This window comes from Mesoplodon densirostris, chromosome 9 (genome assembly GCF_025265405.1).
Source record: "Mesoplodon densirostris isolate mMesDen1 chromosome 9, mMesDen1 primary haplotype, whole genome shotgun sequence".
Lineage (NCBI taxonomy): Eukaryota > Metazoa > Chordata > Mammalia > Artiodactyla > Ziphiidae > Mesoplodon > Mesoplodon densirostris.
In genome coordinates, this window is record NC_082669.1 from 96560650 (window position 1) to 96618886 (window position 58237).

Below are 58237 nucleotides of genomic sequence, written 5' to 3' on the forward strand. Positions count from 1 at the left end.
AGAAACGTAAAGCAAAGAAAGAGAACAATGAGACAGATGTATGGAGAAGGGCAGAAATGGAGAGAAAATGCTGCTTAATTCCTAATAGCTTTCCTATTCCTCCTGTTGTCTACTGTATAATACACTCTCATTTGCTTTAAGCTAATATGATTTTGTTTTTATTATTTGAAACCAGAGTTCTACTTAATATAGCAGATAAGGGTGAATTCAAAAGGCTGAGAGCAAAGAGAAGACGGTGGTCTTACTTTGTAAGTGTGTGTGTTGATGGAGGTTGTAGAGGGATTCGAAGACCAGGAGTAGGAGGTGGCAGCTCTGTGTGCAGAGAGGCCAGGAAGAGGTCTTCCAGAGCTCACTGTCCACAGTCGACACATGACAAGCATTTATGGATCCCTTACCTTGTCTCATTTGATCCCCCTACAATTCAGCAAGGGAGCTGGTGCTAGCCCCATTTACACTGAAGAAAAGCAAACTTCAGGGAGGTTAAGTAACTCGTTTCTGGCTGCCCCAGGAAGTGCACGGCAGTCATGAATTGCACCCAGCTGTGCCAGACTCCAAAGGCCTCCATCTTACTACTTAACCTCTATCACAGATCCTCAACGAAGGTTACACAGCATATCTGTGGAGCTTTTGAAAAATACAACTCTGCGTGGGGCCCCAGTGGAGTATATCGCAAAAGCTCCACAGGTGATTCACTTTGCACGTGGGGATGGGAACCACCGCCTCCTGTGATCCTTCTAGGTCAGGGAGTTCTAAGACTGGCTGTGCATCATAAGTGTGGCGATGCCGGTTAATAATATAGATTCCTGGGCCCCGACCCAGCTTTACAGAAGCGGGATTTGAGGACTGGGCCCTGGAATCTGAATGTTCAAAGCTAATTCAAGCCCGGCTTGGGGCTTGGAACTTGATCCTACCCGACCCCGCACGCTCGCGCCGGGCGGTCAGTTCAGGAGGTGATCCCGAGGAGCTCCGCCAGGGGGGGCGCCAGGAGCCACTTCCGGGTGAGGCGAGGCGGAAGGCGCCAAAGGGGCGGAGCGGGGCGTGAACCGGAAGTCGGCCGCGGGCTCCGCCCGTCGTGCCGGGGGAGGCACTCTCGGACGGCCCACGGAGGTGCAGCTGACCTACACGTCCTCCTTGCCGACACTATGCTCCAGTTCCTGGTGAGTGGAGCTGCCGAGGAGCGAGTTGGGATCCCGGAGCGAGGGTCCCTCGGGTCCCACTGCCCCCGCGCCTGCTAGTCGCCTGCCGGGGTGGGCTGCGGGGTTTTGTTTCTGCCTCACCCAAGTCCGTTGGCCGGCATTTTTCTGCCGCCCTTCAAGTCCCTAAAACTTTTGAGGGGTCAGAGCGTGCGTTTTCACAGCTCTTCTATGACGTGCCCGCGTGCTTTGTGTACTCCTCGAGTTAAGGCTCCCGGGGTCCTTAATGGCTTTTTCTGCCCTGCCACCCCCTGACGTAGACGCATACCCCGTCGACTTAGAGCCCTGCTGGTTGGCGTCTTTGAAAACCTAGGAGGGCCAGGAATAAACTCTAAAGGAGTAAACCGCCAGAATTAGAGGCCTGGGGAGCCCTCATCAGACCTATTATAGCTTCCAGACGGAGGATGGCTGGTTGCTGGCCTGAGTCAGGCCCTGGTGTACAAATAATTTTTCCAAAATGCTCACTCTTGGGTAAAACGACTGTTACCATGAGTAAACAAATTATTTTTCATGCGTCTTTACTACAGTTAAAAGCGGGTTTTCTGGCAAGGCCCCAGTGTGTTTCAAAGATTGCCTGGTTGAAGGTTTCAGGAGGACTTGCCAAACTTCCAGGTGAAAGTCTTTCTTCCAGGTTTTCGTGCCTTCAAAACTGGATATTTAAATTCTGATTCTGATAAGAGGCAGGTATTCTAATACCTTCCAGGTGGCCGATGGAAATTGAGTGCTCTTGGGATAAGATACTTTCCCAAACGTTACGTTCTTTATGAAAGAGATTAAAGAAGAAAAAGTGCCCCTCTGTCCTTTTTGAGATGGTAATTAATTTTTCAATCTCTAGGCCGGAAAGAGTATCCTGGACGTAAACTGCCTAAACAAGACATGGCTACACCTCTGCTTCTGGAAGTTTCTCCAGTGTCCTAACTGGGTATTAGCTTAGGAGTCAATAGAAATAATTACTGCCATATGGTTGTAGGAAACACTCAGGTTAAAAACAGTGTCAGCCCCAAAGTGTGAGATGATGTAATTGAGTCTCCTGTACAGCCGTAGCTCATTGATAACTGGGAGGAAGCACATGGATTCATTTACACTTAACTTTCTAAGTACCTTTGCAGAGTGACTTTATTTGGTTTTGAAATAAACTTTTTGCTGTGTATGAATATGGATGTGACTGATATGCAAATTCAGAATTCTCAGCATTTAAGGAGAGATGCCGAAGGCATTCATTAAATTCCTAGCTCAGAAGTAACATGGATGTTCTCCCACCTCCTCATTGCATTTGTTGAAAGAAGTGATAACATTACTTTACCTTGATTCTAACTCTGTCAAATGATTCACCAGCTCATTTGAACTTGGGCGAATCTTTCTCCTTGCTTTCAGCCATTTCATCTATAAAACAATGGGGTTGATGTAGATGATCCCTAAGATCTCCTCGAGCTTTTAACCTGTGGCCAGCCATCATGTCCTAGTGCTTGAGAGGTCAGATTCCAGAATCAGACTCCTGCCTTTGAATCATCATTTTTAAGCAGTGGGAACTTGGGCAAGTTATTTAAATTCTTTATGCTTCAGTTTCCACATCTGAAAATGGGAGCCTACTTCATGGTTTTATTGTGAGGATTAAAAATGACTTAATACATTAAAGTACTTGAAACAATGACAGTAAGGGCTCAGATATTGTTCAGTTTCTCTTTGGCAAGGTATCAGTTGTACTCTGAGTTTCTTCTCAGGAATGGGGATCAGTTTTCCTCAGAAGGGTAGTGATGGAACAGGTTTTGGAAGTGACGGGATAGTCACAAGTTAAATATCTTGGAGGGTGCGCTGTCATCACCCATTTTGGAACCCTCCAAGACGTTTTCTGCAGTTGTCATTTCCTGGAACAGTATTTGAAAACCACTGCACCTGATTGTGTTACTTGTGTCTTCTTTTCATTGTTCATTTCTTCTTGGATTAAAATATTTGCCCATCATCCCTGTAACGAAACTTGCTCCTGTGGTCCTGCTGCGTCTTTCCCCTTGCTTGCACTGCAGTAGCTTCCTTAATTGCAGCATGGTTTAGCCAGTTTGGTGTAAGGAAACTTTTGAAGCTTTTAAAGGGAAACCTGATATGATGGGCACTGCTCGTGGCTTGTGTACACTGCCTGTTGTACTGTTACTGGGGTAATGCATTGCTTTTCTTATCTCTCAGAGCAGCAGCACCTGGTACTCTTAATCACCTCTTTAATCCCTCCTCCCTCGGCTTTTGGGTACTGCATCTCAGTGCTTTCCAATATTCTTACACATTGTAACACACATGGACTTTTTAAAAAAAATAAATTTATAATTTTATTTTTGGCTGTCTTGGGTCTTTGTTGCTGTGCGCGGGCTTTCTCTAGTTGCAGTGAGTGGGGGCTACTCTTCGTTGTGCGTGGGCTTCTCATTGCAGTGGCTTTTCTTGCGGAGCACGGGCTCTAGGCACACAGACTTCAGTAGTTGTGGCACGTGGGCTCAGTAGATGTGGCACGTGGGCTCAGGAGTTGTGGCTTGCAGGCTTTAGAGCACAGGCTCAGTAGTTGTGGTGCACGGGCTTAGTTGCTCTGCAGCATGTGGGATCTTCGCAGACCAAGGCTCGAACCCGTGTCCCCTGTATTGGCAGGCAGATTCTCAACCACTGCGCCACCAGGGAAGCCCTGGAAGTCCCAAATCTTACTGTTTTTTTTTTTTTTAATAGTCTTGAGATACAGTTAGTTCACATATCATACAATTCACCCATTTAAAGTGTAGGATTTAGTGGTTTTTTAATATGTTCACAGAGTTGTGCAAGCATCACCACTATCTAATTTTTATATCTAATATTTTATTGCCCCCCACAAAGAAACTCCATACCATTAGCATTCATTTCTCATTCCTCTCACACCTAACCCTGGACAACCACTAATTTATTTTGTGTCTCTCTGGATTTGCCTATTCTGGACATTTCCTTTAAGTTAAATCATACAATATGTGGTCTTTTCTGACTGCCTCTCACTTGGCGTAATGTTTTCAAGGTTTATCCATGTTGTAGCATGAATCAGGACTTCATTCCTTTTTATGGTTGATTATTATTACATTGTGTGAATATGCCACATTTTGTTAATTCATTCACCAGTTGATGGACATTTGGGTTGTTTCCACCTTTTGGCTGTTATAAATAATCTTGCTATGAACATTCATGTAGTTTTTGTGTAGGTACATGTTTCAGTTTTCTTGGTTATATACCCTAAAGTGGAATTGCTGCGTCAGCTGGTAATTCTGTGCTCAGCTTTTTGAGGATTTGCAAGACTTTTTCAAAGTGGCTACATCATTTTACATTCCCACCAGCAATGTATGAAGGTTCTCCATATCCTTGCCAACACTTATACATCTTTTGGATTTAAGTCGTCCTAGTGGGTGCGATGAGACACCTCATTGTGGTTTTGATCTGCATTTCCTTAATGACTAATGATGTTTTCATGTGTTTGTTGGCTGTTTATTTGTATATCTTCTTTGGAGAAGTGTCTATTCAAATCATTTGAATAGACAAATCAAATCATTTGCTTGTTTTAAAATTGGGTTGTCTTTTTATCATTCAGTCATAAGAATTCCTTATGTATTCTAGGTACAAGTCCCTTATCAGATATATGATTTGCACATATTTATTTCATTCTGTGGGTTCTCTTCACTTTCTTGTTGGTATTCTTTTTTTTTTTTGCGGTACACGGGCCTCTCTCACTGTTGTGGCCTCTCGCATTGCGGAGCACAGGCTCCGGACGCGCAGGCCCAGCGGCCATGGCTCACGGGCCCAGCCGCTCCGCGGCATGTGGGATCTTCCCGGACCGGGGCACGAACCCGTGTCCCCTGCATCGGCAGGCGGACTCTCAACCACTGCGCCACCAGGGAAGCCCTCTTGTTGGTATTCTTTGAAACACAAATGTTTTAAATTTTGATAAAATCAAATTTATCTATTTTTTTCTTTTGTTACTTGTGCTTTTGGTGTCATATCTAAGAAACCATCGCCTACCCCAAGATCATGAAGATTTACTTGTATGTTTTCTCCTAAGAGATTTACAGTCTTAAGTCTTACATTTAGGTCTTTGATCCATTTTGAGTTAAGTTTTGTTTATGATGTAAAGTAGGGGTCCAACTTCATTCTTTTGCATGTGGATATCCAGTTGTCCCAGCATTCTTTCCCCATTGGATGTCTTAGCACCCTTGTTGAAAATCACATGACCATAAATGTAAGGGTTTATTCTCCACAGTCATGTCCCTTTCCAGTTTAAATTTTAACACTTCCTCAGCATCTTTAGAGCCTTTAATAACAAGTTGAGGTACACCAATCTCTTTCAGGTATGGTTTCTTAAAAGAATCACTTCTGTATCACTCTTTTTGTTACTTAATGCATGACTCAGTTCTGGTTTTTCATGCATCTATTACATTCAAGGTCCTGTGCTGGGTGCTGCTTTCTGTTGTTATATAACTATTTTACTTACATGTAGCTTTTCTTTCTATACATCATATAAATTCTTTAAGATAGAGACCATTTTATAATCTTTTCACAGGGCTGGATATGAAATTGATTTTCAGAATATAAGGGACTGTAATCCTTTAATCAAAACCTTTGGAGGCCGGATGTATTTGGGAGGATTTTTTTCAGATTTCTTTTCACCTGTTTGTTCTCTGCATTACTTCGCTCATGTTACTCCTCAGTCCGCAAACTTCTGGTGTTTTACCATTTATTGTCCCCAATATGTTGGTGAGAAGAAGCTACGTATTCCTAAAGTCTCAAAATGACGGCAGAGAGGACATAATAGTGATGTATTTAGTGTTGAACTTGGGAAGAAGGCATTTCCCTTCCTTCTGCGCTATCTTCTCTGCAGGGAGTACTCTGGGGGGACCATGTGATGTGGAGGAAGACCATGGTGATAGCATCCAGCCATCCGGATGGACCACTGAGGAGGCTTCCAGGTCTTGGCCTGGAGGAGGTTAAGCATTCTTGGCCTGCAGAGAGGCTTCAGACTCATTCGAGACGTTTTGTACTCTGGCTCCAGTCTAACTTCTCAGACTGAGTCCCTGTTCCTCAGATTTAGATTTTATTTTTTGAGATCCTTTATTTATCCAGATTAAAATTTTTTACCTGTCTAAACTTGTCTATTGAGTATCCCATGAACAACATATAAATGCTTTTCTGGTGTCATGCATTTTCCTCACATTTCTCTTCATGTGTCCATTTCTCTCATGTTGTTTATGGGATTTTGCAGTATCCCATCGGTAGACCTAGCAATATTCTGAAACTGGAATTGGATATGACTTGTCTAGAGACCCATGGTTTTTGTTTTGTGTTTTAAAATAACTGCTATTTTTTTCATGTGCCCTGATGCCTCGTGAAATTGCCAAACTGAAGACACATTAGATATGCCATATTTATTTTGAGACATACGTGGTAAGAACCAAGAACCCTAGAATGTTGGAGCTAGAAGGAGCATTGTTAGTATAATGTTTTATAAATCAGGAAACTCAGATCGGCAGAGCGCCAAGGAGGTTAAGTGTCATGCCTAAAGGTACACAGCTAGACAGTGGTAGAACCAGAACTCTAATTTATTTTTCTTGAAATTTTTCAACCCTCTGTTCTTTCTGTTTGGTGTTAGAGCTAACATTCTTAGATGATTTTTTCCCCTCTTCTTTTAAGCAAATTTAATACTCTTTCTGGATTTGGAAAACCTCTGACTGCCTGGTTTCAACCCATAGGAGTGAAAAAAATCATTTTGCTTCTTGGTGCACATTGGCAAAAATATTCACAAGATATGTTTGATTAATCAAATGATCAGAAAATGGTCTATGATTAGACTTGATAGCCTCTTTTATGCTTCTTAACGTACAACAAACCTATTTAAATTATGCTTTTGGTGTTTAAAGCTTAGTAAGCTTAAAAGCTTAAAACTTATTAAGGATCCAGCTGTATTCTGAAGTTCTCCAACTTGTTCTCTGTTCTCCAACTTGAAGGCGATTCGACCACACCACGTATGACCATTAGTGTTAAGTGCTGCGCTTTGTTTTTCTCTTTTAACCTCTGCTGTGTATTGAATAGGAGCGACACTGATTTAAAAAAATGATTAAAAAATCAGATGCCAGTTCAAATTTATAAAATTAGAAGTTAGGCGTTCAGTTGGAGATTTCTAATTATTGGGGATAAAACCCAGGAAATAATAGATCATCGTTAAAACTCCAACCTTAAGGAACTCTGAAACTCTTTTGGTGTGAAGGGAGTGCTTTACATTTTCATGAAACAGTTTTTGTTCGGGAAAAGTCACCCAGTGGGATAAACGTTTACAGTTCTCTAAACATCGTGCCCGTCTGTCTTGTCACTGATTAAAAGATGGTAGGGGACCTGTGTTCTCTGCAGGTCTTAAGTGCCCTGCCCCTTAGACTCCTCCCAGGGCACAGTGCGGAACCATGTGCTGTCTCAGTTGCATGTCAGCTTCCTGCTTTATGTCACTGTATATTTTAGTGTTTGAGTGTGAATCTAATTTAGGTTGTCCTGTGCTCCTGTTATGAATGGCCCTGTCCTAGGCCTCAGGTGCCTCAGAGATTGAACTGTGAAGGTCCCTTCATTTTCTAAGATCCTACGATTTAGCCGAATGCTTTTTAAAATTGAATACTTTTTACTTGATGTAGCAAGAAATAACAAATCTCAAAACCAAAAAAATAAAAATAAACTGGCTTTTAACAACAAAAATCGGAATTTTGGCTTGAGTTTCTAGAACTTACAGCCATATATTTATAAGGTCGATGTGTTCAGTGCTACCGTATATTCTTTCGTATACTCTTGGACCTTTGGGGAGGATATTTCTGTGTTTATTTTATAGAAGAAAGATGTGAATTTCATGCTATGCACGGCCCTAGCCTGGACACCGGGGTCTTATAACTGTCCTGCGCTCCTTAGGAGAATATTATCATGTAGTCTTGTGTGGTATCGGATGGCACAGAGCTCCGTCTCCGGTGTGACTCTTCCTGTTCTATCCTTACAGCTTGGATTTACTCTTGGCAACGTGGTGGGAATGTATCTGGCTCAGAACTATGACGTAAGTGACCATATTCACGTCTTCCTTGATTTCAGGTAACTAATACATAGTGACTTGTGTTTGCTGAAGTAAGGTATGCCTTCCAGCAAAGAAGGTCCATAGGTCTGAGGAAAAAGTCCTGAATTTGTAGAAAGATTTTCCATTGTTTGAAAAAATAACAGAACTCACAGAAGAACCTGTCACCACAGGGGTGCAAAATCCCATCAGTTTAGGTGGTCTCATGGTGATCCTGAGCTGAGTTTGTTAGCATAGAGTAACACTGTTAGATTCTTACAGTTCTATGGAAAATCATGTGAAGTGATACTGTAATTGGATAATCTTTTCAGCACCCTACCCAGTAGTAGAGATGACTGAGTAATTTGGAGGTGGATTCATATAGTGCAACACATTTAAGGAGAACAGCGGTTTGTGAAGTAGGGAGTTGTATTAGCTTCACTTTACAGATGGGGAAGTTGAAAATCAGGTGACACAAATGCCTATGAATGGGGATCCTAAAAGGTAATGCTTATTTTAAAGAGATAAGGAAGGGAAACATGATACTAACTTTTGATTTGTTTTATAGTGAAGCTTTTAGTGTGATAAAGGGAATTCCCTTTGTCAACCTTCACTTGAGTCATGTGGTTTTCTAGTCATGTGCTTGTTAATTTATGTCACATTTATTGTTTATATGTACAACTTTTACTTGGCACTGGATTGAGGGGCTAAGTGGGTATATAAAAGTAGAAGTCAGGTTCTGGCTTTTGGGGAGGGAGCCTACTTTTAACTTACATCTTTTGGTATCCTTCTTAGGCAGTTATGAGGCTAAGAAAGACCACTGTTGAGCAGGTTTCTTTTAGAGGAAAAGTAAAAAATCCATTTATCTTTAGAGGAAGAGAAATGAAAAAATATTGATTAGGTAGATGGGAGATGATAATAATTTCTTTTCTCTTTAAAGATACCAAACCTGGCTAAAAAACTTGAAGAAATTAAAAAGGACGTGGATGCCAAGAAGAAACCCCCTAGTTCATGAGGCCGACTCCAGCACTGCCTCCTGGATAAACTGATTCTGCTGTTCTTGAGGGCCTCCTTTACCATCTGAACCAAAAGCTTTTGTTTTCATCTCCAGCCTCGGCAGTTTTCTTCTTTGCTAGACCCTGCATTGCCTTACAGCACAAATGGGGCCACAAGTTAAGAACAGCCCTTACTTTTCCAACATCCTCACTTCTTCCCTTCCTCCTTCCAGCCACTTGGGAGGTCCTGAGAATGGAATTATGGTGCTAGATTAGTAAACATGACCTTTAATTAGTAGTCTCTCCCTTATTCTTTGGGATTTCTACTACCGTTTTCAGAAGAAAAATTGATGAGTTTTGTATAGCTGATGAGATATAAATAATGCTGATTTCACAGTCTAGCAATTATATTGGGTGTTTAAACCTTTGGTACTAAATTATGTTGTTTCAAAGTAGTAATTAAAATGAAAACCTAGAAGCCAGTTTCTGGTGAGTTATCCACTAATTTTATGTTGTTGTCAGGAAGCTCCATAGTTGCTAATTTAACCAATAAATCAATTTGCTATTCATTAACCAAGAAACTCTGTTCTGAGAACCCTATCAGGCACTGGGGAATTGAAAAGTATTTAAAGTAATGGCCTTTGTCCTCAGTAGAATTCATAGTCTAGCATGCATGTGTTTTCCTAATGATGCATTTGATCTGGCTCTGTTCTCCCATAAGAATCATACTTATTTTATGGGATTACAGGCACATTTGACATTACATGGTAGATAAATGAGAAGTTGTCTATAAAGGAAATTTTATGCCTTTTTACATTTAAAAAAATGTATTTAAGTTATAACTTTATAGTGATTCTCAATAAGAAGACTTTTTGTGTTTTTCTTTCTGCAACCATAAATTACTCTTGTAATTTTTCAAGTGTATAATCAGTCCATAATTTTTTTTTAATTGAGAAAAATGTTTAAATACCTAACTTTTCCCCTGGGTCAGTACAAAGTGATTTGCGTTGTCCCTCAGCTCCTAGTTCCTCTCCCTGGAGTCAGGCACTGCCTAGTTTCCTGTATCCTTTTGCGAAAGATTTTGTGCCTGAACAAACACATGTACATTATACAAATTATACACATTATACAAATGATAACAAACTATATACAGTGTTTTCCCCAGTGGAGGTCATTCCATATCAGTAGGTAAGGAACAAAGAACCTCTTTCCTTTTTTTGGCTACATAAGGTTCTACTGAATGAATATACCATAATTTATTTAATCTGCTCCTGAGGAACATTTAGGTTGTTTCCTATCTGTTGCTATTACAGTGATAATCTTGAATCTAATGTTGTTATACATATCCGTGCAGGGGGATAGCTCCAAGCTAAAGTCCTGGAAGTGTATTTTGCACTAAATATAAATAAAGGCCCATTTCACTGGGTGTTTTGTTCCAGAGGGCTTGTTGGGCAGCTTCACTGATGATGCCATTTCTGAAGACATTTTAGCAGAATTAGTAAACTGGAAGAATGGTTTAGAGACCTTTTTTTTCAGCCAGTGGATGCCACTGATACTAAATGTGATTATAAAATGAAGTGATTCTACTTCTCTTTGGAAACATGGATCTTTCATACATGGAGATAAGTTTTGTCCCTGCAGGTTGTACTGGTGCGTGAGACAGGTTAGGATCATATTATGGTTGGCTTCTCCCTTGCAGTGTGGTCAGGGGCAAGCAGCTTAGTTTTCTGAAACTGTTGTGTTCTCTGTAAGAGGTGGATACAATACCTACCTCATAGGGCTTCCATGAGAAACAGTAGAAATAATGTATGTGATGTGTAGCACAGTGCTTTGCAAATTGTCCAATAGATAGTAGATACTAGTCCAAACATGTTGCTTTTGGTCAGAATACTTTTTGTTTTTCTGCACTCACTTTTGGAGCCAGTTTATGAACTGTGCAAAATTTGTCATTATTCTATGGTCACTCTCTTTGTTGATGAAAATCTATAGTATGCACCTTGATCATACCACCTGGCTTACAAGGTTTGATCTTGAATGACCAAATCCTCAAACGCTAGAGGTTTACCATCCTTGAGGGTATTCAAAATGCCACAAGCTTGGAAAACTGTTTCCAAAGAGGGATCCCTTGTTATCAGTCATGGAGCATTGTTATCTGTGCGTGTGTTCTCCCAGAGTGGCTTCTTTGAGGGTCACTTGGACGTTGGAAAATTAGGTCTCTATAATTATATATTGTAAACAAAGCTCGTTTGGACTTGGAGCTTCCCTCAGGAGTGACACTTACCTTGACGACAGGATCATCTCTGCCAGTGGGAGCCACCCAGCAAATCACCTTCACCGTGTTAACTGCTACACAGTGAACGCAGGCTGACTTCCTGGTCACCATTCAGAGCCCCTCTCCTAGTTTTAGGTTCTTGCAGGAGTGAAAAGGAGCTCGGAGTTCTCAGGCAGGATTATCTTCACTGAGATATATTGTTGGAGGAACCCAGAACCATGATAGCTTTTAAGGGGTGTGGTGATTGTGATTGTGGCACTGAAAGGTACATTCCCTGGGTGTTTTGTAGAGGCCCTTGCCTTACAAAGCAGCGGAGGGATGGGAAGAACCACTGCAAGACATGCCTTTTTTTCTTTTAAAAAAGTTTGAAAACTGCTGATGTGACTTAAGGAAACTTTTTGCTACACCTGACCTTAAGAGGGTTACATAAAAGTCTACTGAAGGTTACTCACGTGTGAAAAATAAGACTTCAGGGTTTATGTTGGGAACCTAAAAAATACATTGAACTGGAAAGCTTATTCTTAAACTGTAACCCTCCCAAACAAAAAAACCAAAGGGAGAGAAAAAAACAAAAGAACCTTACAGTTGTTAAAAGGCGCTGTATTTTATGAGTTGAAGTTACCAGTTGATGTCTTTAGATGTCTCTTCTGATTTAGTGTTTTATACAATTAAGCAGTTTTGATTTAAAGGGACAATTTTATTTCCTTCTTTCTAACTCATAGTGAACTTAAAAAAAAAATTTATGGCTGCATTGGGTCTTCATTGCTGCGCGGGCTTTCTCTAGTTGCGGCGAGCGGGGGCTACCCTTCGTTGTGGTGCGTGGGCTTCTCATTGCAGTGGCTACTCTTGTTGCGGAGCACGGGCTCTAGGGCGCATGGACTTCAGTAGTTGTGGCACATGGGCTCAGTAGTTGTGGCTCATGGGCTCAGTAGTTGTGGCACATGGGCTTAGTTGCTCCATGGCATGTGAAATCTTCCCAGACTAGGGCTCGAACCTGTGTGCCCTGCATTGGCAGGCGGATTCTTAACCACTGTGCCACCAGGGAAGCCCCTGAACATTTTAAAGCAACGTGACTGTAGTGATCTGGCTTCGTCAAACCAGACGTAGTGTACCTAATACTGGTATTTCATATGGGCTCCTTCACTTTTATAAGTGGCCAGATAATTTGGCTTAAGCTAATTGGCAGAAGCAGTAATATTCCTGATTAAACCTGGTGCAAGTTTGTCACAAAAGAATTTTATAACTCACAGATACTTGATAAACTAAGGGAGTGACTTATTGGTTAATTATTGTGGGAAAGCTGCACGTGCTATCAATAGTAACTTAAAATCAGTTCAAGAAGTGCAGCAGCTATGGGGTCCTCCTTTTCCCGTAAGGTGTATTTAGCAAGTAACTGATGGTAGAAATCAGAAATGTGTAATGCCTGAAGACCGGAGGGCCTGGGAGCTTCATCCAGTCCTATAGCAAGGACCTCTGTCTTGGGGGAAAGGGTGTATAGTACAGGAGGAAGGAGGAGGCCTGGATTTCCAAAGTGATTTTTCTCAAAGGAAACATTTATTGAGCAGGTACAGTTTACTATATTGTATAAGTTGTTGGGGACTTTAGGAGACGTAAGACATCTCCCCTCCCCTCAAGAGGCTCATTAACTTGTAGAAAGTGACTGATGTGTTTGGACCTTTCTGTGCTTGTCTTCTCAGGGACGAACTACTCATTACCTCCAGAAGAAAGTCTGTCAAATATCATTAATAGTGCTATGGTCTTAATCCCAGTGTCGGCCTCCTTAATAAGACAAGTATGAACGTTTTTTCTCCCTCCCGACACTTAACCAGCACGGTGGTATTGGTGGTTAGTGATGAGTGAAGAGAGAGACACTAATCTCAATGTGTCTTCTTTCTCTACTTCCTTTTCCTTTGACAGAGAGAACAGCACCCGCCTCTTCCTGAAGGGGACACTATTTCTTTACAGGAATTTGGTGCCAAGCTATAGAGAAGCCATTGAAGAGAGACGCTTAAAAAGGAATCAGAGTAGTGATAAAAGAGTACTGATTGCCACAAAGAGGACTTACTAAGAACTGCCTTTTTGTGGAGAGAACTTACGATAGAAACACTTGAGAGAAAGGAGCCAACATTAGGTCTCAAGTTCTAGGTGAGATTTTCCCCCAAAGAGGAGAAATCACTGGTGTCACTCTCTGTGTATAGGTAGGATGATTTGGATTTCTCCTTCTACTCCTAAAAGGGATTGGGAAATTAAGAATAACATCAAACCCAGTGAGACTAGTCAGTTTGTGAGGCTTAGCCTCTGAGGGGCAACAAAGACAGGCTTTTGTCTCTTCCTGTCTTCAGAAAGAGCCGATTGGAGAGACTAGATACAAGGAAGTGAGAACGGTTTTAGGTTTCCTTGAGCTGTGGTGCTAAGGAAGGAGGGCAGAGCAGAAGACACTAACATCCGAGCCTGTGCATTTGGTTGTTGGAGGCTCCCTGTACTTCACTCGAGGTGGTAGCTGGCGGAATCTTCTGCTGGGGGTTTTGCACTCCTGGTGGTTTGCTTGGCCTGTTGGTCAGATTTCTGCCGGGTGCTGGCAGCTCCTTTGGTTGGGCCGTTTGCCCACTTGTGTTAGGCCTGATCCGTGATGTTACTGACCTTAGCCCAGGCGGGAAAAGTGTCCAGGTGGAAGAGGCTAATTCCCCATGTATTGATGGCCACCATCACTATCACCAGGCCAATGACATTGACCCCCAGACCAGCTTTCACCTGCAGGAGACAAAGCAGCAGGGCACACGGCCTCTGGTCACCGTGAGCAGGCAGCAGCGCAGATCCCCAGGTGCTCCCCACCTGTGTCCCCTGCCGGAGCCTCACCCCCGATGTGATCACAGCCCACCTGCTTGGCCCTGATTTGTTCCAGTCACTGCCTGGGGTGCCCTCGTGGTGCCTTGTAGGGGGCACAGGACTGTTGAGGACAGGAGAGCAGGGAGGACTTGGGGCTGGGAGACGGCCATTAGGAACTTCTCTGTGTTTGTAGCACTCTCACTATTACATGGAGGCCTAGAAGCTATGTACTCGGAACACCAGATCTTGGGATGCTAAGTTACGCCTAAAAAGGGTTCTGTAGCTACATAATAGGGAATGTGTTCATCAAGATTAAACAGAGCTTGTAAAGCAGGAACCTCTCAGAGCCTTTAATGTGCTGACACATAGGACTCGTAGGAGAGCCTGTATTCTATGACTGTTACCTTTTTCCCCCCCCAGGAGCAGCTCATGGAAGTAGTGTACCTTAGGTTCACCTGGGGCAACAGGTCAGCTGCCTCCCCACCAGCCCTTCCACAGGAAGGTGACACGCACCCTGGCTGGCATGGGGCCTTTGCTGCTTTCTCCTGAGGGAATGTCACCTCCACAGCTCTGACCCCTTCCATTTCTGTCATGGCATTGACACTATCAGACGGAAGGGGGACGTGAGGGACGGCAGAGCCAGGGCCATTTGGAAAAGTGTACAGTAAGGATGGCTGGCATCCTACCAGGTGATGAGCAAGTATACAGCATGTCACCACAAGTCCACTAGCTGGGACTAAGTTGGGAACGTTGCAAGGGAAAAATGAATGCTAGGAAATTGTTCTAAGCAAATGACTAGATGTGCCTTTCTGCCTTCTGGCCCAAGCCCTGGACTTATTAATCACCCTGGTCTCCTGGGCCTTTTGGCCTGGAGAACTGGCCATGTTTCCTAGCAGATGAGAGGAGGCAGCTTCTAAAGGAGCTAAATTAAGGCTGTTTTAGAGCTGAAAGGGACCACGTAGAGCATCTAGTTTGAACCTCCTCACTTAGCAGGTGAGGAAACTGAAGTCTTGAGTCGGTGCCCAGGCTGGGAATAGAACCCAGGACCGGCTCACTGCTCGTCATCCAGTGCCTTTAAAAATGAGTCTTTCTTCTTAGAGGAAAACATAGGCAGAACACTCTATGACATAAATTACAGCAAGATCCTTTTTGACCCACCTCCTAGAGAAATGGAAATAAAAACAAACATAAACAGATGGGACCTACTGAAACTTAAAAGCTTTTGCACAGCAAAGGAAACCATAAACAAGACAAAAAGACAACCCTCAGAATGGGAGAAAATATTTGCAAACGAAGCAGCTGACAAAGGATTAATCTCCAAAATATACAAGCAGCTCATGCAGCTCAATATCAAAAAAACAACCCAATCCAAAAATGGGCAGAAGACCTAAATAGACATTTCTCCAAAGAAGATATACAGATTGCCAACAAACACATGAAAGGATGCTCAACATCACTAATTGTTAGAGAAATGCAAATCAAAACTACAATGAGGTATCACCTCACAGCAGTCAGAATGGCCATCATCAGAAAATCTACAATAAATGCTGGAAAGGGTGTGGAGAAAAGGGAACCCTCTTGCACTGTTAGTGGGAAGGTAGATTGATACAGCCGCTATGGGGAACAGGATGGAGGTTCCTTATTAAAAATAGAACTATATGACCCAGCAATCCCACTACTGGGCATATACCCTGAGAAAACCGTAATTCAAAAAGAGACATGTACCACAATGTTCACTGAAGCTCTATTTACAATAGCCAGGACATGGAAGCAACCTAAATGTCCATTAACAGATGAATGGATAAGATGTGGCACATATATACAATGGAATATTACTCAGCCATAAAAAGAAACGAAATTGAGTTATTTGTAGTGAGGTGGATGGGTCTAGAGTCTGTCATACAGAGTGAAGTAAGTCAGAAAGAGAAAAACAAATACTGTATGCTAACATATATATGGAATCTTAAAAAAAAAAAAGGTCCTTAACCTAGGTGCAGGACAGGAATAAAGATGCAGACAGTAGAGAACGGGCTTGAGGACATGGGGAGGAGAAGGGTAAGCTGGGACGAAGTAAGAGAGTGTCATGGACATATATACACTACCAAATGTAAAACAGATAGCTAGTGGGAAGCAGCCACATAGCACAGGGAGATCAGCTAGGTGGTTTGTGACCACCTAGAGGGGTGGGACAGGGAGGGTGGGAGGGAGGGAGACGCAAGAGGGAAGAGAGATGGGAACGTGTATATGTATAACTGATTCACTTCGTTACAAAGCAGAAACTAACACACCATTGTAAAGCAATTATACTCCAATAAAGATGTTAAAAAAAAACAAAAGACTGTCTCTGATCACTTGATGCCAGGGTAGAAGGCAGGGGTGAGCAGGGGAAGCACATGGCAGAGGGAGCGGGAGGGGGAGAAGCGGTGGGGGTGGTTCGTGGGGACAGGGGAGTTAGGGCAGAGCTCAGTAGGGGCAGACAGGGTTGTGTAGTAAGACCTGAGCGGGGGCAGAGGGGTGGCTGTGACCTCTCTTCCCTGAAGTAATTCAGATGACTCAGCTGAGCAGTTTGAAAGTAGAAAGGATCTGGACATCTGCTCCCAGCCTGAAGCTCTTCCTTTTCTCCATTTGATGTTTACAGGGCTGCTGAGATCAAGTTTGGATTTGAGTGAAAAGTCAGTAGGCCCTCAGCAAGGGTGAAGGGGCCGGGTTTCAGTCAGCCTGGCCCAGTCATCTGTATTAGTTTTTTCCTCCTTTCCCAACCCCGTCAACCCTGGGTATTAAAAAGCATAGCAGTGAGCATAGGTTGAGGGGTGGAGAGTGGATGTGCTGCACGCTAAAATCAGCGGCAAAATGTACCCTCAGAGCTGTCTTTCATGAGCCTCTCTGAAAACTAAGAAATGAGCTGTGAGTGCTTCGTTTTATAGTTGTTGCTTCGGGGGTTCCTTGCTTGGGGGAGAGAGTTGAATAGAAGGATCCTGTTCTTATCACCCTAGGTTCATGCAATGTCTCAGACTTAACCTTCTATGAATAAACCAGCAACTCTTTAAGTGAATATCCCCACAGTCCAATGAAGAAACTGAGGCAAAGACTAGAACAAGCTCTTACCTTCTGGAACTGAGTCACATCCTGTGTCTGTCCCAGCTTTTTCTGTCCACATTCCCACTTCCTCCCAGATTAGGATTTTGGGAAGAGCACATTTTTGCTATTCTTGGTGCGCGTGGACCATACAGAAACCTTTTACCAGGACTATTCTTTCTGCCACAGCAGACTGAGCTATGACAGGTCAAGGGCACCGCTTACAAAATAATAAACTTGAGGAGAAGGCGGTGGGGCGGGTCATCCCTGTCCTCATGGCAGGTGGGCCTGGCAGGAAGAGGACACCCACGACTCACCATATCTTTAATCTGGCAGTGCCCATAGCTGAAGACGATGGCGTTAGGGGGGTTGCCCACTGGCAGCATCACTGCAAAGGAGATGCACATGGTGACTGGGATCAGGGTGTAGAGTGGATTTATGTGCAGCGTTTCGGACTAGGAGAAGAGAGAATTCACAGAAGCATTAGCCTTGAGATTAGACTTGCATTTCCCGTGCTTACTCTCATGAATGTGCTTTAAATGATGGCTCGGTGTTGGCTAACCTTGGCTGGACACCATGTGCTGGGGGCAGTTAAATCACACCCTCAAAAGCATGTAGTGCTGAGCTACTTGGACGGGTTCCCGCTGCTCACTCACTTCCCATGGAAACATGGGCTCCAAGTTACTTCCCAGAAGGGATGTTTCATTTCTTGGTGCTGGTCTAAGGAAGTGGTTTTACCATTTTATTCTTTAGCTGAGAAATTCTTCAAACACAAATCTCATGAATAAGCTGCTTTGATTGGAGTAGGCATCTCTCACTCTTGGGGTGCAGAATTAAGGGTTTTTTTCCTAGGTAAAATAAGTGCCTTACATGGGACTTGAACCCGTCGTGGTCTTACCCTCAATGTTGCCAAGTTTTAACTAAGTGCATTCCCATGCTCACACAGGCAGGATGATGGAAGGGAGAAGTGGAGGGAGTCATCTGAGCCATGAGCAAAGCGTGGCTGGGAGGAGTTTGGGGTTAGAAAGAGCAGGAGGATATTTTGTTGGCAGTGAGAAGGAGCCTTCGTTTTATGAGTTCCACCTCACAGAATGGGACAGAGGCAGCATTTTGTTTGGTGCATTACCTTTGGGGCTGCTTAGCCAGGCTGAGATCTGGCCGTTGCTCCCTCCCCTATTCCATTAATAACAAATTGTTCTGAGACCGTGGAATGAGGCTGGCATTGCTCATAATTCTCAGAATCTCCTGGACAGAGAAGCTGGGTGGAAGCACTGATGACAGAGCTGTGGTTTTGGTCTCTGCAGCCGAGAGTACTTCTGGGAGCATTTTGCCTCCATTTTCTGTAGCTACTTCTCCCGCCCTCCTGTTAGGTCTCCTCTTAGGAGAGACAGGTTGACGATGATTGTGGGGAATTAGAATCCTAGGGTTTTAAGGTTATCTTGTCCACTCTTGTTTCCATTCAGGGCTGCCCCTAAACTAAGCCTAGTCCTTTGGAAAAGGGTTTCTAGAACTCTTGCTGTTGTTAATTATCTATTTACTTATCAGTTACTATTTGAAATAGACTTCATTTATCAGACTGTGGCTTGAACACCAATCAGTGAAGGCTGTGGCAATGACCAGAAGAGAGAGTCCAGCCGGGGAACTGCCCCTGGGCCCAGGCGTGCCCCTGTCTGTTCCTGTGGTAGCCGGTCTGGATATCTGGGAACCCTGCTCTACTCACCAGCGTGCACAGGATGGGCAGGAAGATGGTGATGGTGGCCGGGTTGCTCACAAACTCTGTGACAATGGACACCAGGATGCACGCCAGCAGGGTGACAGCCCACGGTGGGAGGCTACTCAGAGACAACATCTGGTGCCCAATCCACGTGGAAAGGCCGGAGCTCTGCAGGAGACAAGGTGATGCAGTGAGAAGAAAGCGGGGAAGGCCACTCCCAGTGGAATTCTTAGCCTCCAGAAGGTCAGGGATGGTGAGGGGCTGAAAGGGACCCCACCAGGAGCCATCTAATTTGCTTCCCTGTTTTCAGGCAGACTGGACCCACAGGCATTCCTGATTTTTTATGGTTAGATCACTATGTAGCCCAGCAAATTCTTTTTTTTTTTTTTAATGACTGTACACCATTCAGTCTATTTAGGGCCTCCTGGTCAGTCATTGTCACAGGGCACGGAGAGCCTCTACTTGCTGAGATCCTCCTTAGCCCTGATGTGACTTGGCAGGGATTGGAGATCTTTGGGGTGATCAGCCCCGCAACTTCAAACTTGTTACTCTTTCTCCGGCCTCTGACAGTCTCATGCTGTGCATTCAATCAATAATGCCCTTTACACAGATTGCCAAGTGTAATCCTTAATCCTGCTTTTGAAATCTATTTCTCTTATCACCCATGAAATGGGAAAAATTATCAACATGTTTGGATAGTAACCTTTCCTCTGGTTTTGGGGGCCTTGAATGGGCAAGACTGAACATGAGAAGTTTTACATGAGTAATGAAGGAGAGAGGGATTACAGGTCTATCTCCATGAAGTGGGGAAGGTGCCACGTCACTGGCCTAGAAACAGTCATTCAGTCTCAACCTGTGTCAAGTTCAAATCTCATCGTGGCTGACATCAGGATCTACCATCTGCCCATGCTTTTTGGCAACACGCTATAAAGGCATATTGCCACACTTGAACATTTTCCATTAGCAACACCTGTACACATCTACTCAAATCAATGCATATTCCCATTTGGAATAATTCATTAGGTTGGAAGATGTTCATCTGCCAATGATGAGGGCTCTCCCCCTCCCCTAAAAATGAAGGGCACAATTGAGTTTGTGTTCTTAAAAAACCCCAGGTTGCCATATGCATTCTCCAGCTCTCCCCACCCTCCCTCCTCTCCCTTCTATGGTTGACAAGCTCTGACTTTTCCTATTTACCCTCTAGATTGCAAATGCAATAAAGAAATGGGCAGTAGGGCAGAAAGCAAGGTGAGACATTTTATGATTCCTCAAGCTGTAAGCCCTACTCATGTTTTACTGTTAAAGACTGCCTTACTACACTGTCAGCAGGCCACCCTTTCTCCTCTTTTCCAAGTTCATCAAAACCTCATTTGATCTCCACAGCACCCTGGCCACTTCATGACATGCTCATAGACGACTGATGACCAAAGGGCTTCAGAATTCTCTCATGTAGCCATTTTTACCTTGGACCACTTCCCTTTCTTTTTTCTCAACTGACCGAGAGCTATAAATCCAGTATGTGGGGACTACCTCAGTTAATGGTGGGTGCAGAGTCTCGAGACCTACAGAAACTCTGTAATTGTTATCTCTTGTGACACATTAAACTTTGCTCTCTGGACAAAGAGAGGGGAGGGAGAGCAGTTAGCTGAGTGGAAACAGTATGTTTTATAAAGAAATGGATTTTTACTTATCATGTTTTCCACATAGTACTTGTAAGTAAAGTGAAATAACTTAATGGCAATTTTTTTTTCAGAACAACTAGTTGATACTATAATGAAATAAACTGGTAAATTAGACTGCACAGTTAGGGAAAAAAACACAACAAAGGAAACCTTAATTTTTTAAACCCTTGGTATGAAAAGTTTTTTTATTGGATTTTCCTCACTAATGTTAAGACTGAAATTATTTGAAATTCAGTAGGAATCACACATATTGTACCTGAATTATATTATTAAAGTAGTAGTCAGTAGGTTCTACAGTTATACCAACTATACATGCACAATTTTGGTTAAAAAAAAAAAAAAAAAAGATCTTGCCAGGCTAGGCTCAGAGGCCAAAACTAACCACTGAAATTCAACAAAGATAAATATGATGTTGTGAACTTGGAATCAAAACTATTGACAGCATGTATACAGGATTGGTTGAAGGACTTGACGCTTAATAGTGGCTAACAATGAAAAGAATGAAGCGTTTTAGTTGACTGCAGTTTCAATATAAATATTGACATGAATGACAATGAAGCCTTATAAAAGCTTCCATAAAAATACAGGATGGGGCTTGGGTAATTCACTCTTCTACTCTGCACTGGACTGACCACCCCTGGACTGTGTTTGAGCAAAGGCAAAGTGGTCCCAAGGAGAAAGACCAGCATGGTAAGGGGTCACTACTATGAGGAATGGTTAAAGGAACTAGGGAGTTTTAGTTGGAAGAAAAAAATGATCTCAAGGGACCTGATTGTCTTTGTTGTTTTAATAATTATTACAGGAGAGGAGAGGGTTCCTGAGAAGAAAGCCAGAACAAATTGTGGAAGACATCCAGAAGACCTGAACTGAAAGTAAAGAACAATTTTCTTTGTTGGCTGTGCAGGGCTTGCCCTGTCACTGGAGGTGTCCTGGAGGGAAATCTCTATTTGGGTGGGAAGATGGGACTCAGTGTCCTCCATGGCTCCTTCCAAGTGGAGGATTCTGTGACTTTGTTACTGATGCAGAGAGCATTTAGGCCCACACTGAATGGGCAGTCAAAAGTGAGCCAAGTTTAGAATGGGTGAATGTAGATAGACGAGGTAGAGGAAGAAAACAGGGAGACCCCTAACCTGCTTGATTCTTAGGGCTGTTTATTTCAGGAATGGCTAACAATCTAGGAAAATCAACTATTTCCCACCAGCCCCCTTTAAAAAGTCTCATCCCGAATCCTCCCAGTCAGGAAGTGGGGGGCGCTTACATCTGCTTTAGCATACATTCTCCAAAGAGTCTCAATATATGCATATGGAGTCCATATGCATATGGACTCACAATTTGCTGTGAGTCAATCTGGAGCATCTCTGGGCCCTTGCACCTTACACCTATCACCACTGTCAAAACTCCAGAAAGACATGCCTACAAAGTCCAATACATCTTTTGCTTGTAGCAGTGTGGGCCCATAAGTGAGGTGTGAATGCCTGTGTGCCGTGACTGTGGCACAGCTTTCTGTAACTCTGTTCCCAGTAGTGCCAGCTTAGAAGGTGGGAAAGGATGTCCATTCCTGGCTGAACCGCTTCCCTTCCCAGTGACTTGGGTGAACATTCACCTCTCAGCGCCTCTGAATCTTCCTTCCCAGCACCATAATGACTCATTAGGTAAAGCTGCTGGAAAAATATTGGACCCAATAAGAACAGATTCAAGGGTTACCTTGCTGCCAGAAGCCAGAGCATAGCCTCCTCCCACCAGAATGACAATCTCCCAGGGCATGGTCTTCTGGAAGTCCTTCCACGTGATGATGGGCTCCGTCCCCAGCGAGGGCTCCTGGTCCTCCCCTGGATCACAGGTAGACAGCGAGGCACAGCCAGATGAACCCTAACGGGTGCGATTTGTGGAGACAGGGGCCTAATTGATGAACCAGAGGATACTCTGCTATTCTGGGGGGAGTTGGAAGGGCTTTGGTAAGGCTCCTCCCAAACTTCTGACTTCGACCATTATTTGACTAGAGCCAGCCCCAACTTCTTCTCTTGAACTCCTCTCACCATCGTTCTTTTTCCCGAAGCAAGGCTTCTTCGCTGGAATCAGGAAGAGGAGGAAGCCAAGGAAGACAGAGACTGTGGCGTCGGTGCGATAGCCCTTCCTGGCGAAGAGACAAGAAGAGCTGGGGAGAGGGTCAGGAAGCCCGGGGTAACACAGTGTCTCAGGACAGCCTGTCTGAACACAGTGCCTCTCTTGAGGACCTAGTCTAGAGGGGATGTCAACCTTCCTTCCTGCCAGTTGCTGCCATGCTGTCTGGTGGTGGATTTTATGGGCAACGGTTAATGTCTGGAGGCAGGGCCTGGTTAGGGTAGATGTCTTAGTGTGAATTTATGGACCTCTTAAAAGGAGTGGTCAGGAGTTATTTAGATAAAGGAGACTAGAAAAGGATGAGTTGTCTTTCCTGGGAGGGTCACAAGCTGGCACTGAGAGCTTGTGGCCTGTGGCCCTGGCCCTTGGGAATATGTAGGGGTGGGACAGGCCTCGGCCACGATGGCCATGGTCTTTACAGGTGGTGTTTTACTCTACAGACATATTCTTCTTTAACTCTCATAACAATTGAGGTTCCAAGAGCTTAAGTAACAAGACCAAGGTCATGTGGATGGTAAGTGGCAGCTCTTGATCCCAAGCCTGGACTCAGACTCCAAAGACTATTTTCTTCCTGACTCCACACTGAAGCTTCCCTAAAAAAGGGGGACTTTCAAGGGAACAAAGTGCTTCCTGGGTTCACGACCATCCCGAAGAATCTAGGAGGGGACACCGGCGGGTACTGCCTGAAGGGTTTGGGTTAGGGGGTTGTTCTCAGAGACAATATCCTTTACTTTTCAAAGAAGGAATCCCAACCAGGAACAAAGCCAGGCTCCCGGGTAAACCACAGCACCGTCATCAGGATGAAGAAAAATGCAGTCACCATTTCCGGGTAGCTATAAAAGAAAACAGACCCACTCCAGGAACTGGGAAGTTTCTGTTAGCTTTCAGACTTTGCTTTGGGACACTCCTGTGTGCAGAGCTCTAATAGTGGAGACCTAAAACGCAGCTACTGCTTAACCACTTGGACTTGGAATACAGCAGAGGGGAAGGGTGGCCCTTAGAGTCTGGGCCAGTTTGACTTTGGCATTAAGTAGCATCTCTAAATACCTAGATTCGTAGTTGAGGAGAATTCCCCCAGCTCAAGGGACCGCTGAGAACAAGGCTGCTTCTGTGCACACTTTACCTGCCACACTTTCTCCTGGGGAAGGAGAGAGGGTGAAGGGCTGATTCTTACGTAATGGCTCCCAGCTTTTCATATTCCTCTTGGATCCTCTTCTCTGATAACTCTTCCCTTTTGGTCTTCTTCTTCTTACTCAGAGAGCAGGTCTCTTTAAAACTGAGATGGGAGAATGAGCAAAAGAATAAAGGAAGCACACTTCTGAGGCCCAGAGGAGAACAGGTCTTAAGCAAATACTAAACTACTGGCTGGCTGGCTGTGATGGCGCTTCTCTCCACTCGCCCCACCTATCATGCGACTTGATCTCTTGATCTGCCAAGTTACACAGCCTCTCATCAGCCTTCTCCCCAGCCTTTCAGGTATATCTCTGGTATATAAATGTAAAGTCATGTCTCATGGACTTGTGCAAGTGTACTTATGTGGGGTTGTTTCTACACACTTTTTAATTTTTTTTGCCCAGTTGGGTTTTTTAATTAATTAATTAATTAATTAAATTTGGCCACTCCATGCAGCATGTGGGATCCTAGTTCCCCAGCCAGGGATGGAACCCGCACCCCCTGCATTGGAAGTGCAGAGTCTTAACCACTGGACCACCGGGGAAGTCTCTACACACTCGTCCTTTACATAAGTGAGAACCAATGTGATGCGGCATATGTGTATAGATGCTTATATATTTGTGTGTTGCACACACACATAGGTGTGTGTATGTGTATCTGTCTAGAGACAAGGCTTGTCTGGGGTGAAAGTGGGTGTTACTTTTCAATTAGCAACACTGGAGGCATAGAAGTATACAGTTATCTTTGATTTGACAATTGTCTCTGAGTTATTTTTAAAGAAGCCAACTCAGAGAACATTCCCTGAGCAATGGGAATGTTGGGTCCCTGGACTAATAGCAAAACATCATGTACATCTTCCCTTTATGTGTTCGGAGCTGATCAAATTTGGAGTAAGCATCCGTAATGAGTAAAAGGCTGGCTAAGCAAATTAATATTAGAAATAATATTGCATGAGGAATGTCTAATATTATTTTGAGGGTTATGAGCATATTTCATACAGCTGCTAAGTATAAATCAGTCATGTCTATAAAATTAAGCCTAAGGGAACTTCTACTTGGCATCATTTCTTTAGAAATTAGTTCAAATTACTCTGTATGGAACTACATTAAACACTCTCCGATTCAGACTCTTTATGAATCCAGCACTTCCCCTGACCAGTTAGTTGAAATTAAGAACATTTCATTGCAGAGCTCATAGTGAAGTGCAGAGTCCATGTATGTTTAGAGTGTCTAGAAGATGTGATGCCCGACTCCTCATCTAGTCCACTGCATCCTCCTCCGGGCACCCTCTGTGGTTACTTGGCAGCTCCCCGTTGGGTGGCACCCTCCAGGGCTTGCGCCATGGCCCTGGCTGGACAGGAGAGCCTTGCTGGCAGGGCCCTGGGACTCACTTGCAGCCCAGGAACAGCCAGTGCATCCAGAACCAGCTGACCACCAGCATGATGAGGGAGATGGGGAAGCTGAAGAGGAACCAGGTGCCGAAGTTGACCACTTCTGCTGCTGGATACTGGCTGGAGGGGAAAGAACCAGGTCAGTGATTAGAAAAGGGTGGATTTCCGTTTGGTATTTCAGGGTAATAAGCTAAATGGTCCTTAAGAAGACAGAGCAGAGCTAATAGTAGAGATAATGATAAAAATATGGTAAAACATTATCTAGAACTCACCTGGCAGCTGCAACTGTACTGAGCCCTGCCAAGAATTATGAAATAAGCTAAAAAAGCATCCAAGCAACCAAAATTGATACCACTGAAGTGTATATACTTTGCACTCAGGAGAATCACTCTGGATCTGTTTGCTCTTAATTTATGTAAAGATTCTGATCTGGTTTTCAAGACAACAGAATAGAGGAGGCAATCTGATGTACTTTGTTTATAAAGTCACTGAAGGAATTTTTTTTTTCATTTATTTTTGGTTGCGTTGGGTCTTCGTTGCTGCACACGGGCTTTCTCTAGTTGCGGCGCGCGGGGGCTATACGTCGTTGTGGTGCGCGGGCTTCTCATTGCAGTGGCTTCTCTTGTTGCGGAGCACAGGCTCTAGGCATGTGGGCTTCAGTAGTTGTGGCACACGGGCTCAGTCGTTGTGGCTCAGGGGCTCTAGAGTGCAGGCTCAGTAGTTTTGGCACATGGGCTTAGTTGCTCCGTGGCACGTGGGATCTCCTTGGACCAGGGCTCAAACCCGTGTCCCCTGCATCAGCAGGTGGATTCTTCACCACTGTGCCACCAGGGAAGCCCCCAAGGAACGTGTTTTGACTGGGGCATACAAGGCATCAATTCTGGAGAACTTCGGTCTCTAGAGCCTTGTGAAGGTTCTAGACGTGGACTTTGCCCACAGGAGAACCATGGCTTGGAATCTCCAAAGCTGTTATCAGCATCCACTGCTTAGGGGGCCTCCTTGGTCTTAGGGGGCCAAGGAGGTTATCTGGTGGACTCCTTGTTCATCATTGGGCAGAGCTGTGGCCCCAGCCCAGGTGTCCACCTGGACATCTCAACCACTGTATCAACATTTCCTCATCTTTCCCCTCATTTACGTCAAGGGCAACTCTGTTTCCCCAGCTGCTGAAGCCCCAAGCCTGACAATGAGACTTGGGCTTTCCCTGTCTCAGGCTCTTCCTAACCCTACCCAGGCCGGTCGAGCCTCCCTCTGAATCTCGCTCAGATCTGGCCATTTCTCCTCCCACTGCTGCCCAGGCCACCATCAGCTCTCTCCTGAGCATCTGTAGCCGTGTCCTGGATTATCTTCCTGCTGCCTGCCTTTTCTGTTCCAAACCATTGTCCATTTTTAAAATCCAGAATGACTTTTCAAAACTGTAAATATGATAACCTCACTCCCTGCCTAACATTCTTCAAAGGCTTCTCACGGCCTTGCGGATGAAGTCCAAGTTCTTTAGTGGGCCCTGCGAGGCCCTCTGTGACCTGCGCGTCCACCCCCCTGGCCTCCTTTTGCCCTCTCATTCTAAGTGCTCTGCTGTCTTGCCTCTGAGCCTACTACACTGTTTTCTTTGTCTGGAAGATCTCCCTTTATCTAGTTAACTCCAGCTGGGCCTACAGGTCTCCACTTTCATCGTCGCCTCTTTGGGGAGTCATTTCCTCCCTCTAGACTGGGTGGGGGTCCCTCAGCAGGGCTCCCCCAGCAGAATCCCACCCTTCTTGTCACATTTAACTGTAATGACTTGATCATCTTTTTTCCCTCTTGGTACAGAAACTGCTCTGGTTCGATTTTTTGTGGTATACTCAGCACCTGGTTCTGTCCCTGACACACAGTGGGTGGTTAGTAAACATTTGTTGACCGAGTGAATTACTTACTTATTGAAGTGTTCCAAGAAGATGAGGCTGGTGGAGGTGCCAATGATGGTGGTCAGGCCCCCGATGGTGGCGGCGTAAGAGATGCTCAGAGAGAGGCATTTGCAGATCATTTGGTCATGCTGGGACTTGTACTTTCTTTTGAGTTCCTGGTTCCTGGGGCTGGGGGTCGGGACTGGTGGCTTTTCCTACCAAAGGAAAATCAGTGAATTTCTCCAACCCAGCTTGGGCTGTCTGGCACACAAAGCATGAAAAACAGGGGCACCATTGTGCAGTGGAAAGCTTGGGTGTTAGAAAAACAAATCCCAGTCCCAGTTCTACCTTTTACCAACTTGGGCAGCCCCATCCCAGCTGCAGTTTCTGTAAAATGAGGAAAATCCTATTTTCTCTGCCAGATTGTTTTGAAAAGTACATGGAAAGCACTTGGAACACTTCCTGGCATTTAACAAATGGTAAGCTATTATTATTTTTGTTGTTATGGGTTTTAACAGCATGTTCTGTTTTTTACTTGAATTCCAGTAAAACTGACTGCTCTCCACTTTCTGTCTAAATACCAAATAGAAGGTGGTTATTCTACGTGGAATTAAAATACAGTCCTGGTTGGGAGATGACTAAAAAATAAGCTTTGCATTATAGAAAGAGTCCAGCTTTCACTGGGCGGAGAGTCAAAGTGTGTGATTCTCTCCTCCCTTCTTTCTCACTTTTTCCCTTCTTGCCTATTGGCTTTTCCTTCCCACTTTCCCCTCCCCCTTGCATATCAACCTCAGCCTGGCCATGGTCCTCTCAGGCCCTGCGTGGTCCATGTGACGGCCTTTCAGGGTCAGCGGTTGCTGACCTCTGGTCTCAACTGTGGACTAAAGCAGCAAGTGCCCCTCTGTCCTGCCAGGCCTGGCCCCAAATCGTGAGACTAGGAGTAGCCTGGTACAAATGTCAGCAGGTCAGGTCACAGGAAAACCAAGGGGAAGAGGCCACCCGCCACATTTCTCAAAGCCCGTAACCACTGCCCCATCTGCCTCGGAGGGCCCGGAAAAGGCTGGATCCTGCCACATTTTCCTGAAAGATTCATTGATTATAAGAGCTAGAGCTGTGGTTTTCCACAGTCCTTTCTCCTAATGAAAATTTACATGGACCTCCAATAGAGAAAACAAGTGTAGCATTTAATGGGCAAACATCTATTTTTTAACTGAAAGTATACACATAGGGTCAGGGAGACTTGGATTTGAATCGAGGTTCTCCTCTCACTAGGTCTGAGGCCTCGGGTACATGATTTCCTCTCTCTGCGTCTCTGTCAAAATGGAGTTCAAAGTTGCTACCTCTCTGAGCCAAGACTAGAGAGCAAATGCTCAGCCCAGTGCTTGGTATTTAATAAACAATGGCATTTATTTATGATGATATGAATGCTACATAATTGAGACGATTTTGATGAACACAAAAATTTGAAATCAAGGGTTATAAGTGATGGTTGGAGTTTTACGCCACCTTCGACGTCCATTTTACTTCTGCATTTTGTTTCAGTGATAAAGTACCAGGAAAATCAGGGGACAGAAAAGCAGTTGCCTTAAAATCTCAGGATACTCAAATAAAATATTTACAGTGCCCCGGAAGCACCTTTGAGGAGTAGTTTGAACACCTCTGATCTAGATCAAGTCTCAGTTTTTACAGCTGAAGAAACTGGGGCTCAGACAGTGGAATGACTTGCCAAAGTCAACAGTGAGTGGGATGTCTTATCTCCATGGCACACGCAGGCCAGACACACAGATGGATGAAGTGTGCCTGGTGACAGCCCGCTAGCCTGACACCCTCACAGCTTCACGAGCAGTGCCCCTTGGGAAGCTCAAGGCACTTCATGTAGGAAACAGGATTAGGAGGTGCAATTCCATTACCTGAGATGGGTGCTGCTTCTTGTCCTGGTGGTTTGCTGTTCTGGCGGAGTTGGTGATTGCGGGCACGCCATTCAGGTTCTGTCAGGACACAGACCGTCACACTATCACGAGGAGACTGTGGGGCCTGGAGAAGCCACCTGATCACCCTGGGGGCACCCACGCCTCCTCCCTGTGGGACTCAGAGACCAGAAGCAGGGCGAGCAGGTGGTAGGGAGCCACCCCTACTGTGCCTGCCTCCTTCTCGCAGGTTCCCCATTTGAAGAGGCTTTTGAAACTTGGAAAAACATGGCTCTGTCCTTATAGGAGAGCTTGGCTTTCTAGAACTTCATTAGCTAACGAAGAACCCTTCATTTTTCTTTTAACACAAAGAACATGAAAAAAAAATCATGCACAACCAAGTCCACAGTTTGGACAGATCAAAGCCCATCCATTGGGACTGAGGTAAGAAGAGATGTAAAACCAGCCCTGGGCGAGGGGGTGAGGCCGCATAGAGTGTGCAGGCAAACTTGGCTTTCCCCTATAAACGTGTCCCCTTTTTGTAATAAGATTTTTGTAAACGAATCCCTCCTGAAGGGGATCCTGAGGCTGAATACGTGGCTCTTGAATATCTGGATGGCTGCACACTGGGTTTACGCGAGGAAACGTTAACCTGTCCTTTGTGAAGCTAAGCCCAGTACTCAGGGCTGGGGCTCAGAACTGCCCAAAGCCTCACGCATCCAGGCTCAGGGGAGCACCTCTGTGCCCTCACATCAGAGAAGGCCGCTCGACAAGCTGCCAGGCTTCTCTGGCCCTGAGTTATCTTGAGGGTCTTTCAAGTATCTCAAAGCACAGAAGAAACCCAGGGCCATACCTTGTTCTGCATCAGAGAACTGAAGTCTGCATTCGATGTGCTGAAAGAAAGCAAAGGAAGTGGGAAAAACAACAGTGGCCCAGACTTGATGAGATGGGAATTCTCCCCACATTGGTGTTTGGTATTAGTGACCCTGCTAGACTCAGGTGTTCTAAGCTACACCTAGAAGAAGACGAATCTCACCTTCCAGAGATGTGGTAAGGATATGTGGGAATAGGGGCAGGGCATTTCCTTTGGAGGGAAACCGAGACTCCTAATAATAGCTGACATGGAATGCTTATTAGGTGCTGAGCGCTCAAATACGGACTTTAATCCTCACGACAGATCTAAGGGGCGGGTATCACCACCTGCATTTACAGAGTAGGAAACTAGGCAGAGAGAGGTTACTAACTTCCCGAGGGCACCGGGTGCTAAGTGGCAGTGCCAGAGAGGAACCTGTCTCTGTCTCTGCCTGGAGAGCCTGGGCCCCTGACCGTGTTCTCACTGGCTCACTTTCTAGAAGGAGAAACATGAAATGCTTATCTAAGGAGACAGGAGCAGGGAGGGCCAGGGCCACACATGGTAAAAAGCGTGTGAGAGCAAGAAGGTGGGGGTGAATTTCTCATCAGCAGCTGCACCTCAGAGGGTGGCAGGCAACGCGTGTGCTGAGTCCCTCCCACTCTTACTGGTCCCCAGTCTTTGCCTTGAGGAGAGAGGAAGGTGGGGACTTAACTGCCAGCACTACGGACTTACACTGAGCACTAAATGCATGTTTCTGGTCTGTCCTAGTCCTGAGGACAGTGGGTGCTATGAGCTCGACTGCTGGGAAGGCCAGTGAGAGGGGCTGGACACACGTGCAGGAAATGGGGTCCTGGGGTTGTCACCCACCTCCAGGCTCTATCAGGGAAGGACAAGGCGTTGATGGGGCTCAGAGGAAGCATTCACCGGAGAGAGTCATTAGGCTGGGAGGAGCATTGTGGTGTTTCCCAGCCTTCCTTGCCAAATCGGGTGAGGGGGCTGGCATGGAACCCCTCAGACAGCATGGGAGGTGCTGGCGTGAAAGAAGACCGCCATCCTCACACCGTGACAGCCCTGGATCCCCGCCTGCACGCTGCTGAGGAAGTCCGGGACAACGTGAGCTTTGGCTTTGGAGTTTGGGGACATGTATTTTCATCCAGAAAAGAACAAAGGCAAGAGGCCAGTATGCGCTGCCCAAGAGGCCAGCGTGAGGAGAAAAGGCCCACTGCACTGGGAGCAGGCTGTGCCCTCAACGTCCAGTCGTCTTTATTGGGGGAGGCACAGGGGAGGTAGCTGGGCTATTGCCACCTTGAAAAGGCCCTGCCCAAGAGGCCAGAGGCGTCCCCAGAATAAAGAGGCTGGGGAGCAAGCCACCAGAGCACAGAACCGAGGGAGCCCAGGCGGCCATCCAAGAGCACCTCGTGCCATGAGGCCCAGGCTCTGCAGAGGTGGACTCAAGGGGACACTCCGAAGACCCTGAAGGTAAGTGCCCGACGTGTTAAAGAGTCGGGGCCTGAATCTCAGGGCACTGGCCGCACTCTGGAATACCTCCAGCCAAGACCCTCTTTGCCCCTTTATCTTTCCTGCTCGCTACAGCCTCTGCCCTGACCCTGGAGAATTCAGACGCAGAGAGTTGGTGAGGGGAGAGGAAGGAGGTGGGGGGAAGAGGAAGAGAAAAGTCCATCGTCTCACCTCTTATCCTGCACACTTGGGCTGAAGGGGGGTTGGGTGAGAGCGTGAGAGGAGGCGGGGAGAAGCTTCAGAGGAGGGATTGAAGTTTTGCTCTGAGTCTGGACTAGACTGCCGAATATCTAAAAACGAGATCATGCTAATATCTGAAAGGAACCAAAAGAGCTAACAGGATTTGCCTGAGATACGGTCAAGGCTGGGGAGGAAAGTCCAGTGCATTATGACTGGAGCCAGTGGCGGGAGGAAGATAAGCTGATGGCACCCTCTGCCTCTGTCCCTGCACACCGTGCTGGGCTCGCTCAGTGTGACTTCTCCATTTTCAATGAAAAGAGCAAATTGCAAAACTGAGCTCTAGTACAAATGCAACTTTCACAATGTCCTGTTCATCCCAGTATTCCTTGAAGACCGCATTTTGATATCAGATCTCCAAAAGAAATCAGCTGTTAATGGCTCTACCAAATGGGTGTTTGAGACGATATTTCTCCTTTTCTAAAACCTGCTTTTTTCATCAGCACGTGGCTGTCTCACCAACGGTCCTCGAATCCCCTGCCACCTAGTTTTTCTTTGCCATAGCTAATAAGATCAATAAGACCACATCTAATATCTAAAAAATACTTTGTGATTCTCTAAGACTCTCCAGTGACATCTAAAATGTGAGCCTTTTTTCATTAATAGATTAAATATATTATTATCCCAAGAGGGACATCAATTTAGCTGAAATGCTACTTGGTAGATGTATAGATAGTCCACATACTCCCTCAGATTCAGTGTAGTCTTTTCCCCTCTTCCCTCAGCCCTGCGATACCCGGTGGTTAAGGGAGGTGCCCTCAGGGTCTTGGCAAGTGGCTCCCTGGCATGGAGAGGAGAGCGGGATGGGGGGAGGTGGTGGTGTGGCAAAATGTGAGCTTGGCCGGTGCAGCTGAAAGAGGCTCCGTCTGGGAGGAGGGAGGTCATACTCACTCTTCATTGACAAAGATGAGTTCCAGGGAAGGTTGGCTGTTGTTTACGTCGAGATCTACGGTAGCAAAGGAAAGCAGGAAGTGAGATGTGGAGCCTGGACCTGACCCTGAAGGGCAGGGGCTCTGGGCTGGGGCTGGATAAGGAAACAGAGGCATCAGGGCTCCTGCTGGGCCTGCTGCCTGACGACGCCCCTTCCCCCCGCCCGGCAGGCAGAGTGGGACTCAGGGACACAGACAGGCCTGGGGTCTTGTCGTAATCCTTGAGCGTTTGGGGGAAAGGAGCAGCGGTGGCTGCTCTAAGTAGGGCAGGAAGGAAGAGCTGGGAATGGGGGTCACAGGGAAGCTTCAGGTTACAGGGCTGGTACGGGGTAAGGGGCCAGGAAGGGGAAGAGGCCAGAGGAGAGGTGGGACGCAGGTGAGGGTCGGTGGGGGCGGGCGCAGAGCTGGGCAGTGTCAATCGGGTGGAGAAGCAACGGGGAGATGAACTCCAGCAAACTGTACTGATGGGCTCGGCCTCTTCGGCGCTGGAGCTGCCGGCCGCGAGAGGTTCCTCCTCGGCCCTGACCAGCTCCTGCAGCACGGCCTCCACGATGGGCATGACCATGGCGGTGGTGGACGTGTTGGAGAGCCACATGGACAGCAGCGTGGTGCAGCACATGAAGCAGAGCAGCAGCCTGGAAGGCAGGGAGGCGCAGGGGGAGCATCACAGCACGCCCACCTCCCCGGGTGACACTTGCGACCTCGCACGGCTCCCTCGGGGCCTCCTACGAGCCTGCTGGTGCTGGCATTTATCCAGAAAATGGGGGGTTTAGGTCATACATTCAGCTTTGTACTCCCAGGGCTTGGTACAGAGTAAACATTAAATAAAGTGTTGAATGAATGCATCACACTTCGTGGGCTAGGGGCCTTAGCCAAAAAAAAAAGAAAAAAAGAAAAAGAAAAACCCTTGCTTAAGCAAAGAATAGCTTTGGTGGGAGGGTCACAGGGCATGGACTTCCTGATTGCTCTCCTCTGTGGGCATTAGCTTGGTGATGATGTGTGTTTTTTGTGTATAAAGGAATTCTTTTTCCGGCCCTTGCAGCCAGCAGTCCTACGAGTACCATCCCATTCCTTGCTTTGCAGCCAAGTCACCGCAGTTATTAGTGACCAAATAGAGACTAACGGACAGAGCTTACGGTTCCGCCCACTACTCGTCCCACTACCAACCGTTGAAAGCATAGCCCCCAACGGCTCAGCAGTGTCCCATTGCACTGTGTGCACTTTTTCAAGGCTGTGTCTATGAGTTGACACTTGGAGGAAAACACTAACAAAGATAACTCTCAAGTTCTCCTTGACTTTGAAAACATGCACTGTGTGTTTGTACAGATATAGTTCTTATTTCCGTAAGAGAAGCCAGCATAGAGACTACCCGTGTTGATCGCCTTAGGTGGGATCATTGACTTTCACAGTTTGGGGCCAGCACAGCTGTCCTGTGGATCATGACCGGGCAGGTGCCAGAGCCCTGATGGTGTCTCTGTTTAGGCTGATGGAGACATGAGTTTGTCTGCCCTGGACATGCACCGGCATACAGAGGGCCCCGTGGTGGGTGGAAACTTGCTGGAGGGTGTGGTAAATAGAGACGAGTAGAAACGCAATGGGATAAAAATTCTTGATGACAGTACCCGGGGGTTTCAAAGAGCCGCAGAGCCTCAGCCTGATGTGGGGAAATGCCATTGTGTGTCTAGGAGGTCGAGTGTGGAGTACAACACCTCAGGTTATTACTGAGTGATTATGCTCTGAGTTAGGCTGTGGTTAAGTGGGAGACAGGAACATCTTTTTAAGTATAACATGTCTTCATCTAATGACTAGGGATGAAAACTAACACCGTATTATTTATGCTCTGTTGGACTCCCAGGAGAGTCAGGGCAGCTTATATAAAAAGTGTTGCAAGAAAGTTGTAAACTAGGAGGTGAGGACGATATTCCAAAGGGAAGATAAGGGCAGGGTTATCCAACAGAGCAGGAATGAGTTCACACAAAACTGTCAGTCCTGACCTTCCTGAGCGGCCTTCTTGACAGCAGAGAGAAAAGAGGAAGCAGCTGAGGGCCTGCAGTGCCCTGCAGATGCCGGGTCAGATGCCACATTTGACAGGCCTCTGGTCTAAACCAATGGCAACAAGAACTCAGGGTGGATGGGAGGAAACCTCCATATGCCTCCTTAAATGACAAAGGAGAAGACACCACTTCCTCATCCAGCCTGTTCCCTGATACAAGGGAAAAAGGGTGGGAAACAATTGATGCTGGTCCCTTTTGTTTTACCAGATGAGCCCCTTAGATCTTATAACCTGCTGCCCCGGCAGTCTAGGTTACTCAGGTTATTAGAACACACAAAAGTCACCCACTCACGTCTCCATTCCGTGGTCACAGGCCCTCTCACTGGAGGGGGAGATGGGAGCCCTGAGGCCCTGGTGTCCTCCCATCCCCACTGGTAGAAAGCCTCAAGTGGATGTCCCTCTGACCATCCAGGGGGCCCACTGGGAGCTGAGGGGATGCACTAAGTGTGACTTACATGCCTGGCTTGGCTCCGGCCATCAGGACCATGCGCAGAGCGATGCGCTTGTGCAGGTTCCACTTTTCCACAGCCGCCGCCACGCAGATGACACCCACCAGCAGCAGCGTGGTGTTCTTGAAGTACTCGGCCGCCACCTGCAGAGGCCAGCTCGGGTCACCCCTACCGGACCCGGGGCCCAGCCCCCGCCCGACTAAACTCAAGCTCAAGCAGAGGCTAGCAAGCAAAAAGCAGGGAGATGAGGGTTATTAAAATAGCCAGTTGTTGTATATATGTATATTACATATATATCTAATTTTAAATTTAAAAAACTTTATGTATACGTACATACATACATACGACCTTGGGCAGGCACTGTGCTAAGCACTTTACAAAGATTTCATTTAATCCTGCCAGCAACTCTATAGGGTAGATAGATATTCTTCTCCATTCTAATTGTGATATGAATACGATTTCAAAGAATAAACATATTTACAATTTTATCTTAATTCTTAAAAATTATGAAAATAACCCTGAGTTTGTCAACTAATCTCATTTTCTTTAGCTTTTTAGAAAATTAAGTTCGTTTTTTTATTGGAAAGTTAATACATGTTCATTATGGAAAACTTTAAAATATAGAAAAATTAAAGATAAAATTACCCTTAATCCTACTACTGTTAGTACTGTGGTATATTTTCTTCAATTTTTTAATGTCTATATAGATACATAATTGGATTTATACAGTATGTACTGGTTTATATCCTGCTTCTTTTTTTCATTTGACATTGTACCCTGATCATTTTCTTATGAGACTTAAATTTATTGAAAAAATTCATGCTAATGGCAGCATGAAGTACCATAGAATTTACTTAGTTAGCCATTTTCCTTTTGTTGAATATTTAAGTTGATTTCTTTTTTTCTTTCTTTGCTGCAAATGGAGCAAACAATAATTTTCAGCTTAAATCGTTAACCTTATATAAATGTGATTATTTCCTTAGGACAGAGTTCTTGAAGGTGTCTTTACAACCTGCCTTAAACCTTTAAAAAAAACTTTATATTTGAATAACTCTTTAACTCCAAATAATTCGAGTTCCAAAGGGTTCCAAAATGATAATAGTGCAAGAAATAGCCATCCACTGTCTGTATAGGTTTTTTCTTTTTTTTCCTGAACCGCTTGAGGGTAAGTCATATACATTTTGGTCCTTTATCCCTAAATACTTCAGTGTTTATTTCCTAAGATTAGGGGTTTTCTCTCACACAACCATAGCACCAGTTACCAGCTGCTGCTTCTTGCTTTTTAATGACGAGGAAATTGAGACCTAGTCCTGCTCAAACATGTTTCCTATGTTTGCGCTCCAGGACCAGCTCTTTGTTGATTCCCTCTCTTGGAACATTCTCTCCTTATCTCCACTTTGAGGAGACTTCAAAGCCCAGTTCAGGCCTGGTGGCGTCCAGAAAACCTTCCTTGTGACTCTAGCCTCTGACCTCAGAACATTCCTTGTGGGTACTACTAACTCTACACATCACAGAGCACATAGGGCAATGCTAGAACTGTTGCTTCATGCTTGTACTGTTTATTTTTTTATGTGTATCTCTCTTGTCTCTTAACTGAATTCTAGGCTGCAAAAGGCCAAAGACCATGTTTCTTTCTGTATTTCTTAGCACCTAATAGGATAATATGGAAAAGTCGATGCTCAATAAATACTTGTCACATACAAGAGAGTTGTTCCCAACAATGCAACCATGATATAAATTGGGAGGAAAAGATATAGAAAAGTTTAACTCCTAACTTAGAAATCCTCTTAAAGTGAGAAAACAAGAACATTTTTAACTGCAAGAAAAACAAAAACTGAACAGGGAAGGAAATACAAATATAGTCAAATCTGCGGTGTTGGAAGTAGACAGAATTTATATAATCATACTGTTAAACTTTGATTATTGAATTATATGCCTGTACTGGGAAGGTAGAGGGAGGAGAATTGGGTGATGAAGAGTAGAAAATCCTCACCTGCTATAATCAGAAGTCAACTGATAATGTCTAAAAGTGATAACTCAAGAATTAATATAAGAATATCATATAGGACCGTGGAGCTTAATACCAGAACAAGCAGTTAACAAAGTTAAGTTATTGACTCTGGGTCAGGGGAGGTGGGATTTGGTGGAGGGAGGGGTGGGGAAGGAGTCTGCTGTTTTTTTCATTGTGACCTTTTCAGTATTATTTGAGTTTTAAACTCTGCACGGAACACTTTGGTAAGATAAGAGCCCCCAAAAAGGTAACCTGCTCCATTTCTCCCTTCTCACTCTTTCCCCACAGAGATTTCCCTGTGTCTGGTTGATGAGTTCTGTGCAACAGAAGGATCATCTCTCCTCTCTGAGACCATTTCCTGGGGTAAGAGGCCTCTGCTTCTGGTTAATCTAGTCCTCGTCCTCGACCCCAGTCCTCATGGACACTGTCACTAATGCTCCCGGAGGGCAGAGAAGCTCTGCTGGGCTTGTGACTCTGGGGCAGAGTCCGCACTGGGAGGGACGGGAAGGCCTCGGGCCCTGACGGTGGGTGGAGGTGCGGCCCCCTAGTGGGAGGTGGAAGCACTGCTGGGATGGGAGGGCTGGCTGAACTGGGGGCCTGGGACCTTCCTCACTGCCCACTCATGTTCCTAGGCAGCTGAGAGGCAGCTTTGTGGTGCCTCTACCAAGGAGAGGAACCCACAGAAGACCTGAGACACCATTGTCCTCCTGGGTGATGGTCCCCCACTGGCCCCACGACTCATGGCTCTCTGTGAAGCTTTTAAAGACTCAGTGCTACCAGGGTTACTTTCCCAGGGGACTGACTGACAACATTTTAGTTTTCTGCCTCTTTGGCACATACCCTAATAGACCCCAGTTGGTGATGGCCTTTTAGGGGGATCAGAGCCTGCACAAGAGGTGGGGCTACTTTCTCAGGGTTCCTCTCAAGGGCAAGGAGAAAGGAACCAACACGTGGTAGAGTGCATTTTACATGCCAGAAATGTATTTTGCATTCACTTTCTCACTTAAGGTGAGGAAGCAGACTCAGAGAGGTTAAGGAAGTTTTCCAGGGTCACAGTGTGAGGGGTGGAGTTGGGATATCAATCCAGGTCCATCTGGATCTAAATCTACTATTCGGCATGCCACTCAGGGTGGCCAAGTAGAAACCACTCATCTAATTCAACTCCAGGGGAAATTCTGGGTACCCCAGACAGCACGGGCCAGCCCACATTCCTCATCATTATTCATAATCACAGTCCTGACACTGGCCCCAAATACCTGGGCCCAGGTTTAGTGGGATATTGGCCCTGTGATGTTTTCTTATTTGGTGTGCTCAGGTCTGTTCATGTGTCCTTCCTGCCCCCTTGTAAGCGATGCCAAGTGTTTGGTGATGTAGCCTGGGTGTAGTTTGTGACTCGGCTGTATGCTGGGCAAGTTACTCAACCTCTCTGGGCTTCATTTCTCTCATCTAAAAAAATATATGAGGATTATATGAGTCCCAATCTTCTGTAAAGCTGTTGTGACGATTAAATGACACATGCAAACCAGCTAGCGTGGCCCGCCACGTTGACAGCCAGGGTTCCTGGTGGCTCTTCTGTTACTATGTGGTCCACACAAAGGCTGACCTGGTCTGAGGCCATTAGCATACAGAGAGGGCACAGGCACAATAAATAAAATTTTGTCCAATGGTGTTGTTGGTTAGTTTTCTAGCCCACTGATTTTCTTTTTCCTTACAATAAAACCTTGGTTATTTACAACCCCTCTGGGAGTTCCAGGATCCTTGAGGATTATTTTAATCATTTTCTAAAATGTATTGTGTCCTCACACTTGCCATGAGCATTCCTTTCCCCACTATCTAATTTCCAAGACTATTAATAGTCTGTGAGTTGGGAAACTAGATAATGAAAATTGTTAGAACTATTTGCAAAGAGAAATTAGATTCTAAAACGAGTGCTCCTCCCATGGCTAGAGTGCATGGATTTTGTGACATTTGTGTTGGCAGTGTTATCGCCTTTACTGCTTTTCTGCTCTGTGGTTTTTCTCAGTGTGCCGAAACCCCAAGTTTGGAGAGCAGAGATGTTTCTGGACTGTGTTTAAGAAGAGATGGGCTCAAGGAGGCCGCTCTGAAAAGGTGGAGCAGAGGATAGCAAGTAAGAACTCAACCTGGGTTCAAATGCTTGCTCCCCGCAGGTGAGTTGTATATTCTTGGACCAAATACTGAACCCCTGTTCCCCCATCATTTCAACCTTTTACGTAGTAATACACAACACATTGAATCCATATGGGCCTTAAGTAAGATGATGCAAGACAGGCCTGGCACACAGGAAGTGCTCAGTAATGGTCCATTATTATTGTTAAAGAAGTGAAAAGATGAAACGCTTCAAGATGAGATTGAGGGTTAGGAATCAGGTATGCCAGCATGACCACGTGGGGGAATAAGAGAAAGAAATGAAGTAAGAAGGAGCAAGGTGGACCTAAAAGACAAAGACTCCCCCAAACTTTCTTAAGTGAAGGGTGAGTACATCTCAAGAGTTTTCTAACCCAGCCTGGACTGAGGCACAAGGACAGAAGTGTTGACCAATGTAGTCTTTTAACGAACTCGTTCATTGTTAGTAAATTGCACGTGACATCTGTTAGTGATGAGCTTTTAAAAACATCACTCTTTTTGATCATGGAATTATTTATTGCTCTCTGGATATGTCAGGTTTTAATGTTTTTACAAAGTTTTTTTTTTTTTTTTTTTTTTAATGGGAAGGTGAGGGGAGTTGTGGCTTTAATCCTAGAAGTTTGAGGAGAATGGAAATCTGGATGTTGATCTCAGTTCAGTGCTTTTCTCACTAAGAACAGGGCCATCGTCAGGGAGGAAGACAGATGGACCAATGAGTCATTCGTGCAGATAAGCTGCGTGCTGTGATGGGCACTCTGTCACTCAGATCGGTCTAACATCCTCACAACTCCCCATGAGGTGGGTATGCCTATTATTCTTATTTTCCAGATGAGTAAAATGGCAGTTTAGAGAGGTTACACATGTAAAGAAAAGAATGTTGCCTGCCATTCCAGTTCTATAAGGATCAAGCCATTAGCCATTGCAGTCATGCACCCTGAGGGGAATTCAGGATGGAGAAAAACAGGAAGCATTCTGTACTTCGGGTACTGGCTCTAAATAGTTAAGATGCATATCTAAGGGATCATTTCAATGACCCCAGATTCTTACTTCTTCCCATAGATAGAAAAGCACTAAAATCATTAACTTGAGATGGCTGTTGTGATTAGCAGTAGTCTTTTGATATCTGACTACATGTTTTTCCAGAAAAAAAAATTCATATATTTCCTGGCTCCTACCTTACCTCTTAGGAGCAGTACCTCAGTTACCTAAGAGGGTGTCTCCCAGGCCATGGTCCTCAGTAAGTTCCCCAAATAAAACTTAACGTGCAACTTTTATTTCAGTCAACGCACAACTTGCTCAAGACTAGTTAGTGAGAAAACTGGATTCAAACTCAGTTCTCCCCTACTCCCAACTTGGATCCTGACCCTCTCCACATTGCCAGTGTCCTTGCTTATAGTGGTGGCAGCCAGAGACTGGCAGAACGCGTGGATCTGAATGTGTCCTGACGTAGGCATTGGTGGCGTTGTATGGGCCCCGTCAGAAATGCAACCAATCAGCACGCTGCTGCTGGCTGCACACACCTAGGCTCTCCTTGCCAGTTGCTGTGGGTGTGCCTCTTCACGTGGCAGGAATGTGGCATTCCCTCAGGAGACCAGTGGTGGTCTCTGGAAACGGACTTCTTTTGAGGCTCTTTTGGTTCATCTGAACAATTTTGCTGCGACCCCAGGATGGGATGCCTGGGCTGGCCCCCCTCCGGGCTGAGCTAAACCCCCATCAGAGCTGAAGCCCCTCGCGACACCATTCCAACCACCACCCTGGCAATGCAGCCAAGTCCAGCGTGGCTGCCTCTCCGCCTTTCCCTGGGGGCAGGAATGCTGTTTCTGCTGGTAAGTCTCTGCGGGCTCAGACCCCCTCCTAACCACCTGTCTGTTTTCCCTGAGGACAGAGGTTTTCAAACCACTCACTGCCTCTGAAACTTCAGCGGCAGCTGTGGGAACAGGGTGGCCGTGAGGTACTGGGAGGGAAGGGCCCAGGCAGCCAGGGCTCTGGGCCCCCCGTGCCTAATCAGAGCAGGACTTCCCCTTCCATCTGCTTCGTGTATTGATTTTCCTAAGATTTACTTTAAAGGAAAGGTTTTGTTGTTTAAAAAACATTCTTTGTAAACCCTACCCTAGAGATGTCTAAAGCAGAGAGACCCAGATGGTTGCTGACCTGACCCGAAGTCAGCCCAGCTCCTGCAGAGCTTGGAAATGCTGACTCATAAGGTGTCCCCAGTTTCTTCAAGACTGAATGATCTGCCCCTGTAGCTCTTCCTATGGAAACATCAACTTGGCCTCAAAAGGCTGCAAGATCTTTGGGTTCCTGGTATCGGGCCCACGTATGGCCTGGGTGTGGGCTCAGCTCTGGCCTGTGTCTGGATGGCTGTGGGTGAGGGTGGGTAGCTGGGCACAGATGCTCAGCCTGTATCCTCACAGGCCTGTATGTGTGGCTGGGGGGTGGAGGTAGGGGTGTCAGCCTCCATAGTGAGTAGAGGCCAGAAAGGCAGAGTGGAAAGTGATATACGAAATGCCCCCAGGTTTACACACAGCAAGTCAGGGTCTAGGCACTGGTCAGGAATCCAGTGGGTCAGAAAGATCAGGAGCAAACAGGGAAGCAGATTTCATGACATCAGACTCAAGTATCACATGGCTGTAGAGGCTGTTTTGTTTCTCCAGCTGGAGCTGCCTTGCTGCCTCTCTTGCCTTGGCAGGAGCTAGAATCTGAATTAGACTTGCTAGAAGCCTGCAGTGCTGGGCCACTGTGACAGCAGAAGGAGCGTGTCTGTATGCGCGTGCGTGCGTCGGTGCACGTGTTGGGGGGTAGATAGAGAGCAGGTGTAATCACTACCAGAAGTAGGTCCTGACCCTGGGCATCTCTGAGGCTCTTTACAAGTCCCAGTGTTCAAACCATGCTCTTCAGTTCCCCAGAGAGCCGCTTGGTCCCCGCATCTATGCCATTCTCCTATAAACAGTGAATCTCAGCTCACTTGATTGACACAGGTAACACAGTAGAAAGGCTTAGAGGACTTTCAAGGCGTATATGATGACAGTAACGAGTCACAATGGAGGCAAAACAAAAAAACAGACCTAAAAACAAATCGGAAATACAGGACTGAGCTCTGTACACCAGCAGAGGGGAGCAGAAGCTGGATGCTTACAAGGCGATAGAATCCTAAAGTCAAGGGGCCCTTAGAGCCCAGGCCCTCTCCCAAGGCACAGAGTCTACCTCTAGTACGCTTGACGTGGTCATCTGGCTTGTGCTTCTGGGGACAGGAACACCAGGACCACGTGTGGCCCCCATTTCAGGGTCTTCCCTCCCAGAGAGGGGATCTACCTTATGGTGCTTTGACTCTGGTTCTGGTTTGACCCTTTGAGCCTGGTATGTTGAGCTGTACAAGCCAGAAATCATGCCCCTCTTGAGGCTTTTCTTCATTCCTCATGTGACTTAGCTTCTAGATTTCAGACACCTTGGCTGCCTGCCTCTGAATGAGCTCCTTATCCAGAATTTCCTGCTCTGAACACATACGTTTATTAATTGAGCAGATTTCAGTACATACTGGCTAGCAGTTAAGGGTGAAAGTCCTGGGGTCAGGCAATTCTGGCTTCAAGTCCTGGCTCTACTACTTACTAGCTGTATCACCTTGAGTCAGTTACTTAACCTCTCTGAACTTCAGTTTCCTCCTCTGTAAAACAAAGATAAAAATAACAGCCACTTCACAGAGGATTAAAAGATACAGTGCATGTAAAGGGCCTCCCACTGCGCCTGACATGTGGTAAAGGCCTGGCATTCTGGCGGCCACCCTGGACAGAGAGCCGACTCCCACTGAGTCTATACTCAGCTGAAAGCCAAAGATCTTTTTCACACACACTGCTAACATTTATCCTTATTAAGCTTCATTTTGCCTGGACTTCCCTTCCAGTCCATTGTCTCTTCCTGGCAGCATTGATTCTGTCACTGTACATTAGCTAGTGCATCTAGCTTTGAGTCATCTGCAATCCGATAACGTGCCTTTCTTATTTTCATCTGTGCTCTCTCTCCAGCGCGATGCCAACATGTTACTCAGATCCTTTCGGTTCAGCTATTCAACCAGCACTCAAGTTACTCAACTGTGCTATCATGCAGCCCACATTTCTCTGATTGAGAAATTGTTATCCCTGGAAATATCGAAGGCTCCAAAAAAAAGTTAATTTATATTCAGCAACATTTGTTTAAAAGACCAGGGAGGACTTCCCTGGTGGCGCAGTGGTAGAGAGTCCACCTGCTGATGCAGGGGACAGGGGTTCGTGCCCCGGTCCAGGAAGATCCCTCATGCCGCGGAGCGGCTGGGCCCGTGAGCCATGGCCACTGAGCCTGCGCGTCCGGGGCCTGTGCTCCACAACGGGAGAGGCCACAACAGTGAGAGGCCCGCGTACCGCAAAAAAAAAAAAAAAAAAAAAGACCAGGGAAATTATAAAGCTTTGTGGAAAGACCTCAGTCAAAAAGTGGTCAATATAAAGTTTGGGCACTCGACAGGGTAAATTTCATTTATATAGAACATTCCCTCACGTGAAATTGTGTAAATTGGGGTCTGCAAGGCCAGAAAAGGAGGCATTACTGCATAGGGTCTTCTGTGTTATTCCATGTGGTTTATACTTTCTCTCTGCTAGAGTAGAAACTTCTCAAGGTCAGGAGCCATTTTGACCATTTTCTGTCTCTTTTCAGCACCTGAGTTCGGCTGATAGAAGACAGTCTAAGCTTTGCACACACTGAACTCTTAATACCTGCAGACTGACAATTCATCACTGTAAAATTTAACCATTTATATGCACACATCCAGCCCTAGGGGGAACCCAAAGCATTAGCTATGAGATTCAAGAGCGCAGAAATGATATATTAAAAAAATTTTTTTTTCTTTTTTTGGCTGCACCACACAGCATGTGGGATCTTAGCTCCCAGACCAGGAATTGAACCCGTGCCCCCTGCATTTGGAGCACAGAGTCTTAACCACTGGACCACCAGGGAAGTCCCAGAAATGGTATTTTTTTTCATTTTTGTCACCAGCAAGGTATCTGTAACATCGTCCATATTGTATCATGCACTCAAAATATTTTTCTGAATGTTGACTGAATAACCTGAGGGACAAAAGCCACAGATTCAGGGTCACACTGATCCTATTCACATGCCTTCCTTCATATGGAGAGTACACTACTGACACACCATCAAGAAACATGAACTAGGGCTTCCCTGGTGGCGCAGCGGTTGGGAGTCCTCCTGCCGATGCAGGGGACACGGGTTCTTGCCCCGGTCCGGGAAGATCCCACATGCCGCGGAGCGGCTGGGCCCGTGAGCCATGGCCGCTGAGCCTGCGCGTCCGGAGCCTGTGCTCCGTAGCGGGAGAGGCCACGGAGGTGAGAGGCCCGCGTACCGCAAAAAAAAAAAAAAAAAAAAGAACTAAGGGCTAGTGCAAGAATGGCCCGAATGCATAAGATATCGTAAATCCTAGAGGGCGTGAAATCTGGATGGAGAGAGGACGTGTCCACAGCAAGTTTATATCTGATGTATCTCATGTACCGTTAAAAGGACAAAGGTATCAGGGGGCTCCAAGGGAAGGGAACAACACTTTTAGCTGAGGTTTTTGGAAAGGCTTCAACCAACAGGGTAATTGGGTAGGATCTTAAAAGCTGAAGGAATTGGAGAGAACTTTCCAAAGTGGAAGAATGGCTTGAGTCCCGGCAAGGGGCTGGGCAAGCACAAGGTGGGTTTGGGGAGTGACAAGTGGATGATTTGTCTGGAGTAGGGGGCTCCTGCAGACCCCAGGCCTAGCCTTTCCCAGGGAGCCATGGCACATGCTGCTGTAGGGGAGAAGTCGGTGGCTGTGGAATAGATATTTTCTCTGTCTGCAAAGTCAACTGGCTCACAAAGGGCTATAACCCATGTCCTCTACCTGATCGGCATGTCCTTTAATCTGAGTTTAAAAGGCTAGCTAAACAGATTATATTTGGCCTAAACTGCTCTCTGGAGCTCAGCTGTTAAATATCACCAGCCAAAGCCACTTTATCAGACAGATGGGGTAGGGTTTTTCTCCTCAAATGATAAAATTGGCCCCTGGCTTCTCCAGTGTTTTCCACTTCCAGCCCCAGCGATAGCAACACCCAATCTCTCCCTGGAAAGTCTTCTTTTTCTCCTTACAAAGTCCTGTTGCCTTTGAAAACAACTGCCTCCCTAGACTCCTTATAGGTTGAGCCTTCCTGGCTGTGCAGAGGGGCAGGCCCTAGGATGAACTGTTGCCTAGCAACATCCCTAGTGTGTGGAGGGGCTGATTGGCCCACCTGTCTATAAGATTCCACTGCAGGAGGCCCTTGGGGAAATAGAGACATCATCTACTTTAAGACTAAGGCATACTGTGGGCTTTTGGGCTGCCTGTAGTGAAATACAAAGATATCAGTCTTTTAATGAATAGTTAGCTCACTTTAAAAATGTTACTAAAGTTTCAATTCTTTCTATAACTTCACTTCTTCCTCTGCTCTCTGCTTTCACCTCCGGACTCATTGGCTTTCGCTTTCACAATTTTAAAGAGAAATCTGCAGGACAAGTTCATTTATGTTTCTCTTAAGAAAAGTAATATTACACTACCAAACGTAAAATAGCTAGCTAGTGGGGAGCAGCCGCATAGCACAGGGAGATCAGCTTGGTGGTTTGTGACCACCTAGAGGGGTGGGATAGGGAGGGTGGGAGGAAGGGAGATGCAAGAGGGAAGAGATATGGGAACATATGTATATGTATAACTGATTCACTTTGTTATAAAGCAGAAACTAACACACCATTGTAAAGCAATTATACTACAATAAAGATGTTAAAAAAAAGAAAAGAAAAGTAATATTGGTGCTTGTTCTTTTAGGCATGAACACAGACCCAAACTACCTGTTCTCTTTCCACAAAGGAAGGGGGATATTTGGAGTGACTGCCTAGTGCTTCAGGTCCCAGGCTAGCTTTTATGTGGGTCCCCAGGATACTGGTGTTGGGCCCATCTCCAGGAATCAAAGCACTGCTGAGGGTTTTGGGGATGCTATCCTTTTTGGAGAGTCTGAGGCTATTATGATTACTAAATGCCAACAAACGAACTGATGTACCAACAGCCTCCAAACCAAACTGCCCCAAACCAAAACAAACAAACAAAAACCAGCCAGTTGAGTCCATGCAGTAGAAGGACAACTTGTGAATTTGTAGTCAAGTACAGCAATTAGGGGGTAGCCTAATTTTTATCTCTGGACTTAAAAAAAAATTCTGTTATCCATGGTTAAGGCATCCCATGGACCCAGGTTCATTATTCCTTCCTCACATCACACAGGTGAAGAGATGTACAGTTCTTAGTATTAACTCACCATGAAGCTACATAATACATTATGGAGTGTTTTTCTTATGGTACAGTAAGCAAGTGCATAGACTTTGAAATCTGACAGGTATGAGTTTGAATCCAATTCTGCTATTTCCTACTTTGTGATCTTGGGTAAGTTTCTTAACTCTGAAACTCTTTCCTCATCCGTAGAAGGGAAATTTTTTTTTTTTTTTTTTTTTTTTTTTTGTGGTACGCGGGCCTCTCATTGTTGTGGCCTCTTCCGTTGCGGAGCACAGGCTCCGGATGCGCAGGCTCAGCGGCCATGGCTCATGGGCCCAGCCGCTCCGCGGCATGTGGGATCTTCCTGGACCGGGGCACGAACCCGTGTCCCCTGCATCAGCAGGTGGACTCTCAACCACTGCGCCACCAGGGAAGCCCCAAGAATGGAAATATTAATATCTACCTTGTAGACATCTCGGGAGTATTAACTAATACAGCACTTCTGGTGCAGTGCCTGATTCTTAGTAGGAATTCAAACATTAGTTCCCTTTCCTCTTTCTTCTGTGCCTCTGTCCTTAACTAACCTCTACCATTTAATCTCCTTCAGAAACCCTCAGCGGAGACCAGGTGCTATAAGGAGATAATCCAAGTGGAACCAGGTGTTAATGAATGAAGACCGTTCTTCATCTTGCTCCAGGTTTCTGGCTGTGATTTTCTTCTTTCCTATTTGTGGTAGGCTTAACTGTTTGCATGGGTACCACCCTGGGCTTCCTGTTGACAATTTCTGTTAGAATTTTAAGAATGCCATAGAGAGAGAGAGTGAACAGAGGAGAGATTCTAGGTAGACAGCAGTCAAGGAAAGAATATGCAGTAATCTTGAGTTGGGGAAGAAGGGACAGAAATGTCTTTTAGAGAAAGTGAAGACATTGTCAGGACTCAGGGAAACACGGTAAGTCTCTCTGTCGGCAAGCATTTATTGAGCACCTACTCCATACGGGCTCAGCTTCATCATGAGATTCCAAGGACCTGGGAGGCCTGATTTCCTGCCTTTGAGTGCTTAGAGTTTAATGGACAATCAGAAGACAGAGAAAGAGTAACAGCAGTCTGGTTGAATGTGCCAAGCATACAGTTCCTAAAGGGTTTCAGGCTGAAGGGACAATTGGATGTGATTAACCAAAAGGCTTCCTGAAAGAGGCAGTTTGACAGAGATGAAGGTCATGGGTTGAAGGAAAGGAGCTCAGGGTCCAGAACAGCAGGTGCAAAGGCTTAGTGCTAATGGGTTGTTCCAGAGGGTGAAAGAAGCCCCCTCCTCAACTGCTTTGTGAGTCTCCCTTCACCTTGAGCCCTCTTTCACTGGCCCAGCAGGGACCAAGCAGGGGGCTACTAATGGTCTAACCTCGCTGGATCGCAGGACTCCGAAGAACGGGTAGAGGAAGGCAGGCACCAGGGCTGCAGCTCCAAGAGGCATCGCCTCGGACACCCAGTACACAGCAGTCACGATCAACACATAAGCACACGCAGCCTCCTGGAAGGGGAGGAAAGTGGGTGGTTAGTCACAGGGACAGCCACTGCCACCGAGGATCCAAAAGAGACCCAGGGCAGAGGCAGGAGGCACATGGACTCAAACGTGGGCACTGGAAGACAGTTCTGGGAGGTGCAAAGGTGGACTTGGCAGAGAAGTTTGGTGGATACATGCCATTGTATTTTGGTGGGTGAAGTTATGGCTGCTCCTTGGGGCGACTGATGCCTGGCATGTGGTTTGCACTGGTTTGCAACAGGGTGGCCACCGGACTGTTATGCTATCACAGCTCGGTTGGTTCCTGAAACTGAGCAGGGTAAGGACTGAAATTAACTGCGGTGTCCAGATCATGTACTATAAAGGTGTAGTTCACAGTTTTAACTGGGTCTAGGAAGGATATTTTGGTGTCAGATTGATCAGATACTAGAGGTTCTTGGGGTAGCTGAAGGTGGGGATTAATTTGTGTAATTGATTCACATGTGAGTTCTGAAACTGGCCCGTTTGGGGCTGGATCACTCCTTGCTGGGTTGGTGGGGAGAGCTGTCCTGTGTATTGTAAAATGTTTAGCAGCATCCCTGACCTCTACCCACTAGATGTCTGTAGCACCTTCCCAACTGTGACAACCAAAAATGTCTCTAGACATTGCCAAATGTCCTTTGGCGGCAGGGGGGAGCGGAGGGAATCATCCCTTGTTGAGAACCAGTGCCCTAACCAGTGTCTGGGACACTCCACTTCCTGATGCACATGGAAACTTCCTTCTGACAAAGAGAGTAGGAGTGCTGTCTATCTGGAAGGGAAGGCCTGGAAATTTACCAGGGTTTTCCCCAGCCCACTCCCTCTGCTGGTTGTACAACCGTGGGGTGTGCAGAATAAATAAGTACAACATTCTTATAAAAAATCAGTCCTCCTTAACCTTAGCTCCAGTAATGCTGGTTGCCCCCAATGGTGCTGATTAATGGTGGTGAGAAAGGTCACTGGCTTACTCTTGGGAGAGGTCACTGTCCAAGGGTTTTAACAATGGACTCCGGAGGGCCACTGAATAGAAGATCCATGCTGGCTGTGGACTCCTCTGTTTATACCTAGCTCTAAACCCACTGGGCTCAGGTCTGACCTGCCCTGAGGCTGGCTGGTGATCAAGGAACCTGCCAAATCTTGTTCTGTTTATCTCTCCCCTGGGTTCAGAACAAGCGTCCTCAAACTCTTACACAAAAGTTACAAAAGGTCGCCACCATCAGTGCAGGGCGTCAGGAGTGATTAACCCAGCCTGGCTGGATGGAACCTTGTTCCCTCCTGATATGCATGGATTATGGGGTTGGGGGTTGAGGAATGGGAACTGGGCGCAACAATTGTTGACTGTAGCTCCCACTGAGATTTCCTCTGGGGCCAAAAGATCGGAGAGAAGTTAAAGCTTTTGAAAGTGCTGATAAGACAACAGAACCAATACTGAGGGGGAAAAGGGCTCCATTTGAAAAAGAATGCAATTTAGAGAAATGCTCCCTTTACTGCAGAAATAAAAATACCTAAAGGAGTTCAAAGCCCTTCAGCCCACTTGAGCTCACTTATTCCCATCTCCTTCCTGGGAAAGAGACAGAATGGCAAGTGTTGTTTCTAGTTGAAGAAAAGGAGATCGAATGTCTTTCCCTCACTGAGAAGCCCTTATTCCTTACAAAGAACCTTCAGTCTTTCTTGGCTTGGTCATTACAGGTCCAGGAGCAAAGGAAGGAGAGAAAAGGAAGGGAGAGAGACCAAGAGCTATTTCTTTCTACCATGCATCATTCTGGTTTGAATTAGGAGAATTTGGGTAAGCCAAGGTAAACTTTTTGATTGTAACTATTGTTAGGAATTAGAATAAGTTACTGGAGGAAGTCACCAAGCCACCTTCATCCAGCAGTATTAAGAACAGGATAGGGCTTCCCTGGTGGCGCAGTGGTTGACAGTCCGCCTGCCGATGCAGGGGACATGGGTTCGTGCCCCGGTCTGGGAAGATCCCGCATGCCACGGAGCGGCTGGGCCCGTGAGCCATGGCCGCTGAGCCTGCGCGTCCGGAGCCTGTGCTCCGCAACGGGAGAGGCCACAACAGTGAGAGGCCCGCGTACCGCAAAAAAAAAAAAAAAAAAAAAAAAGAACAGGATAAACTGCCATCATTTTTATCTGAACTTTCCTTAGAGCTTTCTAACTTTCATTAGAAAAATGGCCAAGAGACCACCTTCAGATGGCCTTTCCATCTGCCTCGCACTCAGTACACCCATGGAATTTACATAAACTTCCTTTTGCCCCTTCTCAACTGTCTCAAAATTCAGTAGGGAAGCGTATATTCAGATAACCCAGAATACTCTGTGAAGTTTGTTTACAGGATCCTGTGTCCCTGCGTCTGGCAGGTAGCTCAGTCAATGTTGGTGAACTGAACTGGGCTCCTCTGCTGGCTAACAGGTCTCTCTTATCTACTGGAGAAAATATTCTGGAAACCGCCAGCCTCTTATCGCTGCCACTGGTCCGCAGGAATGTAGGGATTGGTGCATACTCGGGCAGTGCCTTTAAGGGATAGTATTGTCAGTTCTTTTCTGCTCCTGTTGACAAATAAAGGAGCGAGTTCTAAAGTGGCATTTGCCCACAGCGGATGCTCCCTGACCCTGCTACTAACTGATGTTTGCATCTGCTTCTTTCCCTACAGTCTGACCACCCCGATGAAATACCATTCAGATTCCACTGGAAGGAGCTTGAGGTCATGTAATTTGGTGTCATAAATGACTGGAAGGGCTTTTGAAAATTTAGCTTGGGAGTTGAGTGTAACTTTTATCCCACCGGGATGCTGAAGCTGGGCTTAGTTACAGATGCCCCCCTCTTGCCCCTCCTCTTCTGTATATGGGAAATCAAGTCTGGGCCCCTGGCTTTAGAGAGCTGGGCAGGAAAAAAGGGGAGGTCATACTAATCCTTCCTAAAATGCAGCTGCAGCTTGTCACTTTGAAGAACCATCAGAACTGCAGGCCAGGAGCTCTTGCCCAGATCATTTCTCTGTTCCAGCCCAGAGCAAACAAGGCTATTTAGGGATCTTAAGGATTAAATATCAGAATCTAAGTGTGATGCAAGGGGGCCGCATAGATGAGAGCCAGTCCCCGTGGTGGTTTGTGCCTACTGTGACCTCAAGGTGCTTCTGCGTCATTGCAGAGGAAGAAGAAGAAGCATCTTACTGACACTGTGACACACGGAGGAATCATCTTTGCAGGGCACACTGGAGTGAGTGGTGAGCAGGCTGCATCCAGGTCTGAGGGCTTTGGCCACCCAGGCTCCATCTAGCTGTCCCGAGGGCTACCCATGAGCACAGACTGGGAAGCTCTGAGGTAGCATATTTCTATTTTCTTAAGGCACTGGTTCTCAGCTGGAGCCAATTTTGCCCCCCAGGGAATATTTGGTAATATCTGGAAGCATTTTTGTCTGTCACAATTGCAGGGGGTGCCTGTGTGCTGCTGGCACCTGATGGGTAGAGACCAGGGATGCTGCTAAACATCCTACAATGCACAGCACAGCACGGCCCTCCCCTCACGACAGAAAACTATCTCCCCCCACCCCCAAATGTAACTGTGGGGCTGTTGAGAAACCCTGCCCTAAGGTGAAACTTAGTTGGATAGAAGGGGCTAGGTCAAGGAAGGGCAATGTCTCTTGGTCTCAGTGTGTCCATCTTTCTTTTTTTTTTTTTTGGGCGGTACGCAGGCCTCTCACTGTTGTGGCCTCTCGCGCCGCGGAGCACAGGTTCCGGACGCGCAGGCTCAGCAGTCATGGCTCATGGGCCCAGCCGCTCCGCGGCACGCAGGATCCTCCCGGACCGGGGCACGAACCCATGTCCCCTGCATCGGCAGGCGGACTCTCCACCACTGCGCCACCAGGGAAGCCCTCAGTGAGTCCATCTTTAAAAACCTATTCAAGAATTTTGATTGACCCCAACAGAGCAGAGGCTTACCTTTCCTTCCTTGTCTCTCCTCTTTTTTTTTTTCCACAACATCCTTCTTCTGTCACATTTATAGATTTTTTTTTGTCTGCTTCAATAATTTGTTATTTTGTTTTCTTCTTCATGTTAGTACTTCTCACTAGTCATTGGTAACTGAGAAGCTCCAAGACAGGCTCCCAGAATTAAATGGCAGCACTACCCCCTGGATTCATGGTCCCCAGAGATGGGGCTGACTCAGGGGACACGGGGGGTGCCTGATGCTGCTAGTGAGAAGAGCAGGTGCCACTTGGTTGGCATTCCCTTAACCCATCTGACAGTGAGCAAAACAAAACAAAACAAAAACATGAAAAGGAAAGAAAATCAGCCTACTGGGACAAAGCCGGAAATGGACTAGTGTCTACGCCGGGAAAGCTTTCAGCACCAATCACTGTCTGCTAATCCCAGCCCGGTTTTCATCAGCAGCTCCCTGGTGCTCTGAGTTTTTATTCTACTAAAGATTTAAGCCAGTTTGTTTTTAAGAAACCATTCTAATCCCCTTTAACTGTATAACTTAATCTTGGTTACAAGGTTACTCTGGGAGCTGAGTGGAAGACACCCTTCCCCTCCCACAACAAGATTAACCTTTCTTAGCTTATTTTTCCTAAAGTCTCAAGGGTAGTGCCAGCTAGGGGAAGGGGTAAAGCCACTGGGAGGAAGAGGAGAGGGAGGAGGGAGAAAAGGAGCCGGAGGAAGGCAAGGACGGCAAAGGACGGTCTCAGAAGCAGAGCCAGAGCTCAGGCTCTTCTGCTCACACGAACCTGGACAAAAAATTGGGCCACAGTCTAGAGTTGGGGTCTCTTATTCTTTTTTATCGAGTCATTTGCTGTCTCTCCTTCAAGAGCACAGAGAAGAAAACACAGAGGATACAAATAATCAAAGGGCCATATGCATGGGACCAGGGCAGGCTGCCAAGCTGCGCTTTCAACTTAAAGTTCAGAAGGAACTTGAGAGATTAAGAGTTTCAAATCCTGGTTACCAGAGCCCACCGTGGTCACCCACAGACCCTGGCTAGATGCACAAGAGCCCGGCCGGGGACCCCACCGCAGTGCACCTCAGGCCGGGGTCCACAGTCCCCTCCCTCCCCGACCCTCCTCTACTGGGAGGTCTTCCTGCATGTCCAGTTGCTCTCCCATATGGACAGTCACATGTTGACTCCTGGCAAATACCGGCTCTCCAGAGCACCCTTCTCTTTATCGGGTGTCCGCCTGGCCCACTGCTCTGTGTCACACAGATCAGCCACTCCAGCCATCGCCCTTCCTCTTATCTCAGTCCTGGCTGGGGTCCATGGGGCTGGGGGACTGGGAATGGGGTGAAGGGATGAACATGGCAGTTTTTAGGCAGAAAGTATGTTAGCCTCCTCCAGGAAAGCATTTCCATTTCTTTACACCAACAGAAGAATGCTGAGGCGCTGCACGAGCACCCCACTGCCTCCACCGACCTCCCCTCTGACCTCCCATCTGACCCCCTGGCCCAAGGAGGGGACCGACTGGTACTCACGCTGCTGGGGTGGAGCATGGGCAGAGGCAGCAGGAGGAGCGGCACGAAGATGACGAGCAGCAGCTTCCTGGCTCGGAGGAGGCCCCTCAGCAAGCCCATCCTGGACCTCCTCCCCTCGGAGCCCGTGCCCGCCGAGTGCCTGTGCTGCTGGCGACGCTCGCCTCCCTCCAGAAACACTTCTTTCACCTTCCTCGGCTTCCAAGAGTCCTCTTTCGTCTTAAGAGCAGAACAGGAGGGCAGGTGAGCCCCTGTTTGCAACAAAGGCCGGCCTCCTCGCCTTCGGTTTTAGGTGGGATTGGTGAGCATAGTTTTATGCCCAGCAAAAAGGAAGCGGGAAAGGATGATAAACGGGGGCATAATGGCTCTCTCTTTGCTTGATCAGTAATGGAGTAACTTCATTCCAAAGCTCAGCAAAAGCCCCCTTAATCAAGATTACACCTCTGCTGCAGCTGTCTGGCTGCCGTCTATCGTGCCCTCCATCAGTTTTCCTCTCTCTGATGGCCTGTTTTGGGCAGTACCACTTTCGCTTTCTACCTGTGCTGGCTGTACCCCCTTTCCTTAAAAAATCTAGTCCCCCCCGCTTCCCTTAAAACAAACCCCCGAGTTTGTCAGCAGACCATGGAGACTTCAAATAGGGCTGGTCTCTTCTCCCAGGACCTGGCACCTTAACTCTGTTCAAATTGCTTTCCTTCTAATTGGTTTCCCATTATAATTTGCCTTGAGGCTGGGCCTCCAAAGCAGAAAAAAAAAGTCCCCAAGACATTCCTTTTTGTCACGGGACAAACTCTTGCTGGAGGCCCACCTTAACTTTCCTTCACCTATGGGACGCAGGACAGAGGCAGTAGCCACGCCCATTCCTCACAGCCAATCAGCACGTTGGAAAGAATGAGTCATTATCTCTTCCAAAGGCAGTTCATGATTGGTCCCAGCAGGGGCCTGCTGATTCTGCAGAACCTAAGCAATTTGCAAAGCTTATTTTTGTTTCTCAAACATCCTAGGGGCTGGAGTGATGACCATCACCGTAAACATAATCCCACTTCCTCAAGCACTGCTTTAACGTTGCAAAGCATAGGACCCTGAGTTTTCTCAGGGAGGGCCACTTGCTGACCTAGTCCTTAGGAAGATGAAATGTCTGGTGGCAGGGAGAAAATGAAATATTAATCCTGGAGAAATTTACCCCAGAGTATAGAATATTAAGTCTTTTAGATTTCCCTGGTGGCAAAGGTTGTTTGCTTCAGCACCCGGGTGAATACAAAGCATCTGAGTAACAGAGGATGTTAGCCTGTCAGAAAGACCACAGAGCCTTTCAGGGAGAATGGGAAGGGTACTGCCTCTCTGGAAAAATCTAGATGCCAGTCTCATTTCAGAGGCCCTTGGAGCCCAGACATCGGTGGTCTTTCTGGCTGGAGTAGGTGTTCCAATGTCCCTCTCCGAGGCTCTTTACCAAAAACGAAGCAGGAGGCTTCCTTTGGCTGGTGTGCAAGGAGGAGGTGGGAGGGCAGGAAAAAAATTGATGGGTTCAGGAATAGGGCCTTTGCAACCCTTGGACGCTGGAATTTCTGCTGCTTACAGTTTAGGAGAAGCATTCTCTTTTCTCTGAAAGGTCATGTGGATATGGGGCAAGGAAGAAAGAAAACAAAGAGAGAGGAGAGAGAGAAAGCCCCCAAACGTTTATATTTGGTGGTCCTTGGCAGCATTGCCTTGATCTGAGAGATGCTGAGCAGAGTCAAGTGTTATGAAATTCACGTTCGCTTGAATTCACAGAATGCAAGGAATGGCATTCTAGGGCTGCAGCTATGCCAGTTGGAAATAATCCCCAGGCTAAAGGCAGAGTGACTCCAGAAAGGTGACTCTAGAAAACCAGTTCTTCTTGACCTCTAAAGCAGGAGCAACTGTGAACGACCCAGTTTGAAATTTTCTTGCCATTGTAGGATGCGCTACAATGACTCATCTCTTTAAATGCATTTTAAAGACTGGCTACTGTATTTACTGCATTCAGGACTCATTTTGTGATGATTTGGAAACTCAGAATGAGCAAAAACACATGTGTGATGTTTTGGTGGCAAATATTAAAGAGACTGGGTACAAATAAACAGCTGTGGAAGTCAACATTCTCTGTTAAACCCATGAGCCACTTCAAATTCCTTGGTGAGATAATATGAGATAATAAAGATTCCATTAAGCCTGGAAACTGGATCATGACATTTTTATTACACCATAAGTGAGTATTTGTTAAATAAAATTATGTGAGTGACATAGTAAGACCAGTAGTTCTCCTTCAGGACTCTATCCACTTTTTAGATAAGGAAATTTTATACATTGCTTAAGAAATGTAAGACAGGTGGGCTTCCCTGGTGGCGCAGTGATTGAGAGTCCGCTTGCCGGTGCAGGGGACATGGGTTCGTGCCCCGGTCTGGGAGGATCCCACATGCCGCGTAGCGGCTGGGCCCGTGAGCCATGGCCGCTGAGCCTGTGTGTCTGGAGCCTGTGCTCCGCAAAGGGAGAGGCCACAGCAGTGAGAGGCCCGCGTACCGCAAAAAAAAAAAAAAAAAAAAAAAGAAATGTAAGACAGGGCTTCCCAGGTGGCGCAATGGTTGAGAGTCCGCCTGCCGATGCAGGGGACACGGGTTCGTGCCCCGGTCCGGGAAGATCCCACATGCCACAGAGCGGCTGGGCCCGTGAGCCATGGCCGCTGAGCCTGCGCGTCCAGAGGCTGTGCTCCACAACGGGAGAGGACACGGCAGTGAGAGGCCCGCATACCGCAAAAAAAGAAATGTAAGACAAATTCCACCTATATGAGGTATCAAAAGTAGTCAAACACTTAGAAACAGCAAGTCGAATGGTAGTTGCCAGGGGCTGGGGGGAGAGGGAAAAGCAGAGTTGTGGTTTCATAGGTATCGTTTTTGCAAGATGAAAAAGTTCTGGAGGTCTGTCACACAACAATGTACATGTAGTTAACATTACTGTACCGTACACTTAGAAATGGTTCGGATGGTAAATTTCATATGATGTGTTTTTTAACCACAATAAAAAAATGAAAGATATTAAAATGGGTTAGGAAAGTCAGGGGCACCATGTAAAGTCATTTAACAAGCATTTAATTTTAGGCCAGTGCTCTGGCCTTTACCACTTATGTGATTTACCACTTACGTGATTCTCCTTTAGTTAGATTCAAGGTGAAATGACAGAGCAATGAAGGTTTCAGCATCTAGATGTTTTTCAATGTCTCTTGAGTGACACCAGGGGTAGCCATGAGAATGCCAACTATAGAGGAAACTTCCAGAATTTTTAGGTCCTAAAATTTCCCAGCAGTCTAGAAATGGCAGAAGTGTTCCACTGAGTCACAGGCAAGCTTCCACTACTAATGTCACACTCTGAATTATTCTTTGAGTAAATATGACAAAATGTGACTGGGTTGTGATGGTGGGGTGTATGGTGCAGCATTAATGAGGCAAAACGGGAGAGTCCGTTGCTGTCCAGGTTACTCCCTCACTGCTCACTGGGCAAAGGGTCGGGTTTGGGGGTGGTGGTGGTGAGGAGAATATTTGATTTTGCTTGTAAATGAAGTCCGTGCCATAAAACTTTTTGTGGGTAAACAATTCATTTGTATTCAGCCTAAAATAGTGTTGAAGTATCTAGTTACTAAAAATGAAATTTTCATTTGTCTTTAAAAAGGTTGTGCCCTTCTTCTTTCTTTTCTTTTTTCAGTTGCGTGCCACATAAGTATGGACCCAATTTACCAGTACAAAAGTGCCTTTAATTTTTTGTGGCAGGGTGGATGAACTGCCATTGCTATCACTGGTCCTGGGAACCTCCCTCCCATTCACGGATCTCCTACCCCTGGGAGCAGCCATGTATATCCTAACATGGTAGGCAGGGACGACAAGGGTAGGTCTTTCCTCCTGGTGACTAGAAGAAAGCTCTCAGATCCATTCTGATAGGGGTGGAGCGCCAGGGTGTATGCAAGACTCTGACTGTTAAGAGTATTGCCCAGTGTCTAAGGATTGAGGCCCTGCTGACCCCCTCTCCAGCCCACATCCAGGAAAAGCACAAATACTGAAGGTAGGCCATGAGGCTAATCTGCTTTCTGGGCAATCCCAAACTTGTCTGTACCTCTGTCTTCACTTTGTTTTAATCAGACAGTGATCCGCAAAGGAAACAGTGAGCAACAGAGTACGGGCAAGTAGAGGCAGCGAGAGGTCAAGCAGAAGAAACTGGGAGATGCCTCGAGGAATGGATACAAAGATAATCAGAACTGGACCCAAAGACAGAACAGCAGAGACACCAAATACAATGAAAAGAAAGAAGCAAGTGGAGTGACTACATGAAAGAGAACATGCAATCTTAGAAAGAGAAAAATTGAACAAAAAAGCATATATCAGAGTCTATATTTGAGGGAGGTAAAAGAGCAATATAACCGGGGAATGAGAACCAGAGAGACCGATTAATCTTCTGAGCCTGA

At 46.2% G+C, this 58237-nt stretch overlaps 2 protein-coding genes across 2 annotated transcripts; one reads left to right on the plus strand and one right to left on the minus strand.

Moving 5' to 3' along the window:
- The first annotated feature begins 1052 nt into the window (after window positions 1-1052).
- Window positions 1053-9730, plus strand: STMP1 (short transmembrane mitochondrial protein 1). Its single transcript, XM_060108020.1, has 3 exons — window positions 1053-1157; window positions 8206-8259; window positions 9194-9730. Exons 1-3 carry the CDS (start codon window positions 1143-1145, stop codon window positions 9266-9268), a joined length of 144 nt encoding a protein of 47 aa, XP_059964003.1. The 5' UTR covers window positions 1053-1142; the 3' UTR covers window positions 9269-9730.
- Window positions 9731-14133: 4403 nt separating this feature from the next.
- SLC13A4 (solute carrier family 13 member 4) lies at window positions 14134-53874 on the minus strand. The gene is made up of 16 exons (XM_060108019.1): window positions 53776-53874; window positions 48174-48302; window positions 35334-35470; window positions 33288-33460; window positions 32788-32842; window positions 30142-30181; window positions 29292-29369; window positions 27412-27596; window positions 25502-25621; window positions 24113-24214; window positions 23670-23771; window positions 22854-22951; window positions 22522-22646; window positions 19142-19303; window positions 17739-17876; window positions 14134-14271 (listed from the first exon to the last, which is right to left on the minus strand). The coding sequence occupies exons 1-16, from the start codon at window positions 53872-53874 to the stop codon at window positions 14134-14136; spliced, it is 1881 nt and encodes a 626-aa protein (XP_059964002.1).
- Window positions 53875-58237: the final 4363 nt, after the last annotated feature.

Excerpts from the sequence above, each read along its gene's own strand:
- STMP1 (XM_060108020.1), top strand. Across the intron at positions 8,260-9,193 it reads ATCTGGCTCAGAACTATGAC|ATACCAAACCTGGCTAAAAA; the intron begins GTAAGTGACCAT and ends TTCTCTTTAAAG.
- SLC13A4 (XM_060108019.1), bottom strand. The coding sequence starts at position 53,874 with ATGGGCTTGCTGAGGGGCCTCCTCCGAGCCAGGAAGCTGCTGCTCGTC. Across the intron at positions 22,647-22,853 it reads CTTCGGGAAAAAGAACGATG|GGGAGGACCAGGAGCCCTCG; the intron begins GTGAGAGGAGTT and ends CCTGTGATCCAG. Across the intron at positions 14,272-17,738 it reads ACTGCCAGATTAAAGATATG|GTGAAAGCTGGTCTGGGGGT; the intron begins GTGAGTCGTGGG and ends TGTCTCCTGCAG.